This window comes from Mobula hypostoma, chromosome 2 (genome assembly GCF_963921235.1).
Source record: "Mobula hypostoma chromosome 2, sMobHyp1.1, whole genome shotgun sequence".
In the NCBI taxonomy this organism is placed as follows: Eukaryota; Metazoa; Chordata; class Chondrichthyes; order Myliobatiformes; family Myliobatidae; genus Mobula; species Mobula hypostoma.
The window spans coordinates 52043482-52115570 of record NC_086098.1 but is presented as its reverse complement, the minus strand read 5'-3'; the positions used below and the strand labels follow the sequence as shown (position 1 = coordinate 52115570).

Here is a 72089-nt window from a genome sequence, read left to right as displayed (position 1 = left end):
TTTCTGCTTGTTGATGCAGGTTGACCACCTAGTGTCTTGTTGCTATGCTCACTCTTGCCATGGTATAAGAATTGATGATTTGAAGGTTAAACTCTCACAGCTGCCACACCCTCACCTTTCAGTTTGGTTGTCCAGCAAGTTTGACTCCTTTCGACACCTGTTTCTGTTTTCTTTAATCTGTTTAGTTCATTCAACTCATTCTTTCATTGATCATTAGAATCTTGTTTGTTATCTTTGTTTAATCATGCACCAGGCTACAAAGTAATCACATTTTTATTTGAAAAGTGGTCTATTACGTAGTATCACACACAAAATGCTGGAGGAACTCAGCAGACCAGGCAGCACCCATGGAAGAAAGTACAATGTTCCAGGCCGAGACCCTTCAGCAGGACTGGAAGAAAAAAGATGAGGAGTAGATTTAAAAGATGGAGGAGGGGAGAGAGAAACAGAAAGTGATAGCTGAAACCGGGAGGGGAAAGGGTGAAGTTAAGAGCTCGGAAGTTGATTAGTGAAAGAGATACAGGGCTGCTGAAGGGGGAATCTAATCAGAAAGTACAGAAGGCCATGGAAGAAAGAAAAGGGGGGAGAAGCACCAATGGGAGGCAATGGACAGGCAAGGAGAAAAGGTGAGAGGGAAAAGGGGATGGGAAACGGTGAGGGAATGGCAGCATTACCGGAAGTTCGAGAAATCTATGTTTATGCCATCAGGTTCAAGGCTACCCAGATGGAACACAAGAGGTTGTTCTTCCAAACTGAGTGTGGCTTTATTGGGTTAGTAGAGGAGGCTATGGATTGACATATCGGAATGGGAATAGGAAAAGGAATTAAGATGGGTGGGCACCGGGAGATCCCACATCTTCTGACAGAGCGTAGGTACTTGGCGAAATGGTCTCCCAATCTACTTCGAGTCTCACCGATATACAAGAGGCCACACCGGGAGCACTGGACACAGTATGTGACCCCAACAAACTCACAGCTGAAGTATCGCCTCACCTGGAAGTACTGTTTGGGGTCCTGAATGGTAGTGAGGGAGGTGTAAGGTTAGGTGTAGCACTTGTTCCACTTGCAAGGATAAGTGCCAGGAGGGAGATCAGCAAGAGGGATAAATGGACAAGGCAGTCACATAAGGAACGACCCCAGTGGAAAGCATAAAGTGTGCGTGGGGGTGGGGGTGGGGGTGGGGGTGGGGGGGAAGATGTGCTTGGTGGTAGGAGCCCTTTGGAGATGGCGGAAGTTCCAGAGAATTATGTGCTGAATGCAGAGGCTAGAGTTAGTATGTCACTTAAAATACAAACATTTCTCTGTAACATTCAATTTTTTTGGAAAATGAATGTTTGGATATCTAAAATTTACTCTTTTCTACTGACACACTGATGCAGAAGAGAAACAATAAACTTTTAAAACAAATTTATAGAAGAAAATATTGGGTGCCTCAAACTTTTGCACAGTAGAGTATGTGAACAAAGAGCTGAGGGCTGAATACTTCTACAAGGCACTATACTTACAGGGATATGGTGTGTGGATTGCATAGCTGACTGCTGAGGGTAGAGGAAAGAAACAGTAGTTATTCAGTACTGAAACTGAGTGTTGGATCTGAAATATTAACTGTTTCTCTTCTCATATCCACTGGCTGAATAGTTCCAGTATTTTGTTGTTATTTCAGACGTCCAGTACTTAAATTTTCTTTAAATGATTACTTACACTCTTATTTGTCTGATTGGCCCATACTTTCCAAATATGTCATACATTTCTTCTGCTGTTATTTTGTATGGCAAATTTCTTATGTATAAGATGCGGTTTACTTCAGGAGGCAAACGAATCTGAAATCGGAAGGAAGGGTAATTGTTAAAGAACCTCGTCTGTCGTAGGAAAGGGAGGAGGGAGGGGTGTGTGGAATGGGGGAGGCGGAGGAAGCTAGGAAAGGTCAGGTAGGAGATGAGGGAAAGGATGGATTCAGGGTACTGGACGCGAGGATAGGGCATAGTGAGGCCAGATTGATCGGCAGCGAAACAAACTATCTCTTCTCCCACTTCCATTGCAGTCACACAGGGATCCGATCCGCGAATACGGGACACACTCCAACACCTTAGCGCTACCGCCCAAAATACCAACTCACGTTTGCCCGTTTCGCCGCTTGCATCGCCATCTTGTCTCCTTCGCTGTCCGCCCAACACTCAACCGGATGGGACGTTCGCTCTCACGGCGATCAAACCGGAAGCCCTCTATCACTTGCGTCTCCTGCGTCATACGTCATACTCTCCACTGTTTGCCAGCCCCGACGGTCGTCACATGGGATCATAAATTAACCGGAAACGGCTGCTGAGTCTTTAACTTGATGATTCACTGCAGGAACGTAGCCTGTAGCTGCACCACGTAGTTAAGTGAAAAAATAAAGATTATTCTTTATTTTGGGGATGTTTAAATACTGGTGAGAAAACTAAAGGATTCGTTCTTGCCTGAAGCTTGAGAAAGAATGCAGGGAGGGTGTGGGTCTTGTACACAAAACACAGGAAGCAGGTCCGGGGGAAGTTTAAGGAAACGTAGCCCTTTAGCTCACAAGGCTTGGAATCTAAAAGCGGAGTAGTCTTCCTGCAGCGGTACAAGGCACAAGCGAACCACCTGGAGTAATTTTAACAATTTATTTTAGCCTCTTTAATGAAAGTATTACTTTCACCTCTTTAATTGAGTATTGAGTGGTAGTAGACGGGAGGCCTGTGACTACTGTTGTGCTAACAGGGATCGGTGCAGGGTCCGTTGTAGTAAGGTACGAGGGAACACCCTGTCAGGTCCTGGGGATTTATCCATCCCGATTTGCGGCAGAGTAGCAAGCACCTCCTCCTCTGTAATCTGTACAGGGTCCATGAAGTTGCTGTTGCTTTGCCTCACTTATATGGACTCTTGTCTGCATCCTGAGTAAATACAAAAACATTTAAAAAAAAATTAAGATATCTGTCATCTGTTTTGGCTCCACACATGGATTACCTTTCTGATCTTCCAGAGGACCAACTGAGTCTTTTGCAATCCTTTTGATCTTAATATATCTGTAGAATCCCTCAGAATTCTCCTTCACCTTGTCTGCTAGAGCAACCTTCAGTCTACTTTTAGCCCTTCTGATTTCTGTCTTGTGTTCTCTTGTATTTCTTATACTCCATAAGCAGCTCATTTGTTCCTACCTGCGATGCACTTCCTTTTTTCTCTTAACCAAGGTCTCGAATGTCTCTTGAAAACCAAGGTTCCCTATACTTATTATCTTTACTTTTTATTCTGACAGGCACTTGCAAGCTTTGTACTCTCAAAAATTTTGTTTTTGAAGGCCTCGCACTTACCAAGTACACATTTGCTGCAAACAGCCTGTCCCAATCCATACTTGCCAGCTCTTATAATGATACCATCAAATTTGGCCTATCTCCAAATTAGAATCTCAACCAGTGGACCAGACCTATCTCTGTCTATATTTACTTTGAAGCTAATGCCATTGTGGTCATTGTATGCAAAGTGTTCCCCTACACAAACTTCTGTCACCTGCCCCGTCTTATTCCCTACTAGCAGATCCTACTAGCGCACTCTCTCTTTGGAACTTCTACATATTAAACATAGAAACATAGAAAACCTACAGCACAAATACAGGCCCTTCAGCTCACAATGCTGTGCCAAACATGTCCTTACCTTAGAAATTACCTAGGCTTACCCATAACCCTCTATTTTTCTAAGCTCCGTGTACCTATCCAGGAGTCTCTTAAAAGACCCTATCGTATCCGCCTCCACCACCATTGCCAGCAGCCCATTCCACACACTCGCCACTCTCTGCATAAAAAAAGTTACCCCTGACATCTGCTCTGTACTGATGAAGCAAACTTTCCTGACACATTGGCAGACTCTATCCCACCTGGTTCCTTCACAGTATGGGATTCCCAGTCAATATGTGGAAAATTCAAATCACCTACTGGAACAATGTTATGTTTCTTGCAACAGTCTGCGATCTCTCTACAAATTAGTTCCTCTAAATCCCTAGAACTGTTGGTTGGTCTGTAATGTAGCCCCTTTAAAGTGGTCATATATTTCTTATTTCTCATTCCACCCATAAAGCCTCTCTGGATGAGCTCTCCAGTCTGTCCTGGTGGAGAACTTTCGTGACATTATTCCTGACTAGTAATGCCACCCCTCCTCCTTTAATCCCACCTGTTCTGTCACACCTAAAACAAAGGAATGCCGGATACCAAGCTGCCAGTACTAACCCTCCTCCAACTCAGTCTCATAATGGCTTCAGTATCATAATTCCATGTGTTCATCCATGCCCTGAGCTCATCCATCTTTCCTTCAATACTTCTCGCATTGAAATACAGGCAGCTCAGGACACTGGTCACACCATGCCCAAACTTTTGATTCCTAACTTTATCTGAGGTCTTACCAACATCTGTCTCTACAACCTCTCCAATAACTGTTCTGGTACTCTCTTTCCCATCCCCTGGCAACTCTAGTTTAAAACCCTCTGTGCAGCAGTAACAAACTTTCCCGCTAGGATATTAGTCCCCCTTCAGTTCAGGTGCAAACCATCTCTTCTGTACAGGTCCCACCTTCCATGGAAAAGATCCCAATGATCCAAATATTATATGCCCTCCCTTCTACAACAACTCCTCAGCCACATGTTAAACCATAATTTTTCTATTTCTGGCCTCATGCAAGGACTATTAAATATTCAATTTAACAGAGATATGATGGATGATGAAAAATAATAATAAAATTGTGGGCAGAGACAGAGTGATTCCAAAGCTTTGCCCAAGTTCAAAGTAAATTTATTATCAAAGTACATGTATATCACCATATACAACCCTGAGATTCATTTTCTTGTAGGCATACTCAATAAATCCATAATGGAATAATATCCATAACAGAATCAATGACCGACTGCACCAACTTGGGTGTTCAACCAGTATGCAGAAGACAACAAACTGTGGAAATACTAAAGAGAAAGAAATAACAATAATAAATAAATAAGCAATAAATATCGAGAACATGAGGTGAGGGGTCCTTGATAGTGAGTCCATAGGTCGTGGGAACATTTCAATGATGGGGCAAGTGAAATTGAGTGACGTTATCCCCGCTGGTTCAAGAGCTGACGTTGAGGGGCAATAACTGTTCCTGAACCCGGAGGTGTGACTCCCGAGGCTCCTGTATCTTCTTCCTGATGGCAGCAGTGAGTTAACGAAGTTAACCAATTTCACAACACATGCCGGTGATAATAAACCTGATTCTGATTCTGAAGGTCTCTGATGATGTTTTGTGTAGATGTGATCAGTGGTGGGGAGGGCTTTCCCTGTGATGGACTGGACTGTGTCCACTACTTTTTCTAGGATTTTCCATTCAAGGGCAATGATGTTTCCATACCAGGCCGTGATGCAACCAGTACTTTCCACTACACATCTATAGAAGTTGTTAAAGTTGTAGATGTCATGCCAAATCTTCAGAAACTCCTAAGGAAGTAGAGACGCTGCTGTGCTTTCTTCACAATTGCATTTTCTTGCTGGGCCCAGGACAGGTCCTCTGAAATAATAACACAGAGGAATTTAAAGTTGCTGACTCTCTCCGACTCTGATCTTCAATGAGGACTTCAGATTTTTTCTGTAGTTTTACAGTCTGAGTGTTATGCTTGGTTAACAGGAATTTTGTGAATGGCATAGGGCAAAGCAGTAAATGGTCCTCGTAAAACAAGAAAAAAACCAATGAGGTATCATTATTGTTAATTTCACTTACTGGGATAAACCACTTCCTGGACGATTACACAGAGGGCTCATTTCAACTTCCTTGCATGTTTGAATAAAGAACAAGCATGAGTGACAAAATCCACTTCTCTTCAGAAGAAGCAAAGTTAAGGGAAGTTTTAGCATCATGTCTAATAAGTTGTGGTGGGTCGGCGTTCAAATTTTCACATGCTCACTCACTCTTCTCGGAACTGTGCTGAATCGATTTCAAACCACAGTCCAGTTCCTTCATGCAGAATCACAGTCAGATTTATTATCACTGACTTATGATATGAAAAGTATTCTGTGGCAGCAGTAAAGACATAAAAACCCGTAGGTTACAAAAATAAATAAATAATGCAGAGGAAGGTGTAATGAGGGAGAGTTTATGGCTTCATAGACCGTTCAGGTATCTGATGGCAGAGGGGAACACGCTGCTCCCAAATCATTGAATGTGTGTCTCCAAGCTCCTGTACCTCCTTCCTGGTGGTAGTAATGAGAAAAGGACATGAGGTCTTTTATGATGGACTCTGTCTTCGAGAAGCACCACCTTTTGACGGTGTCTTTGATAGTAGGGAGAGTCGTGTCTGTGATGGAGCTGGCTGAGTTTACAAGCTCTTGCAATGCATTGGAACACGGTAATAGGCTGTGATGCAATGAGTGAGAATGCTGTCTATCATGTATCTATAGAAATTTGCAAGAGTCTTTAGGGACATAACGAATCTCCTCAAACGTTTAACAAAGTAGAGCTGCTGAGATGAACTCTGATAGAGATGGACATAAGATAAGATGGACTTTTGACCTCATCACCTTGCTATGATCTTTATCTTTATTGTTTACCTGCATAATTTCCCTGTGGCTGTCATTCTGTCATTGTTTTACTTTGATCTACCTCAATGCACTGTGTAATGATTTGATCTGTATGAACAGTAAACAGGACAAGATTGCACAGTGTCTTGGTACATGTCACAACAAACAAATTTCATCCCATTTGCTGGCGTGCTTTCTTTGGGCTTACATTAATGTATTGGGCCCAGGCTAGACATGCTGAGGTGCTGACGTTGGAAACTGGAAGCTACTCACCCTTTCCACTGCTGAACCCTCAGTGGGGACAGGTGCGTGTTCTCTAACTTCCCCTTCCTGAAGTCAGAATCAGTTCCTTGTTCTTGCTGAAGCTGAGTGTGAGGTTGTTGTTGCAATGTCACTCACGCAGCCGCCATTCGTTTGTTTGCAAAATCCTCAGATTAGAAGGTTTTAAAAATAACACTTTTGGTTTATCACATTTTTAAAAAGAATGCATCACACACTTGTTTTCTTTATCGGAGAGTGGGTTAAGAAAGGTATTATGGGAATTGCAGACTTTACTACGTGCAAAAAAAATGCTTACTACCAACTCAGAAAAACTTTAAAATTTGTTGGTTGCTATTATGAGGTCATTCGCCTCCCAACCATTCTATTTCTATCAATTGTTAGGAAAAGCAGCAAGGTTACTGAGTGGCTCCATTCATTCATATTGTGATTGTAGCAGGTCACAACAGGCTGTTATGCTTCTATGAGTTGTTGAAGGGGAATTTCATGAAACTTGTCCAGGCACAATAAGCAATGAATAAAGAAACAATGTTAAGAAGAAAGCAAGCCAACAGTTGTTCTTCATTAGCAGTTTGAGGAGAATTAGTATGTCACCAAAGTCTATAGATGTACAGTGGAGAGCATTCTGGCCAGTTGTATCAAGGCCTGCCATGGCATCTCCAATACACAGGATCACAAGTGGCTGCAGAAGGTTCTAGACTTAGTAAGTTCTAGCAAGGAAACAACCCTCCCTACCATTGCAGACATCTTCTAGAAGCAGAGCCTCAAGAAGGCAGCATTCCTCATTAAGGAACTTCGCCAGCCTCTTCTTACCACTATTAGGGAGGAAGTAGAGGAGACAGAAGACCCATACTCAACAATTTAGGAAAGCTTATCCTGCTCCCCTGTCAGATTTCTGAACAGTCCATAAACCATTGAACTCCATCTCATTTTTCCTTCTTTTGTACAATATATTTATTTTTATAATATGTATGTTTTTATGTCTTTGCACTGTAGTGCTGCTGTAAAACATCAAATTTCCTGTCATATGTCAGTGATGATAAATCTGATTCTTATTCTAATGCATTTTGATGGGGAACTTGGTGGGAATGGTGTCTATACCATTTGGTTCTTTCCATATGATCAAGGTCAAGGGAGTGAGAATGCTGAAGTGTATTTTGTGGATTAACCATACTGTTGGCCTTAGACAAAAACAACATTAAATCATTAAAGCTGATATTAAGGTAGCTGACTACTTTCAAGGAGGCAAAGTTATTTACACAAGTTCTTAAAGAAGGAGAAGATCTGGAGAGGTTTGTGCCAATTTCTGTGCAAGAGAGTATATGATTTGGAAGTTCAGGTCAAACACAAATAGGTTGCAAATAATGCAAATAATCGGGTGCAGCCTGATGGAGTGATGAGGATTCAGCTGCAAAGAAAAGGAGTTTGATGGCAGGAAACTACAGATCAACCAGGACCATTTATGTCAGATCAGCAACATGTCGACTTACTGACAGTGAAAGGGTCAGGGGAGTTGGGGAAGTAGAGCCGGGAATCGTCAGTGCACATATGGAATCTGTCTCAAGCTAAAGTATACTGCTGAAAAGAGTGCACTCATGCGTCTGACAGCTGCAATTTATCATATCTTCATTTACAACAGAAAAAATGCCAACACAATATTAATTACTGAAGATATTGGCGGAGTCAACAGAAATTAAGTTCTATATTGTGTTATATTTTAAGTGTATTTCACATTTGATTTCTGTTTTAGAATCAGGCACATCTTCTTTCTTCACGAGAGTGCAAGGAAAGGACCGTTACTTGTGATTTATATTTTAATTTCAATCTTTCAATTCTAACACTAATACGTAACCTACTCGAGAAACTGCCTAGAATTTCCCTGGCACATAGCTCTCTATTTTTCTAAGCTCCATGTACCTATCTAAGAGGCTCTTAAAAGACCTGGTCATTTCTGCCTCCACCACCGTCGCCGGCAATGCGTTCCACATGATCAATGCCCCTCATCATCTTGTAGTTGAATAGTTACTGAAGCTTTATAACATTTTCTTCATGATGATTTCATTTCCCAATGTAGGACAAACAACAGGAGATAATTATATTGAAGGGATATTAAGTGTCACAAAGAATTGCTCTCTTACAATGAAAATAATGTGACAGGAAAATGAATAATTTAGCATCAATTACATTTTAAATTGCAATATAATTTTTTAAATATTGTACAAATTTGGATAGTATACAAAATAATTTGCTGCACAGAACTTGCTTTCCAGAATCACAATGAAATGCCACTATTAATGAAAATGCATAATTATTTTTAACTAGTAAAGTTTGAGATATCTTGATGGTTTATTCAGTTGGCACAGAACACTGAAGCAGTTTGGTTCTCCCAAATTCATCCCATATCTATCCTTGGTTAACTGATGATATCATTGGTGACATTATAAGGATTAAAATACTTTATACTTTATTGTCGCCAAACAATTGATACTAGAACGTACAATCATCACAGTGATATTTGATTCTGCGCTTCCCGCTCCCTGGATTACAAATCGATAGTAAACGTTAAAAATTTAAATTATAAATCATAAATAGAAAATAGAAAAATGGAAAGTAAGGTAGTGCAAAAAAAAAACAAGAGGCAGGTCCGGATATTTGGAGGGTACGGCCCAGATCCGGGTCAGGATCCATTCAGCAGTCTTATCACAGATGGAAAGAAGCTGTTCCCAAATCTGGCCGTATGAGTCTTCAAGCTCCTGAGCCTTCTCTCAGAGGGAAGAGGGACAAGAAGTGTGTTGGCTGGGTGGGTCGTGTCCTTGATTATCCTGGCAGGACTGCTCCGAAAGTGTGCGGTGTAAAGTGAGTCCAAGGACGGAAGATTGGTTTGTGTGATGTGCTGCGCCGTGTTCACGATCTTCTGCAGGTTCTTTCGGTCTTGGACAGGACAACTTCCATACCAGGTTGTGATGCACCCTAGAAGAATGCTTTCTACGGTGCATCTATAAAAATTAGTGAGGGTTCTAGGGGACAGGCCAAATTTCTTTAGTTTTCTCCGGAAGTAAATTGTCTTCATTGTCTCTGCATCAAGGAAGAAAAATCTATGTTTATTTACTATTCTTGATTACCATCCCATGATGGGATCCTTTGTTTAAATGTGATATTGACATACTCTTATAGCCATGGCAGGACAGTAAGACACATTATTAACTGCAGCCATATCAAAAAGTGCCAGAAATTTACACAGAGTGTTGGGTATTCATTCTCAATATGTAGGTGGTAATAGTGAATAGGTAGGCCAGTATATCACTAATACATATAATCTGTAACTTCTTGCATAGCTTTATAGGTTTTGAATGTGACTCCCTTCATGCGTGGTTCCACTGGCACATTCACTCCAGCAGCATGGACTCATCAGTGGTTTACTCTGCACTGTAATTATATATATTTATATTTTTGCTTTTCAGTCCATTTTATCTAACCCTGCATGATGCTATTGTGCTTTGTAATTATCTAGTTGTGTATCTTGTAAACCAATGTTGCAGGAATTAACTGTTAGGACGGTGGATGGAGAACAAATCAACTAGACTACTTTGTCCTAGATTACCTGAATTTCATGACTCAGGCGCAACACGTGACATGCTGGAGGATCTCAGTGGGCCAGGCAGCATCTCATGAGGAAAGTGGACAGTCTTTGTTTCGGATTCAGACCACTCATCTGGACCCACTGAGTTCTCCAAGAATCTCCTGCGTTGCTGCAGATTCCTGCATCTGCAGTCTCCTATGTCTCAATAAAGTTCATGACTGTTGTACCTGCATGCAATCAAATGGATGGTATCACAACTCACTTATGTCCTGCGGCTGTTGAAAATGATCGGGTGAGCCGCTTACTGTAGAACTTCCAGGACCTGACTGTTTATGCAGCCCCAGTGTTTATGTGGCTAGTCCAATTAAGTACCTGGCCAGTTGTATCCAACCCTCCCCTATTTCCCAGGACATTAAGGACACCGGACATTATAGATTATATGAGCAATGTATTTAAATGTCAAGAATGGGTGTTTAGTTTATCTGTTCAGTTTTATGTGGTCATTGCTTGGTACCAATGAGGCATGAATATTCCCTGCCATTTTTCAACCTAAGTTTGAATATTGTTCTGATCTTTCTGTACAGGGGCATGGAATACTTCATTGTCTGAGAATTACAAATGGAACTGAACACTGAGCAAATTCCTCACTTCTGACCTTATGTCAGAGGAAAGGTCATTGATGAATAACTAAATTCTACCTTGCAGGCAAAAAGACAAGCTGCTGGAGGAACTCAGCAGATCAAGAGGCATCTGCGGAGTGAAAGGAACAGATGACATTTTGGTATGAAGAATCAGGAATGTCAGCCACTTCCACAGATACTTTCTGACCCACTGAGTTCCTCCACCTTTTGCTCCAGATTTCAGCATCTGCATTATTCTTTCCTGACTATCTCTGAGGCAGGCAAAGCTTAGTTGTTGAGGATCTTCATGGATAAGTCATAGGTTTTTGAACAGGAAGGGGATCAGGTTTAAAAGGTGGATGAGACATGGGATCAGCCATGATTATTAAATCATGCCACCAATTCCTACTATTCTTTATATATATGGGGAAGTTGAAAATGTTTGGGATGAGGATACAGCACTGAAGAACTCCTGCAGCAGTATTCCAGAAATTAGCTTCCAACAACCACCATACAATCATTTCATAACAACACCCTATGGTAAGTTCCCTCCTCAACTTCCATAGATTTCAACGTGTATAAATCTATGCACTTTGATGGCACAATCAGATAAGAACAGTCACTTTAACCTTATTTAATTCTTTTGTACATTTTTGAACCATGGTTAAATCAAGAATAGGAACCAGCTAGTCCATCAATAACCCAAAAGGGGAATTAGTACACAGATTTATTGGAGAGCTGTGTAGCCTGTTAGTGCTCTCAAAATAGTGCACCAATTGAGTGATGACAAGACTGGACTTTTGGGCAGTAATTAAGTATGGATTTGTCTTACTGTTTGCAGGCAGAATGTATCTGTTAATTTCTTTTTGGATGTGTTGTATAACTACCAGTTGAGTATTGTTCTGACACAGATTGACAAAAGGCTCAGCCAGATCTGTAGCACATTCCCAGTCTGCCAGTCAATGTCAAACAAGGAATTGATTGTGGACTTCAAGAAGGGAAAGTCGGGGAACACTGATTTTCAGCTGCAGATATTGTAATATTGTTATAAAAACTTAGCTACATCCAGAATGTGGTATTGGGATTTTAGCTATCAGAATTATATCAGAAGTTGGTGGGAAATATATTAAAATTTATGTAAGAAATTTGGTTGAATAGAAAAATTTTGGCATGCTTAGGTTCACCATTTCATTATTAAAGCTATTGCACATACAATAAAAGCCAAATTTAAAAAGAAATTGTCCCCTCTCCAAGTCAACAAAAGAATTTCGCTTTAAAAACTATTGATTAAATGTTCCTTTTAATTCCTTTTCAAAGGGAAGTTTCAGCAGCTTCCTTCCTGCGAGATGAAAAGTGATTATTTATATCTATGGCAATCTTCACACTAGACGTCTAAATACCTCCTAGAGGATGTCAGTGATTTGAATGGCTGATTATTTGTTCCCTGACTAATAAATAAATACTTTATGCTTTATTTATTTCGGCTATGAAATGCACAGCTGGGAAGCATTGTGCAGGCATGACGGCTTGACTTTTCAAACCTTCTCAGCCTGCAATTATCATACATTTCTTCCCAAACTTAAAGAAAGGAAGACTAGGGGGAGTTCGTTCTGTGCAAATCACTTCCCTTCTCCCTATAAATTAAACCCCAGTGTCTGTGATGAGATATTTTTATTTTTGTTTCACACTGTTAGCCTTTATGTGTTTTCTAGTGATAGCGTGGACAAGGAAAGACGAGATTTGGTATCTGCAGGTACTTTGCAAGCCAGAATGCAATTTAGCTCATGAAAGGGTAATGGTTTGAACTTTTAAGTCAACTTGATCCACTATTTTCCCATGAAAGAAAAATCCCATCAAAACACTTCTCTGAATGACTCCCTCTCAGCCTAACACATTCAAAGGGGCACCATGTTGTTTGTGCGTGTTTGCATGTGTGTGTGAGCACTTTTGACCATTAGCATTGTTGCATCTAGAAAAACTCAAAATATTTATCACTAAGAAGATTTTCCTGATATTCCTGTTCAAAGTTGGGTTTTGGGTTTGCATTATTTTCCTCTTATGCCCTTTGGTCTTAACTTTTTGGTTTAATTTGTAGACACTTGCCTAGAATTTCATTCCCCAGACTGTTGCGTTTAATATCTATACCATGAATATTTTGTATGCTTTAGTGAGACACCTCTTCTCCATTTCCCCCCCAAACTTTAAAGTTTAAATTTCTAATTTATTTCTCATAACTTATCCCACTGATTGGTATCAGATTCGTGCTTTGCTCTGTACCTTCTCTACTAGCTCATATTGTTGAGGTTTGTTAACTTAAATATCTCCCTTTGGGACATTAACCACTACAATTTCTCCATTCCCGTCACCCATTCTAACCTTAGACCATAAGACCATAAGTCCACAAGATATTTGAACAGAATTAGGCCATTCAGCCCATCGAGTCTGCTCTGCCAATTCATCATGACTGATCCCAGCGGCCACTCAACCCCATACACCTGCCTTCTCGCCATATTCGTTGATGCCCTGACTGATCAGGAAACAATCAACTTTCGCCTTAAATATACCCATAGACTTGGCCTCCACCGTAGTCTGTGACAGAGAATTCCACAGATTCACTACCCTCCTTACCTTTGTTCTAAAAGGTTGCCCTTCAATTTTGAGGCAGTGCCTTCTAGTTCTGGATACCCCCACCACAGGAAACATCCTCTCCACGTCAACCCTATCTAGTCCTTTCGACATTCAGTAGATTTCAATGAGATCCCCACACATTCTTCTAAATTCCAGTGAGTACAGGCCCAAAGCTGCCAAACGCTCCTCATATGTTAACCCTTCATTCCCAGAATCATCCTCATGAACCTCCTGTGGACTCTCTCCAATGACAACACATTCTTTCTGAAATATGGGGTCCAAAACTATTGACAATACTCCGTGTGGCCTGTCTAGTGTCTTATAAAGGCTCAGCATTATCTCCTTGCTTTTATTTTCTATTCCCCTTGAAATAAATGCTGTCATTGTATTTTACCTTACCACTTCGGAATGCACAGAACTCCCTTCCCTTTGCACCAACCCAAACAGGCTGAAATTCACAGTGGTACAGTTGTAGTCCGATGGATTGATTACAACCTTGCCAAAGCTAGGCTGCAACTCTTGACTATCCTTGTATACCTTTACCTGAGACCTCACCAATGAACCCTTACTACTATAATCTCATTTTATCAGGAGGTTTGCCCTCGACTGCCTCCAACCTGATAGTGCTCAAACCCCACACATCTATGTCTTACCCAAGATCCACAATTGGATTGTCCTGATAGGACTATTGTTTCTGCCTGCCTTTGCCCCATTGAACTTATTTATCTCCTCATTTCATAACCCTATCCTGCCTTCCCTCATTCAGTCACATTTCACCTACATACAGAACATCTCACATGGCAGTTCCCTCTTTATACACGTCCCCCATCAGAAAAGTCTTAAAGTCTTCTGGTTCTTTCTGCAAACAGATCCAATCATTTGCCTGGCTGAACCTGTTCTTACCCTCTTTTGATTCTTCTCACTTGCTACAAATCAAAGGTGTAACTATGGCATTTGCTGATGCAGACCTTCTGTGGTATTGTTACTCAGTACCTTCCCTGTTACATGGATGATTGCAATGGCGAGTTCCCTGCACCAATGTTGAACTCATCAAGTTTATAACATTTGCTGCTAGCTCCCAATGCACTCTAGTTCACTTGGACCATTTTTGACACTTCTCTCCCCTTTCTGTATCCCTCTGTTTCATTTCAGGAGGCAAACTATCCATTTACATTCACTATAACACCTCTTCCCACCTCATCTCTTGTAAGGATGCACGCCCACTGCATCTCCTTTTCAAGACAAGGACTTCCAGGACGTCAGGTAACATGGCTCCTCTTCTATTGCAGCCAATGAATCTCTCTCTCACATTTCCTCCATTTCTCGGACTTCTGCTCACCTCATCTCCCTCCAGACAAAACAGAGACAGAGTTCCCCTCGTACTCATCTTTCACCCAACTAGCCTCCAGCACATCATCTTTGGTTACTACCAGTGGCTGCAATGAGATCTTCTCCCCTGTATGTCACTTATAAAGCCCCTCCCTCTGTGACACCCTCATACTTTTCCATTCATGCACTTTGACCTCTGATGCATTTCACAACAAATACAGAAGGTGCAGCACTTGCTCTCACATCCTTCAAAATGATCCACGGGCCTAAATAGCTCTTCAAGTCATGTCAAGTTTATTTTAATATACCCAAACATGGTGGGGGACAGTTATATCGAAAAACTTGCGTGCTGCAGCTTCACACTTATGTATGTTCAATCAAACCTCAGAACATAATTTGTGCATGAATTGCACCAGACAAATGAGGAAGATATTCATGTGCATATCCTCCAACCTTGTCTACAGCATTCAGTGCTCCTGATGCAGCCTTCTCTACATCAGCGAGATCAAGTGCAGCCTAGATGGCTGATTCATCAAATATTTGCGCTCTCCGCAGTGGCCACTCTGAGATCTCTGCTGTAACCATTTCAATTCCCCTTCCCATTCCCACACTTAACTGTCCATCTTTGGTCTCCTTCGCTGCCAGGGTGAGGTCCAATGAAAACTAGAGGAAGAACACCTCATATTCTGCCTCGCTTGTCTGCAACCTAATACTGTAATCATCGTATTTTCTAATTTTATGTAACCATCACCTCCGTTATGTCCCTCCCAAACACCTTCCTTCTGATCCTCCGCCAGTTCTCATCTTTTGGACTCCCTCCCTGCAGCACCCTTCCTCCATCATTAATTTATGTCCTCCTCCTCCTCCTCCTGGTTCTATCCATTTACTACAAACACATTTCACTCACTGGCTCTCCCCTCACACATTTAATATGGTTCAGTTTGCCCTTCACCTCTCCCTAATGGTTATCCGCTTCCTTACTCGTCAGATTCCAACATTGACAGCTATTGATAAGCATCAGACATTCTACAGAAGCTGGAAATCCAGAGTAACACTCACAAAATGCTGGAGGAACTCAGCAGGTCAGGCAACATCTATGGAAATGAATAAACAGTGGACGTTTCGAGCCAAGACCCTTCATCAGGACTGGAAAGGAAGAGGGAAGATGCCAGAATAAAAAGGTGGTGGAAGGGGAAGGAGGACTAGCTAGAGGGTGATAGGTAAAGTCAGGTGCATGGGAAAGGTAAAGGGCTGGAGAAGAAGGAATCTGACAGGAGAGGAGAGTGGACCAAGGGAGAAAAGCAGGAAGGAGGGGCACCAAGGGGAGGTGATAGTCAGGTGAGGAGAAGAGATAAGAGGCCAGAGTGGGGAATAGAAGGGGGGGGAGAAAAAAAATTAATGGAAGGAGAAATCGATGTTTCAATTCCGATCCCCATTCTCGTTCCGATATCCCCATCCATGGCCTCCCCTTCTGCCACAATGAGGCCACATTCAGGGTGGAGGAGCAACCTACTCAAATTATGTCTATGTAGCATCCAATCTGATGGCATTAACATTGATCTCTCCTTTTGGTGGATGGCCTGGCATGCAAGCAACAGAAATGCTATACCTGCCTATTCACCTTCTCCCTTACCTCTATTCAGGAACCCAAACAATCCTTCCAGGTGAGGCAACACTTCACCTGCAAACGTGGTGGAGTCATCTATTGTATCTGGTGCTCCTGATGTGGCATCTTCTACATTGGTGAGACTCAATGTAAATTGACCGACTATTTTATGGAGCACATCCATTCCATATGAGAAGAGCGGAATTTTCTAATGGCCAACCATTTTAAATGCTATTCCCATTCCCTTACCAACACGTCAGTCCATGGCCTCCTCTTTTGCCACAATGAGGGAGGAGGAGCAACTACTCATACTCCATCTAGGTAGCCTCCACCCTGACGGTGTGAACATCAATTTCTCCTGGCAAATTTGTTTTTCTTCCCCCCTTCCCTCTTCTTCTGTTCCCACTATGGCCTCTTATCGCTTCTGATCACTTGCCTATTTTTACATCCCCCTGGTGCCCCTCCTCCTTCCCTTTCTCCCATGATCCACTTTCCTCTCCCATCAGATTCTTCTTCTCTAGCCCATTCCATTTTCCATCCACCTGGCTACACTTATCACTTTCTAATAGTCCTCCTTTCACACACTACCCCCTCCTCCACTTTATTCTGGCATCTTCCTCCTTCCTTTCCAGTCCTGAAGAAGGGTCTGAGCCCAAAAGGTCAAAGGTTTATTCATTTCCATTGATGCTTCCTGACCTGCTGAGTTCCTCCAGCATTTTGTGTGCATTGCTCCTCATATTTTCATATTTTGTTGAATGAAAGCAATATCTCCATCATATGGATGTGCTCTTTTTCCTTATGAATCTACTTTTTAAATTTAACCTTACTTTTCCAATTGCTTTGTAATCCTTCTTGATAATCTTGAAAATAGACTAAGTATCTTTGTATTCCTCAGGAACATTTACAAAAGTGGTATATTTTATTTTTGTGCCTCATTTCCAAGTAATTCATTGCTTGTATAATCCCTTGGTTAAGATTTCTACTGCTATGCTGTAGTTATTTTATTTTAGCAGTTTTCTGCAAAAGCAGTGTGTCCTGCTAGTAGAATGTTTTGGTTTTGGCTAGAGATAAGATGCCATGTTATTCAACTTTGAAATGTTGTGTCAGCCAGTCAGGATAAAGTTCTAGAAAGAGTGGAGTGGAGAGAACAGTAGTCCAGTTTGGGGTCTTCTGGAAGGAGTTGTGGAGCGGGACAGAAGGGAAGATGCCACAGACTGCTGTTGGAAGGAGAGTTCCCGTTGCAAGAAGGGCTTTGTGCAGTTGAATGGCTCCAAGGAGGAAGGGCAATACTCCTGAGAGAGAGAGCCAGTTTGCTTGAGATGGTCTTCAAGGGGAGTTTGAAAACGTGGTGGGTGTTTTCACACAGACCATAGGTCCAGTGTGTTAGAGACACACCCCTGACTACTCCAGTATAAACTCTAATGGTTAGGTGCATGTTTGACTGGTTTAACTGTAATGGGCACTTTTTTAATATATTCTTTTTCTTTTTCCTATTAACTGTTTGATAAAGTTGAAATGTGGTATATGACCTGTTATTTCTTGCTAACTGATAGTTATGTATGGGCGGTATTTACACAGCATTCACTCAAATTGAGATTCTGTTAATTGGAACATCCCAACTTTCCTGTTTAGTTGAACATCAAATCATACCGACCCTAGACATATATCGTTTATAAAGGTGACCTTCTCACCGCTGTTAGCCGCGTTAGCTATTGAGCCAAGTTTGCATACCAGCCCGGTGAGAGGGTTACACTTCGAAGATTGCCAGATCAGGTTCACAACATGAACATTACGAGACAGAGATATGAACTTGTGTAGCATATTACTAGGGAACTATCTGTGTAACTGCCCAGTTGTGCATCTCAATGACTGGGATAGGAGGTGCAGAATTAAGCCAACAGTTTTTTAAGCAGAATTTTATTTGGGTTAGACTTGCTTGAACCATAGCAAGTCTTTTACTGCAGAGAAACAAGCCTTTTGACCAATGAGGTCTGTGCCAACCATGATGCCAGTCTAAATAATCCCATCTGCCTCCACATAGTCCCTATTGCTCCATCCTCTACCTGATCATTTGCCCTTATAAATGCCTCTTAAATGTTGCTATTGTATCTGCTGCCACCACCTCTCCTGATAGCATGTTCTATGCATCACTGAAGAGCAATTTCTACTTATTTGACAACTATTATATGTTAAAAAACCACAAAACACTCCACAAAAATGAATCTAGACAATATTTGATGGTGACCCAATGACGATATGAAGATTATTGACACAGAAAGTGATGAAATGATGAAAGAATTGGAAATGACAATGAGAATTATGAAGCTAAGGGATTGGTAGATTAGGAGTGAATATACTGGCAAATGTAATGGTGGTCATGAATGGGATTTAGATGAGTTAGTCTGTATCCAAAAGGCTCTGCGATACATAGCTGTTCGCTAATTTTCTCTCTATTCTTCTTCGTTGTCCAGTCGCCTCCTCTGCTATGGCATGCCTTGGAATGTTTTGCTGCATTAAATGATAAGGTGAACATTCTACAGAACTTTACTTGAGGAATCTATGAAAGGCAGCTAAGTGAGTATTTGTTGCTGGCGCTTTTCTTCAAAATCAAAATCAGTTATAAAGTGAAATATAAATTTGCCTCCACTGATGGCATAAAATGAGTCTTATTGGATCAGTGTCATATGTAATATTATTCTAAACAATCCAATGAGACATGGCTGCAGAAAATAAAGATAGATACCAAAACTGCCTGTTCTTCAATTTCTTTTGGGAGACAGAGATTCACATGCACCTCTCCAATTTAGTCTATTGTACTTGGTGCTCTCTATGTGCTCTCTTCTACATTGGTGAGTCCAAGTGTAGACTAGTTGAGCGTTTTGCAGAGCACCTGCACTCTGTCCACAATAGCTATCCTGACCTTTTGGTTGCATGCCCTTTCAACTCTCCTTACCGTTCCTACACTGACCTGTTAGTCTTCGGCAAATGACAACTCATCCTCTGCTTAGGTAGCCTATAGCCCAATGGTATGATCATATGAAATCTTCCAATTTTTGTGACTCCGTCTCTGTGTTCTTTTCCACCCAGTGCACCCATGGTCACTCTCCCTTTATTTACCTTTTCTATCTTTCCCCCTCTTGTTATCGAGTTTCATCACCTTCCTCCATCTGTCCATCACTCACATGCCCATCTGCCCAGGTTTCAACCCTATCCCAAATGATTCTATCTGCCCATCACCTATCACCTACCAGCAACATACATCAAAGTTGCTGGTGAACGCAGCAGGCCAAGCAGCATCTATAGGAAGAGGCGCAGTCGACGTTTCAGACCGAGCAGCCCTTGTTTTAACACTTCCCTCCCCACCCACCTGATTCCAGTGCCCATTCTTATACCTAAGTGACCCAGTGCAATCAACTAAAATGCTAAATTAGCTGCATTGGTAAAGAAAATTCATTAGGAGTTAGTAGGCACAGAAAACCTCTGGTAACACTCATTATAGCCTCTGCTATCACTCAGGTGTCAGCTACCAGAACATCTTTAGGAATGGCATTGTCAGCAATCTTAAATATGGCATTGGAGCTGTGCTTAGCCACACAGTCATAAGTGTAAAGGAAGTACTATCACACAGTCTTATGGTGTACCTGTGCTGATGGAGATTGTGGAGGAGATGTTGTTGTGAATCTGAAATGACTGGGATCTGCAAGTGAGGAAATTGAGGATCCAATTGCACAAGGAGGTATTGAGGCCAGGATCATGAAGCTCATTGATTAGTTTGGAGGGGATGATAGTATTCACAGATGAGCTGTAGTTGATAAAGAGCATCCTGATGTATACATCTTTGCTGTCCAGATGTTCCAGGGTTGAGTGAAGAGCCAATGAGATGGCATCTGCTGTGGACCTTCGGTAGGCATATTAGAGTGGATTCAAAATGCTTCTCAGGCAGGAGTTGATATATTTAATCACCAACCTCTCAAAACACTTAATCACTGTGGATGTAAGTGCAACCGGGCAATAGTCATTGAGGCACCAGTATAATTGAAGCCTACTTGAAGCAGGTGGGTTCCTTGGATTGCAGAAGCAAGAGGTTAAAGATCGCAGTGAACACTGCAGTCAGTTCATCATCATGGGCCTTTATTATTTGGCCAGGTATCTTGTCTGGGCCAGGTGCTTTTTGTGGGTTCACTTTCCTGAAGGCTGCCTGCATGTAGGCCTCAGAGACTGAAGTCGTAGGATCATTGAGGGCAGTATGAGTTTGTGATGGTTCCTCCATGTATTGACGGTCAAAGCGAGCAAATCTTGCCACAACTGTCGAGCATCCTTCGTTGATTCAAGTTTAGTCTGGAATTGCCACTTCCCCCATGAAATTGTATCTGGATCTCTTGTCAGTTTTCTGGTCACCAGACTTGAATACCTCTGATCTGGTCTCAGCAGATTGTGGATCTCATGGTTTATCCAGGGCTTCTGGTTGGGGAAGATTCTGGACAACCATGTAATGATTCAGATCCACAGTTGAATCCTTGAACATGGCTCAGTCCACTGACTCAAAGCAAACCCTTAATTGCTCCTCTGCCTCCTGCAACCACCTCTTTGTTGTCCTAATCCCTGGAGCTTTGCTCTTTAACCTCTGCCTGCATGCAGGTAGGAGGAGGAGAGCCAAGTGATCAGATTTCCTGAAATGCGCTCTGGGCCATGGATTGGTAGGCATTCCTTATCTTAGTATAACAGTGATCTAGTGTGTTGGGCCCTCTGGTGCTGCAAGTTATATGATGATGGCAATTGGGCAGGGATTTCCTCAAACAAGCCTGGTAGAAGTTCCTGACTATGATTTGAAATGCATTGGGGCAGACTGTTTCTTGTTTGTAGATGGCACCATGCAGTATCTCAAGTGCTTGGTTATAGTCGGCCATTGTTTGTATGTAAACTGCAGTCAGGATTATGGAGAACCCCTTGGTATAGTGTTGCACTAAGTACTATGCTACTGTGGCACCCCAAAAAATGTTGTGGGCTTCCGAAACTAAATGTCATCACCTCCTAAGGCTCATGGCCTCAGGTACTTCTGAACTGACCAAAACAACCACATTTAATCTTTCGAGAAAAGAAAAATGCAAGTATGGGAACAGAGATAAGGTCCAATAGATTGTTGGGGAGAGAGGGGTTGGTAGTCAAGTACCCTGTCAAGAGTCTCGAGGGAGATCAGAAAGTGAGGCCTGGGTCTGACATATTGGATTCAGCGTCCCTTGATGGGGCTTGGGAATAGTGGAGGGAGATGGATATTGGAGTCTCAATGTTCTCTATCAGAGAATCAGGAACTTGGTTTTGGATAGTTGAGTCCATTGTGGGATTTGTAGAGTAAGGGTAGAGTTAGATAATAGGAATATTTAGCAGGGATCTTTGCTTGGCCCTGCACTATTAGCATAGGTACAAGCACAATTCACATCAAAAAGTACCCAGCCAAGCTTCCAGGGTGTTGCAAAATAACTGAGAACTGGACAATATCATGTTTCATTCTACCCAAAATGTATTTTCAATCTCCCAAAATATGAATTTTGATTCATGGTTGAATTTTTAGGTCATTTCATCTCGAATGAGAAATGACTGTAATCATTTAACACTGGTCAGCTTTCTCAAACATAAACTTTGTTATGTACATATTTTTGATATTTTATTTTTGAAATAAGAAAAAAACATGCCTAATTGATGAGGCTACATATAGTTTCGTAAGATCCAATCATTTTGGGACTGTTGAACTGTAACCAGTTCAAATCTTTCATTCAGCATAATTCATATCATTCCTTTCCCAATTATGGATAAAATTGTCACTTTTTCTTACAACTTATTTGACTGATTTCAAGTAGTATTTTCTCAGTATACTTGTACCTACTTACAGTTAAGTTGTATTTCACATCATATATTTATAGTCCAACATCTCTTGGTCTATAGGGTAGTTAAGAAAGTTTATGGAGTGTTAGCTTTCATAAGTTGAGGGATAGAGTTTAAGAGTCGCAGGGTAATGATGCAGCTCTATAAAACTCTGGTTAGGCCACACTTGGGGAACTGTGTCCAGTTCTGGTCACCTCACTATAGGAAGGATGTGAAAGCATTGGAAAGGGTACAGAGGAGATTTACCAGGAAGCTGCCTGGTTTAGAGAGTATGGATTATTATCAGAGATTAAGGGAGCTAGGGCTTTACTCTTTGGAGAGAAGGAGGATGAGAGGAGACATGATAGAGGTATACAAGATATTAAGAGGAATAGATAGAGTGGATAGCCAGAACCTCTTCCCCAGGGCACCGCTGCTCAATACAAGAGGACATGGCTTTAAGGTAAGGAGTGGGAAGTTCAAGGGGGATATTAGAGGAAAGGTTTTTACTCAGAGAGTGGTTGGTGCGTGGAATGCAGTGCCTGAGTCAGTGGTGGAGGCAGATACACTAGTGAAGTTTAAGAGACTACTAGACAGGTATATGGAGGAATTTAAGGTGGGGAGTTATATGGGAGGCAGGGTTTGAGGGTCGGCCCAACATTGTGGGCCGAAGGGCCTGTACTGTGCTGTACTGTTCTATGTTCTATATTAGAGATCTGCATTATTTTGGAAGTAAAGTCCACAGATTTTTGTCTTCTTCATTTTCTCTGATGATCATTGACTTGAAATGTTGACTCCAGCTTTCTTTCTTCACCGTTGCTACCTGACATGGTGAGCGTTTCTGTGTTTGCTCATACCGTTCATGATTGGCAAACATGCGAGATAGTGATGCAGCCAGAGCTTAATCTATTATTCAAAGTAGAACAAAACCACTGGTCTGATCAGGAAATATAATGGCTCAGAATGATCTATGGTGGCAAAATTTGTGCCTGTTATAGAACGATGTAAGGAATATTCTCATACTTGACTCAATGGGTGTTATCTTGAATAGGGTAAAGCATTAACTTATGAAGTTAATAACAAATGTGTGCAAGCTGAACTGAGCTAATCTATAAATAAAATGTTATCTCCACTATTGTGTGAATGGGGGTGCATAAGCCAAGTTATTACAGACAACCTTCAGAATAATGTAATGCTTGCTGGTAGAAACCCAGGGGTTATCTAGAGTTATCTATTAAAATAAGGGAAGTTAGAAAGCACGTGTGTGAGCAGAATTGGGTACAGTGACCCTGCTAGAGAGAGTAAAAAATGATAGTAAACACAAATAAGGAAAGACTGATACAAAATTGCTGAAGGGTTCTAAAGTTCCCGTGCATTCTGTTAAGGATAGTATGAACACTGCTTTGGTGCCATGAAAACTTGCCAAAGATTTTTGTGTCAAAGAGCAAGACAGCAAGAATACAGGCCCTTCGACCCAAATAGTCCGTGCCAACCACAGTGCCGATCAAGCTGGTCCCAATTTCCTGTGTTCAGTCCACATCCCTCCAAGCCTTGCCCCACTATGTACCTATCCAAGTGCTGCTTAAGTCATACTAACGTATCTGCCTCAAATACTAACTCTGGCAACTAGCTCTATACACTCACCACCTTCTGCATGAAAAGGATGCCCTTTGGGTCTCTTGTAAATCTCGTTCCTCTCATAATAAGATGACGCCCCTTCGGTTTGGACTTCCCTACCCTGTTATTTTTGATATTGAAAATCTTGGAATGAAAAATTGTGAACAGTTATGGTCCACTGACTAGAACAAGGCAAACATTATCTTTGCCTGCTCTCAGAAATGGAAAAGTACCCTTTAGTTCTGCGAAGTGACATTAAAAGATTTTTATAAGTTGTTATTGTTTTCCCATCAAGCAGGGCAATAGAGCACCGGTGCAGGCCAGCAGGGAACTGCCTGAAAGTTTTGTGGTTTAATTTACTGCTATGTATCTTAAATAGTTAAACCCCATTCCTGTTGAGCCTTGGTTACAAGTCGCATGATTGCTCCAGCACTTGAGAATAATGCTGATTATCAACCACATAGTTTCCTTGGAGATCTGGCAAATGTCAGAATATCCATTGCCAATGAAAGTGCCGGATGAGGATGTTTACTCAGCATTGTATTATGCTGTACGGCTTCAGAATTTCCTGTGGCATTGCTCAAGGCAAATCAGATGATTCATATTTTTATAAGGAAAGCATGAGAGCTCAAAACAGCAAATATTCTACTGTGGGAATGTAGTTCATGGAGCATTTTCAAAAATGTATCTGTTTTAAAATAGATTAATTAGTTATATTTAGCCATTTTAATATAATTTTAAAGTAGTTTCTATTGCTGTACAGTTCATGCCAAATTAATTGCTTACAGGAGACCCATGTTATGTCGATTTGGATATTGGAAATTCACCCTTATGGAATTCACAAATCATCAGACAAAAATTTGAGATACTCAATAGGATTCACTTTTATGGAATTCAGGGAGGAAGTAGACTAACACAAAATGCAAAATAATGACCCTGTTGGGTGGTAATATTTGGGTATGACATTATCGTGTTGATTAGGTCATGCCTTTACCATGCTCTCTACAGCCCGAGTCCATGTGAACAGATAATTCAGAGTGCCAAGCAGCTTTACTTTTCACCTGTAAAGCATTTTCTCTGATGCATTGCATTGTGGAGAGCTGCAGTTGCTGCAACTAGATCCTTAAAGTAAGTCCTCAACCTGCGATCCACTTCTACTAAGTCACCTGGCTAAACTGCTTCTAAACCACCTTTCTCCAATCAATCCTGATGCTCAAATCCCATTCCTTTCCCTGGAATGTACAAATCACTCCCCAAAAATTTGAGATGCTGAACAAAATTCACTCTTACATAATTCCTAAATCATTTCCTAATCCACAAGCCTACATTTCTTAAATATCATATTGTCTACCTTAATAGAATTTATTTATAAAATACCTTAATAGTAGAGGGTGTCCAAAAGTCAATCTGCTGATTCCGGTAACCACTGTCCTTTGCACATGCACCCTAAGTTATTCCTTTATCAGTACAACTAATTGCCTTCTTAAAGTTACTATTCAGTATGCTTCTACCATTTTTTAAAATGGAAAATGCATTCTAGTTCATAATAATTTACTAAGTTTAAACATTTTCAACATTAAAAAGTGTTGTCCTTTCATAATAATGAACTCTATTAAATCTTCACTTGTTGTCAGCAATAGGTCAATCCATACAACTTTCAAAGAGGAGGGTGCTAAGTTCAGGTTCTATGAGGCTGGAGTACAAGAATCTGATACTCCAATGATATGTTGCACTGGAAAAACAGCTATTTTTAGTATGAGAGGTTAATCCAAGGTGATATCTGCCCTCCTGTGTGGAGGTAAAAAATATCTTGAATGCATTTCAAAAAAATTCATGAGTTCTGCCCAGTCTCTGAACCAATACTTATCCCTGCACCACCATCACGAAGATAGATTTTGTCATCATTACCACTTTGCTGTTAGTGGTAGTCTGCTATGCATAAATTGCAGGTTTCCGACATTACTTCAGTAGCACATTTGAATAGCCCCAAAATGCTTTTCCCTAGTTGTTAAAGCCAGTTACGAAATTCATCTTTTTCTTTCTTAAACCTACCTGTTCTGAAGACTTTTCCATTCTCTCTAGGTGACTGAGATTCCTTAACCCCTGGTATGCCTCCCTGCATCTTTTTCAAGATCTTTGACTTTTCCAAATTACTTTGTCCAGTATTGGTCAAGTCAGTGATATGTAAATATTTAATTTACATTTATTTGGGACCCTGTACCTGTTTATAAGCCATGTATCTTATGTGCCTTTTTAACCACACTTACTAATTTGCTTTGACATCTTCCAAAATTAAATGGCTCCTTTCTTTTAAAATGCCTTCAAAATGGAACAACTTAATTTACGAAATCTCTCATCACTTTTTTTCTAATGCATCATACATTTGAAGTCAGAAGTTTACATACAGCTTAGCCAAATAGATTTAAACTCAGTTTTTCACAATTCCTGACATTTAATCCTAGAAAACATTCCCTGTCTTAGGTCAGTTAGGATCACTACTTTATTTTAGGAATGTGAAATGTCATAATAATAGTAGAGAGAATGATTCATTTCAGCTTTTATTTCTTTCATCACTTTCCCAGTGGGTCAGAAGTTTACATACACTTTGTTAGTATTTGGTAGCATTGCCTTTAAATTGTTTAACTTGGGTCAAACGTTTTGGATAGCCTTCCACAAGCTTCTCACAGTACATTGCTGGAATTTTGTTCCATTCCTCCAGACAGAACTGGTGTAACTGAGTCAGGTTTGCAGGCCTCCTTGCTTGCACGCGCTTTTTCAGTTCTGCCTACAAAATTTCTATTGGATTGAGGTCAGGGCTTTGTGATGGCCACTCCAATACCTTGATTTTGTTGTCCTTAAGCAATTTTGCCAGAATTTTGGAGGTATGCTTGGGGTCATTGTCCATTTGGAAGACCCATTTGCGACCGAGCTTTAACTTCCTAGCCGATGTCTTGAGCTGTTGCTTCAATATATCCACATAATTTTCCTTCCTCACGATGCTATCTATTTTGTGAAGTGCACCAGTCCCTCCTGCAGCAAAGCACCCCCTCAACATGATGCTGCCACCCCCATGCTTCACGGTTGGGATGGTGTTCTTCGGCTTGCAAGCCTCACCCTTTTTCCTCCAAACATAACGATGGTCATTATAGCCAAACAGTTCAAATTTTGTCTCATCAGACCAGTGGACGTTTCTCCAAAAAGTAAGATCTTTGTCCCCATGTGCACTTGCAAACTGTAGTTTGGCTTTTTTATGGTGGTTTTGGAGCAGTGGCTTCTTCCTTGCTGAGCAGCCTTCCAGGTTATGTCGATATAGGACTCATTTTACTGTGGATATACTTCCTCCCTTACCACCATTCAGGGCCCCAAACAGTCCTTCCAGGTGAGGCAACACTTCACCTGTGAGTCGACTGGGGTGATATACTGCGTCCGGTGCTCCCGATGTGGCCTTTTATATATTGGCGAGACCCGACGCAGACTGGGAGACCGCTTTGCTGAACATCTACGCTCTGTCCGCCAGAGAAAGCAGGATCTCCCAGTGGCCACACATTTTAATTCCACATCCCATTCCCATTCTGACATGTCTATCCACGGCCTCCTCTACTGTAAAGATGAAGCCACACTCAGGTTGGAGGAACAACACCTTATATTCCGTCTGGGTAGCCTCCAACCTGATGGCATGAACATCGACTTCTCTAACTTCCGCTAAGGCCCCACCTCCCCCTCGTACCCCATCTGTTACTCATTTTTATGCACATATTCTTTCTCTCACTCTCCTTTTTCTCCCTCTGTCCCTCTGAATATACCTCTTGCCCATCCTCTGTCCCCCCCCCCTTGTCTTTCTTCCCGGACCTCCTGTCCCATGATCCTCTCGTATCCCCTTTTGCCTATCACTTGTCCAGCTCTTGGCTCTATCCCTCCCCCTCCTGTGTTCTCCTATCATTTTGGATCTCCCCCTCCCCCTCCAACTTTCAAATCCCTTACTCACTCTTCCTTCAGTTAGTCCTGACGAAGGGTCTTGGCCTGAAACGTCGACGGCACCTCTTCCTACAGATGCTGCTTGGCCTGCTGCGTTCACCAGCAACTTTGATGTGTGTTGCTTGAATTGCCAGCATCTGCAGAATTCCTGTTGTTTACTGTGGATATAGATACTTGTCTACCTGTTTCCTCCAGCATCTTCACAAGGTCCTTTGCTGTTGTTCTGGGATTGATTTTCACTTTTCGTGCCAAAGTACGTTCATCTCTAGAAGAATGCGTCTCCTTCCTGAGCGGTATGATGGCTGCATAGTCCCATGGTGTTTATACTTGCGTACTATTGATTGTACAGATGAACATGGTACCTTCAGGTGTTTGGAAATTGCTCCCAAGGATGAAGCAGACTTGATATCATTTTCTGACCTCAATCTGATAGAAAATTTGTGGGCAGAACTGAAAAAGCTTGTGCGAGCAAGGAGGCCTACAAAACTGACTCAGTTACACCAGTTCTGTCTGGAGGAATGGAACAAAATTCCAGCAACGTACTGTGAGAAGCTTGTGGAAGGCCACCCAAAACGTTTGACCCAAGTTAAATAATTTAAAGGCAATGCTACCAAATACTAACAAAGTGTGTGTAAACTTCTGACCCACTGGGAAAGTGATGAAAGAAATAAAAGCTGAAATAAATCATTCTCTCTACTATTATTCTGACATTTCACATTCTTAAAATAAAGTAGGGATCCTAACTGACCTAAGACAGGGAATGTTTTCTAGGATTAAATGTAAGGAATTGTGAAAAACTGAGTTTAAATGTATTTGACTAAGGTGTATGTAAACTTTCGACTTCAACTGTATACCTGCATTACTTATTCTGCTACATACCTGCCTGCTTCAATTGTCCACCTCCTTTTGAAGTTTACTCATTTTCAAGCTTGGATCATCTTCAAACTTTGAAATATTGTCCTCTATGCCTAATTTACATCATTGAAATATATCAAAGACTGGTAGTTCAACTCCAAGGGGTTACCAATGGAGATATCCTTCAGTCTAAAAACTATTCATTGCAAATGCAACAAAAGAGATTGGCAGTATTATATTTACTCTGACATTGTCCCTTTGATCCCATGGGAATACATATTGTTCAGAATAGTTTTCTAGTTTGTGCCTTTTTGTGGTTAAATACCAACTGGTACTATTGTAATATATCATACATCACTCAGGATTAACTTTGCTTCTTAACCTAATAGGGAATAGCTTGCTCCACAATCAGTTAATCATTATATAGTCAATCCCAATTATAGCAAAAATTGTAAAGGCATGAATAGCATAGAAAATCACAAACTGTTTTTTTTTAAACAGAATTTGAATAGTTTATGATACAGGATTCCCAAATTGGTTAGTTTATTTAATATATAGTTAACCCTAACTTTCTGAAGTAGCATCATATTCAGGCTCGTTAAATATATCCACCCCTACCACACAACTCCATTAACATTAGACCCTCAGGAGGAGGGGGCAAGTAGTCCAGTAGCTTGGCAGCTTAGTGTGTATTTCTTTCTCATTACTTGCAAACCTTTTGATAATGTTACTGTAATTTATCAAAAGATTCAGGAGCCCCTTGGAACTTGTAGCGGTACCATCCCTGAGAGGGTCATACCCCTCAAGTTGGGAACCACCAACTTACCCCCCCCCCACATTATGCAATGAGTTTTCAATATAATATTCCACCCTTCTCAAACTGCTTCATTTATTTTCAAATTGTTTGCCTGCTGCAACATCTTTCTGATTGCTCTGATTAGTTTTTATTTTACTTTAATATACCAGCTCATGAGAAGTGCATTCATCCCAACCTACAAACATTATCCAATGGTTATAAACAATTTTCTGGGGCAGGTCCTATCGAAAGATGTCAGCCATTTGGCCACAGCTCCACTTTTACCCGCAGTTCCGATCTCCTCCGTGTCTACAACTTTCTTCCTCTCTGTGGTTTTCTCATACTTTTTCAACTTTTGTTCCACCTAGCCATGACAGAGAGAATCAGGAGATACATAAATGACAAAGGAGGAATTGGAGCTAGATGGGTACGTGGGCCATGCTGACAGAGGGGTTGAACCCAGTACATCCTTGGAGATGACAGCTTGCGATCATATGGGCTAATAAGTATTGAGCATCTGAAGCGGACAATTGGATAGGCAAATAACCTAGGAAATGGTTGATGTCAAGAATTGTACAACCTCGCTGCTGGATAACATTCAATCTCATCTCAATCATTATTAATCTTCTGCCAGTGTATAGGGACAAAGTATTTAGTCAGGTTTTTGCATTGATAAAATGAGAAAGGACATGCTCAGCTAATGATATTTTAGAAAACAATAGGGCTGCTCTCACCCTGACCCTAAAGCTAAATTATCACATTCTCTGTATGAACCAACCATGAACTGGAAAAAATATCCGGGATATGAAGTAGCACTAACTTTGAGACAGTAAAGACCTGCATTTACTTCCAAGTCATTGTCACACCTTTTAGCATCAGTAGATATTCAGTTAAAAGTTAAAATCCAGAAGTTGCTGTCATTCCCTGCTCCTCTGCAAATATTAGATTAAACTTTATCGTCATTGTGCCGAGTACAGATACAAAGCCAAAGTAATGCAATTAGCATATAACCAGAAGTGCGAAAGAATAGTATTATTTACAAAATAACTGCGAATAAAAAGTGCTACAGCATACAAATATATAAGTACTGAGACAGAACAATATGGGTGCAGTACTGCTTAGCGCTGTGATGTGAGGTTCAGCAGGGTCACAGCCTCAGGGAAGAAGCTCTTCCTGAGCCTGCTGGTTAATATGTCATAACCTTCACTGCAAAATCCAATAAAATTACCACCTTCATTCCAGAGTTTTTAAACTCTAATAATTCTACCAACAATACTGACTGCTTACATCTGGTGCCCTGCTATTGAGATTAGGTGAAATTAATGTATTGGGGAAAACAGAAAAATCCAGGTAAGAGAGAAATGACAGAGAATTTACATAATCATATGGAATCCATATAGGTTTTCATTTTAACTTAACAGGACAAAAAAAAATCACACAGACTTCATTCTTAGCTTGTAATTGGCTTTGAAGTTTCCTCTACTCACTATATACTACAAGTGTACTTCTAAGCTAACTATTACACACAGATACAATAACAGGCACATTTGCTGGTGGTTACATAATGGTAATAGCTCTTAATTCCAGAATACTTTTCTTATCTCATGGCTTGACTACTGTTCCCTTTCCCTGGATTATTTTGCTTCTTGTTTGGCAAATTCATCATTCCCTTTAAGGCTACACAGACATAGTTGACAAATGCACAGTTTGTGCTAAATAAATAGTGTGGACTTGATTCTAACTTCAATGGCTGTACTCATAACTCAGGCTTGTCCTTGTGTGCAACTGACTTTCTGATGACTTGTTAAATTTACCTGTTTATTTTCATATATTCTTAAAACATATTCTGGTAAGGATAATTAATTTCCTGATAGGCAATACAAAAACACTTTAATCTGCTATTTATAGAATCTTGAATGTGGAGCTAGGTTGCTCTGCTTGTCTGCAACCAAAAGCATATATCAAAAGCAATTAACAGTTGAAGATGTTGTGATTCTGCATTTGGCCGGTGGAGAGCATTCTGCCTGGTAGCATTACCATCTGGTACGGAGACACCAATGAGAGACATCAGAGGGTTGTGCCAGTTCCATCATAGGCACAAGTCTCCTCACCATTGAGGCCATCTTCTAAAGGCAGTTCCTCAAGAAAGTGGCATCCATAATTAAGCACCCTCACCAGGTACATGCTCATTATTACCATCAGTAAGGAGGTGAAGGAGCCTGAAGACCATCACTAAACGCTTTTAGAACAGCTTTTTACCCCCTGCAATCAGTTTTCAGAATGGTCCATAAACCTATGAACATGACCTTGCTATTCCACTTTTGCACTACTAATTTATTGTACGTTATAATAATTTGTTATGCCTGCTCAGTACTGCTGCCACAAAACAATAAATTTCATGACTAATGTTCAGTGACGATAAATCTGATTCTCCAGGTAGTGATAAATTAGTTTTTTAAAAAATAGAAATTCTTAATTGGGAATTCCCTTCAAATTTTGTTTCTTAAAATCCAAAAGCAGTAATTGAAACTCCTCCCTTTTAAAAGACACATTTGATTACACTGTACAGTCCCAAATGATTAATGCATAATGATTTAAAAATGAAGTTTTATTATTGTATATTTCAAATTGTGTTGCAAACTGGTTGAAATTAGTACACAAGCAAAATATTGTAGATGTCGCAAATTCAAAATTATATTTCAGGAAACTCTCAGCAGAAAAGAACAAACTGAAGATCCATGGCACAGTGAAGGAAAAAAGAAACTAAATAACAAAAAGTGTGATGGCATTTTGCATCCCATCCCTTTTTGTTCTCTTTCCCACCACTTTTCACTGCAATTTCCAAGTTGTTTTATCTCTAGCTTTTGCAGTCCTGAAGAAAGATGTTGATCTGAAATGGTAAATCGAATTCTCTCTTCATGGTTGCTGCCTGGCCTGCTGAGTGTTTCTAGTTTTTTTAAAAAAGCATTTTAAATTTATAGTTCTTGCAATCTTTTCCTCTTCATTTTGATGTGGTCTTTGTTTCCATGCTAGTTCCTTAGGTCAGGAAGGTTGAAGCTAGGTATTGCTATGGTGTCTGGAAGTATGTTTAAGCAGATTAGATCAGAGCATTTGTTGATGCAAGTCATTTTCTGCATTGCATGAAATGTCATTATCACTTGGCTCTCCATTCAACAGCCTAAATGAGAACAGACAAAACTGATTTCAACAAAAGCACAATTAAGAAAATGTTAAAAAAAAACAATTTGCTGGAAATCTGAAATATAAACAGGAAAAGAAAATGCCTGACTTGTTGACTGTGTCAGCATTTCTGTTGTTATTTGTAAACATTAATGTCCTGCCCTCTCATTTAAAGTGGCCAAGTTCTTTTAAACACATACAATTACTTAACCTTACAAATATTTTGTAAGATCTCTTTGCAATATGACATTTTTGTTTTGCTCTAGATGTGCCGGCATGTTTCATTTCTAAGCTTATAGCCCGAGGGGTTTTGCCAAAATTTATGATCACAAACATTAACGATAATCATTTCCCAATATAAAAAAGAAACATACAATTACCTGGACTATATTTTTTAAAGGTGAACATCACTTTTTTTTATTTAAACAAGCAATTAAGTTTTACACAAGTTCTTCCTTCAGAGTAAGACTGGTAATACAGGTCCTGTAGATTCTTATGAATGCCCATTTACTTTAATTCCATAAAATCTTAGCAGGCCTGCTTTTAAGGTCTTTGCTATTCAAAAATTAGGTTAGACCCCAGTCAAGTTTGTCAAATAATTTGGAATTATTCAAAGTTATCATATATCTCATGCAATTAAACATTACAGAAATCAATAAAAATTGAAAGAAGAATCTCATAAACACAGGATCTACAAATGAACAACACTGGCAGTCAAAACTAACAATTCCAAATATTGAGAGCAAAACGAACAGGATGTAAGTAGGTTGATAGGATGGGATCTTTTTAATCAATATCATAAAATTCTTCTAATAGGCTTCTTGAGCCACCGAAGATCTATTCCACAGTACTGAAACCCAGAATCCCCATGTCATCCCTTCAAAAAGAGAGAAATAAAATTACTACTTAAATTCAAGTCAACCATTTACTGATCTAGTTAAACAACTTCTCCATCATCACAACAGCAATGGTTTACTCAAATTCTCTAATTAGAAAACAATTTCATATTTTTAACATTTTGAAAGGTATTGATCAATCATGCAGGAGGATGGAGTAGGCCATATGTTGTGGCTTGTGCCTGTAAAATTGCTAATGTACCCATTTTTCAAAACTTGCAATTTTAAAAAGCTTTCCTATATTATGCTGACTGTTCTCTAATAAAGCTCACACTCACTTGATTGTATAGGAAAGGGTAATAGTAATCAGTAATCTTGCGATGACGCACAATGAAAAGTATATGAAGGAAAGAATATACTCAGGTGAAATACCAGATGAATTTTAATTTCCCTTTAGTTTTGAGGCTCAATGTACATTTTTAGCTCCACCAAATATGCTCACTATGGTTAAATGAATAAATATATGAGGAAACTATTATGAAAGAATACTATTCATATTGGTCAACCAAAGCACAAGTACAAATTTGTTTTAAACCAAACTAGTTGACATGTACCATTGCAAATGTACCAAAAATACATTTTTGTAATTAGAGTGGACTGCAGCTGTGCATTTAGTAGAATATTGTACACTTAAGTACATTATAGGAGAGATGTGATTAAACTGGAAAGAGTAGAGAAGATTTACAAGGTTGATGCCAGGGCTAGTAAGTCAAGTTATAGGGAGAGGTTGGCCAGGCTAAATCTTTATTCCTTGGAGTGTAGGACAATGAAGGGTGACCTTACAAAAGAGTTTAAAATTATGAGAGGCATAGACAGGACGGAAGGTAGTCCCCTAGGTACGAGTCCAAAACAAGGGAGCATAAATTTATGGCGAGAGGAACAGATTCAAACCAAACTGAGGGCAACTTCTTCATACAGAGGGTGGTAAGTATATGGTGTACGCTGGCAGGGCAAGTGGTTGAGACAGGTATAATAGTATCATCTAAGCAGTAGTTAGGTACAGGGAGGGGCAGAAAAGTAGGACTAGCTGAATGGGACAACTCTTTGTCAGGCAAAGGTCAGGACATATTTTAAAGTGACTTGCACATGCAATAAGGAGATCAAACTCAACACCCAATTTTACATTAAAAAAATCTAATACCGTTAAGGTATTAACATACCTTGCAATTAAATATCAATTAAGGACTTTGTCACTCCAACTTCAGCAGCTCTACATCAAAGATAAGTGTGGCATTGGCTGGGATGACTCCAGGATGTCCTGTTTCACCATATGCCATGTCAGGGGTACAGGTCAGTTTTGCCCTTTGCCCCAAGCTCATCTGTTATTGAAACAATTTTGATTATTAGTGGAATTCCTCAGCTTACATCCTATTTCTATGTGGTAAAATATGCATCTTCCATAATAGTATAATGTTACTGTTTGTTGTTATCTGATGCTCCTATTTTGCCATTGGCAAACTATCTCTTCCATTTCATCATGCCTTCAGCATCCTCTTTTGAAAAGACTAAATCAAGTTGGATTTCTTTTAAACTGTACTGGCCTCACAGCTCAACTCTTTGATGAGTGATTTTTCAGCCCACATAGTTAAACCAAAATACATTTGGTGTTGATGCAACTTTAAAATTAAATATGCATCTTTAAATGTGTTAATGAATAAGAAATATGTCAACAATTTAATATCTTTGAGACTCCAAATATCCATAATATTTACTGTACAGGCTTTATAGTAAGGTAATTCTGAAATTATGATCATCCAAAAGTACCTGTGCCATGCCTTCTTCCCAGCCTTTAATCACTTCCTGTTTGCCAATTTTGAACTTGAAAGGCTTGTTTCTGTCTCGAGAAGAGTCAAACTTCTTGCCATTCTGGAGCATTCCTGTAAATAACACATAACCCTTCTTAGAAATCATGACAGTCATAAGAACCTGTACAAAATGATTAATGCCTAATATCCTCAAAGTAAATGTTAAAAATTTTACTCCACAGCATCCAGGACATCTTCAAGGAGTGATGCCTCCAAAAGGCGGCGTCCATCATTAAGGGCCCCCATAACCCAGGATATGCCCTCTTCTCATTACATCCATCAGGAAGCCTGAAGGCACACACTCAATAATTCAGGAATAGCTTCTTCCTCTCTGCCATCAGATTTCTGAATGGATATTGAACCCATGAACCCTCACTACTATTTTTTCTCCCTTTTTGCACTACTTAAGTATTAAAATATATATATATAGCACACACACACACACTCTCTTACCGTGATTTATAGTTATTATGTATTGTAGTCTACCACTGCTGCATAACAAATGCCAGTGATATTAAATCTTATTCTTAAAAAAAATCAGAAAAAAACTGTACCATAGCTATTGACAAAATACTGGAAAAGTGCCATTTCTTTATCAGCATGGTTTACACAAAAGGCTAATATACCAAGGTTTATAGTACTGTGTAAGGCTATTTCATTTCATACGCTTGCATAACTTAGGTTCTGCCAGGATTTAAAGGCTTCCTTGCACACTCCCCCCCCCCCCCCACCCCGGCAATAAATGTAGTTTAATATCATCCTATATTCTTCCATGAAGTAGGATGAGAGTTTAATCAGAAGCAAGGATATACATCACATGTATAGGTTGAGATGAAACCTCATGTCGTTCATTGGTCTTTCACTTGTGAAAATGTGTAGGGAAGGCAGGCCCACATGTTATGGTAGACTAAGTTAGCTAAATGGGACAAGATGACAAGCTTGTTGAAAAATAGAGCCTGGGAGTCTGCTAGTTTGTATGGGTCTAATTGTGGATTTCACGTTTGAATTAATTTTTCCTTTTACAGGAAAGTTTCAGAGCTCAGGTCAAATTAAAACTTTTGTTCACAGTGACCTTGACATCATGGCATGGGTCAAGAATATTTGAAATCTCATTCATGATCAATGCTAATAATTTGAAAATTTCTAGAAAAGTTTATTTCATTATATATAATTCCCCCACCCCCCCCCATTTTATCCAAAGTGAAAACCCTTATTAGTTCTATGTATGCATTAATTACTAGACATTGAAACATCAGGAAGACTCTGAAAATTAGCTAGTCAATGATAATTCTCAATTACTGCAATATTCTGTGGTTAAACAATTCTTTACTTAAGGTACAGCAAGATCATGTACAATTCATATCAAGACATTTCTTCAGAATTATATTTTTGAAAACATCACGAAAGCTTACCGATTTATGCAGAGCTGGTTATAATATCTAGGTCATAGTTTTGCCTGTGGTTGTCTGACAGTGTGCATTAAATGCCACTGAAAACTAATATTGTGGTGTGTTAATGAAGTCAACTCTTGTACTGGCAGTTATTATGATAAATTATACAGGAAGGAACACAATTAGAACAAATACAGGCAAAGTCATCATAATTTTGCTGTACTGATGTAGTGAATATGCAGGTTTGTGCAAGAGCTGAATGGTTAAAGGGATGCAGCTATTCTCAGTGTTGTGTAGCTTCAGATTTCTGTACTCCTGCTAACTAGCTACGATAATATGGTATGGTGTGGATAGTGGTAATCTTCACCTTTGTTGTATAACTTTTGAATAATTAATGTTTAATTTGTTTTTCCCCCTCTGGATGCTGTGTAGCTAATGCTATGTACATGCACTGTGGCTGCAAGTAAGTTTTTCCATTTCCACTGTGCTTACATGTCCTTGGGCATATGACAACAAACTTGACTTTGACATTGATTTAATTCTGGGTTAACCAAGCATTATTCAGGCTCACAATCAGAATCTTCATTCATATGCTGGAAGCCTCTGGCGTGCCATCTGAGACTCATTTGTCTTTAATGCTTGCCTGCAGTCTTGGAATAAGGAGCTCATTTGGATGGCGAGCATCAATTTGTTTAGCATTTGTGTTGGAAACAGGTGAACGTGCTAGGGTGAGGGCCAGGTTGAACTGATCACCTCCACCTTGCAAATATTGCGTATATTTATTTACTTTTATTTATTTAAATAAAGGATTTTCCCCCCAAAAATAAAATGACACATCTTCACCAGTATTTTTCAATCACGGTATCACTGTCTGGCATGGGGGGGTGGGGGTTGCTACTGCACAGGACTGAAAGAAGCTACATAAAGGTGTGAAATTATTCAGCTCCATCTTGGGTACTAGCCTCCATAGTAGCCAGGACATCTTCAAGGAGCAGTCCATTATTGAGGACCCCCATCACCCAGTGCCTGCCTCTTCTCATTGTTACCATCAGGAAGGAGGTACAGAAGCCTGAAGGCACACACTCAGTGATTCAAGAACAGCTTCTTCCCGTCTGCCTTCTGATTTCTAAATGGACAGTAAATTCATGAACACTATCTCTTTTTAAAAAATATATTATTTCTGTTTTTGCACTATTTTTAATATATTCAATATATATACATATACTTCCTGTAATTTACTTTTTTCCTTTCTATTTTATCATGTATTGCATTAAACTGTTGCTGCTAAGTTAACAAATCTCATGACACATGCCAGTGAAAACAAATCTGATCCTGAGGTTTTCTCTCTCTCTGTTTACTTTTCTATTCCAACTCCCACTACCACCCCTCCTCATAACCAACCCATAACCCCACCCCCCATGTGGTTCTCAGTGTTCATTACCCACATACCCATCTAGCTGGATTTCTTTTCCCTTGGTTCAACTTCGCTTTCCCCTTCCCCACTCGTCCATCTTCATATCATCCACCTTTCATGTCGTTCCACCTACCATCTGAACATTCTTCCCTCCTACCCATCATCCCTCCACCTATCAAACGCTTTCTTACCCATCCCTCTTTTTATATTCCAGCTGACTTCCTTAACCCTGTCATTTCTGATGCAAGGTCATGTCCGCAAACACCGACTACCCTCTTGCCTTCATGGATGCTGCCCAACTTGCTGAGTTCTCATATTCAAGTGTGGGTAGTCTTTTGTGTTTCCTTGGTGTATGCAGCAAATGTGGATAATTGTTCTGAAAGAAGAGGAATCCTAAAACACTGGTAATTTTTCTCCTTATATTTAATGATATGACAAAGTGCCATAACATATACTTACTGATGATTGTCAAGAAAATTGAAAAAGTAAACAAAAATTAACAATGTACCATCCATGGATTCTTGCCTTGTCAATAGGACAAAAACTCCCCCACAAATCCTTAATCAAGGGTTATCAATACCCAGAGATAGCAGTACATGCATAAACCAGATTGTTATAGAATTTCTTTCACATAAAATCCCATACTGGAGTTTCTTTATATAGTATTAATATAGTAAAAATATTGAGGTCATACATAAGGTATAGAATTGAGTTTTCATGCACTCATGTGTTAATATTCTCATGTTTTCATGTGTTACATTTTTGAAAAAAGGCACTGCAAGACACGGTAAATGTAACAAGGACTGACAGCTGTGACATCTTTCAAATTTGGCTTTTGTGGTTGCCAGAAGCAAAAAAAAATATTGTGAGTACACACAGATAATCCAGCTTTCGTATAAACTAAAAAAATGAAGAGTAACAATGGGTCTGAGTCAAAGATGCATCAAACTAAATAATTCCTCAGAGGAACCTGACCATTATATAAACTCTCCAAATTACTACATAAGCACATCTTTAAGGTGTACCAAATCAAACACAGAAACATTTCATTCTCCAGGTTCTATGTGCAACTGGAGACTAATCTGGAGATCTGCTTATTTCTATCCATCCGCTCATGAATTTGCCTAGGAGACTTAGCAATGTCCTGTTCCAAATCATTTTCATTTCTATGGGACATTGAACTCATTTATACTATCAATTTTGTAATATTGCAAACATGCCACTCACTGCTTAATCAAGTGATGATGCAATAAAATGTAAATTAGAAATAAATTACTTACTTTATTTTAATGCATTTGGTAATGGAGAAAAAAAGCAGAAACTTCAATTCCTAATCAGGTGCTTACCTGGTTAGAAGACTTCTGAAGCTTCTATGTTCTCAGCCCATTAGGGCAATTAACTGACTAACAAATGAAAATAAATAAGCAACAGAAAACAACCAATTAAAAAATGGTGAATCTTGAAAATTCAAATGATGATTGCTTGGAAAGTTTTACTCTTCACTACAAGGATATCAGAGAATTTTAATAAAAGCAAAGATAACACAAAAAGAACTGCAAACACGAGGAAGTCTGCAGATGTTGGAAATTCAAACACACACAAAAATGAGGAAATCTGCAGATACTGGAATTTCAAGCAACACACATAAAAATTGCTGGTGAATGCAGCAGGCCAGGCAGCATTTATAGGAAGAGGTACAGTCGACGTTTCGGGCCAAGACCCTTCGTCAGGACGAAGACGAGACCCTCCGTCAGCCCAAAACGTCGACTGTGCTTCTTCCTATGGATGCTGTCTGGCCTGATGCGTTCCACCAGCATTTTGTGTGTGTTACAAAAAGAACTGAGGTACTTTCAGTGCCTAGAGGGAGGAATACTGGAGAGTCATATGGCATCCATCAAGCTAACTAATATCTTGAAAGACAATGCATTTATGATTTTCCCTAGTTTAGCTCTTCTCTAGTGTGCCTGATGGGTAAACATGAAATAGAATAAAGTATACCTTTATACTTTAACTTGATTGATTTTATATTCTTTTTCTGCACAGAGCCAGTTATTAAAATAAGCTTATTTCTTTATAAGCTGGTTCTTATAAGCTCATGAGTAAATAATATTCACTTGGAGTTGCACATTTCTACCTCAAACCTGTTAATGAATGATATCTTAAGAATTCAGATGATTGAAACCTTGTGATCTATTTTCCTTGTCTGTCAAAATATACTTACAAACCAATACCGCTTTAATTGAATTGCTTTACATTTATATCATCTGCAATACAAATCCATATGCACTGTGTGATATCTGGAAAATCTACTTCTGTGAACTTAGCCAGAATTAAATAGTTGCATAATAATAATAATTTAAAGCAGCTCTGTGGAATGGTTAGCCTTATGTGGAAGACATTTCTGATTGAAGAATGAAGAAATAGAACTTACAAAATTAGTATCAATAATAACACTTTTGTGCAGCTGGACATTGGTAGGAACACAAATTCAAACCTGAGAGGAGTTCCTGGTATCTTTTAGTTGATGTAAATATTATGCAAGTTTTGTTTTGCACTGCATGTGGTCATTGGCACATCAATGTTTATTTAAAATAAACTACTTATTACCTTCATTATATGAAAAAATCTAATATGCAAGACTTAATTAACCTTAACTATTTAGGAAAGTGGTAGATACCATATTTATTGGTACATTGATACAGCTAGTAGAGCTGCCTCCTCACAGCTAGTGAACTGGGCTCAATCCTGATCACCAGTGCAGTCTGCAAGTTTGTTTGCATGTCGTCCTTGTTCCATTGTAAATTGTCTGTCGTATGTATATGAATCCCACCATTTTGAGATTGGGGAAGAATGTGGTATTCACGAGGTTATGAGGAAAATGGGCTAGTGTTTGATACATTTCAAAATGGTCACTATGGTTCAGAGCACTGAAGAGCCCATTTCCCTTCTGTATCTCTCCATAACTATGATACAAAATAAAAAAATTTAACTACAACAGGATCTTCTAACATTGAAAAGAACAAGGTTCCAGAAGAGGAAATATTGTTCATGCAACATGTTATTGACTGAGACCAATAGACAAGCTCCTGTTTGAATTGACACAGACAAATCATTTCTCTGCTATGTCATCCTATGACTTTACCCTTCAGTATGTGCATATATCAACAGTATATGGTATATGGGGTATATGGGGTGTCAGGGAGGGGTAGCACCTCTGGTGGGGGAACATGTCGCGTCCTTTTCAGGGTGGTTAGTCCACCTTTGGTCCCCCACCTGGCACTCAGCTCTCACCTGTGGCTCCCCATAGCTATTTGCATGCGACAGCGGCCACACCCCGGGCAACGGCTTCGACAAGCCGGCTAAACCAGGTGAGGGTAGCCGACGGGTCTCAAACCCTCAGTGACATAGGGAGTTGTCTATCCCAGCATGTGAAGACAGACTCCGGCGGATTGAGCAGACGAAACCAATGGAAGGTCCAACGGTCAAGAAGGCGGTCTCTGCAAGCGTCGTGGAACGTGTAGAGCAGGACAAGACACAGAAGACGTCCTGGTCATCCACTGCGCCTAGTCCCATCTCCAGCTGTCTAGACTCTGTCTTGCCACTGGACCCAGATGAGAATTGGGAAGAGAGAGTGAGGCTGACGCTGCGCAACTCTCCCTCACTTAAATCCAAATCACGCGCTAGTCTCGAAACCATCATTATGGTGTCGAGATCCTCATCGACGTCAATGATGGACGAACAACATATCAACAGTGATTATTTGAGCAGATAACATTTTAGGCCATTGCTTCAAACTTTGGGTTCCATAATTCTGAAATTCTTAATCCATTTCTCAGTAGGAAATCACCAGTATTTTTTCTAATTTAAATATTTTCTGCAATGGTGTTCTGTTGATTAATCATGCTGGTAATCAGTTCCAGCAATATAATGATCCTCGCAATATAAAATAGCTTTTGATCACCATAATTTCTTCCTCATCCTTGAATTCTGACTTGAAGAAAATTCAGTTCAGGACAAAAAAAAAGATCTATTCTTTCACAAATGTAGTTCCTCCAAGGTTGCTGAATGGGAACCTTAATTTCAAACAGACATGCATTTGGCTTCAGTATTTACCTCAGAAAACACAAAAGGTAATCATTACTTTTTTAAATACTTAACAAGTTTTAGGCTACCAGAAGTTTTGAACAGACCATTTAAGAAAAAAAAAGAACAAATATTGCACATTGTTCATATAACTGCAACCTGTTCATAAGTAGCAGGTTGCTCATTCACTTAATACCACATTTTTTTCAGAGAACCAGAAGTGGAAGCAGTTGCCACCCTTCTCTTTTCTTTCAAAGAAAAAGACCTTTGGTCATTTCTCAGTTTTCTCTGTTCACGATAGAAAGAGATCCAGTTTGTTGATGTTTTCCCAATGGTTGTAACATTGTGGTTTACCTAAAAAGAGGAAGCCTACCATCTGCAGTAGGCATCTGTTCTCCACTACATTATGATCCACAATTGATCCTACCAGTGGAGAATACATGCAGTTTACAGAAACTCTAAATTATAACATACAAAATTTTCACCCAGTACAGTACTTACTCATTAAGCAACAAAATTGAACCAGTTGCTCCACAACTTAATAGTGGCCCGTTTCCCAGATGAGAGAGCAACAATATTTTCTGAATACTATGGTAGGAAATTGTCACAGGCATTAACCTTTATTGATTAACTGCCTCTTCATGATTTGAGTAAGAAATAACTATTTCATAGCAATTCAATGTTCTTGTTAAGCTAAAAGGCAGAAATGGGGAACAAAGCAGCAGCGTGCTTACATGATGTTAACAAAAGTCATGACATATGCCGGTGATATTAAACCTGATTCTGAAATACCAGTATATCCTTTACACAAACAACAGGAATTCTGCAGATGCTGGAAATTCAAGCAACACACATCAAAGTTGCTGGTGAACGCAGCAGCCCAGGCAGCATCTCTAGGAAGAGGTACAGTCGACGTTACAGGCCGAAGGGTCTCGAAGGGTTTCCTAGAGATGCTGCCTGGCCTGCTGCGTTCACCAGCAACTTTGATGTGTGTTGCATATCCTTTACACATCTTATTACGCAAGAAATAACTTTGTTAAATAATTTTGTCAAATAACAACAATCTAAATAGCATGAATAGTTACTTACATGCAAGTGCTACAGAAAAATCAGTCTGGGTGAATATGTTCATATGTAGATATTCACTAAAAAATCTGTCCAGATATGTTGCATGGCAGTTAGCCAATTGTGCTGATCATTGAAGTTTTCAAAGATGGGAAGTTAATATTTATGCACAGTAAATCCAACTAAAATTGCCAAAGACCACGTCAATGAAAGTGGAATTTTAAATAATAGTCATAGAAAAGCACAGCACATCTTGTCCATGCCAAACAGTTTATACTGCCTACTCCCATCGATCTGCACCCATACATAACAGAGCACTCCATACCCCAACCATCCAAGTACCTATTCAAACTTCTCTTAGTGCTAAAATTGAGCTCGTTCACAACCCTGAGTGAAAGTATTTCCCATCCTGTTCCCCTTGAACCTCAACTTTGATCCTTAACCCATGACCACTGGTTGTAGTCCCACCCAACATCAGTGAGGGGAAAAACCTGCCTGCATTTATCCTACCTTTAGCCCTCATAATTCTGTATACCTCTATCAAACTTCCCCTCAATCTTCTACGTTCCAAGTAATAAAGTCCAAACCCATTCAATCTTTCCTTACGACTCAGGTCCTCCAGACCCAGTAACATCCTTGTAAATTTTCTGTGTACTCTTCAACCTTATTTACATCTTTCCTGTCCTTGGGTAACCAAAACTGCACACAATATTCTAAATTAGGCTGCACCAATGTCTTATACAACTTCAACATAACATCCCGTCTCCTGTACTCAATACTTTCATCTATGAAGGCTAATGTGCCAAAAGCTTTCTTTACGAACCTATCTACTTGTGACGCCACTTGCAATGAATTATGGACGTGTTCCCAGATCTACTGAGTTCCCCCATGCCCGAACATTTCAAGGGCAAGACCTACCAAAGTGCAACACCTCCCACTTGTCAGAATTAAGTTCCCTCTGCCACTTTTCAGCCCATTTTTTTCCAGCTGGTCCAGCTCCTGCTTCAAGCTCTCATAGTCTTCCTCGCTGTCCACTACACCCCCAATCCTGGTGTCATCTGCAAATTTGCTGATCCAGATTACCACATTATCATCTAGACCATTGATAGAGATGACAACAACAACAGACCTAGCACTAATCCCTGCAGCACTCCACTAGTCACAGACCTCCAGTCAGAGAGGCAACCACTCTCTGGCTTCTCCCACAAAGCCAATGACTAATCCAATTTACCACCTCATCCTGAATGCCGAGCAACTGAACCTTCTTGACAAACCTCCCATGAGGCATCTTGTCAAATACCTTGCTAAGCTCCCTGTAGACAGCATCCACTACCTTGCCTTCGTCAACTCTCCTGGTACCTTCCTCAAAAAATTGTACAAGATTGGTTAGACATGACCTACTATGCACAAGCCATGACCATCCCTAATCACACAAACACAAGAAAATCTGCAGATGCTGGAAGTTCAAGCAACACACACAAAATGCTGGTGGAACGCAGCAGGCCAGGCAGCATCTATAGGAAAAAGTACAGTCGACGTTTTGTGTTGAGACCCTTCGTCAGGACTAATGGACAAAAGAGATAGTAAAAGATTTGGAAGTGGGAGGGGGAGGGGGAGACCCGAAATGATAGGAGAAGACAGGAGGGGGAGGGATGAAGCCAAGAGCTGGAAAGTTGATTGGCAAAAGGTATACAAAGCTGGAGAAGGGGGAGTATCATAGGCCTTGGAAGAAAGAAAGGGGGAGGGGAGCACCTGAGGAAGATGGAGAATAGGCAAGGAGTTATTGTGAGAAGGAAAGAGAGAAGAAGAAAAAAAGTAAAATCTGGTGTGATGTACTGTGTCCTGTGCTCCCAGTGTTGCCTTCTATATATTGATGAGACTAGACCGCTGAACACCTATGCTCTGTCCGCCAGAGAAAGCAGGATCTCCCAGTGGCCACAAATTTTAACTCCAAGTCCCATTCCCATTCTGATATGTTAATCCATGGCCTCCTCTACTGTCGAGATGAAGCCACACTCAGGTTGGAGGAACAACACCTTATATTCCGTCTGGGTAGCCTCCAACCTGATGGCATGAACATTTATTTCATTTATGTCCGTTAATGCCCCTCCTCCCCTTCTGACCCCAACTCTAATTTTTATTTTTTTTCTTCTCTTTTTCTCTCTCACAATAACTCTTTGCCTATTGTCCATCTTCCTCTGGTGCTCCCCTCCCCTTTTCTTTCTTCCAAGGCCTTCCATCCTATGATACTCCCCCCTTCTCCAGCCTTGAATCCCTTTTGCCGATCAACTTCCCAGCTCCTGGCTTCATCCCTCCCCCTCCTATTATTTTGGGTCTATCCCTCCCACTCTCAAATCTCTTACTATCTCTTTTTTCAGTGAGTCCTGTTGAAGGTTCTCAACCCGAAACGTCGACTGTACTTCTTCCTATAGGTGCTGCCTGGCCTGCTGTGTTCCACCAGCATTTTGTGTGTGTTGCTTGACCATCCCTAATCAGTCCATGTCTATCCAAATACTTATATTTCCAGACCCTTAAAATACCTTCCAACAACTTTCCCACTACTGATTTCAGGTTCACTGGCCTATAACATTCTGGTTTATTTTTAAGAGCCTCATTTAAACAGAAAGAACGACATTAGCTATCCTCCAGTATCTCATCTGTTGTTAAGGCTGATTTGAATATCTCTGCAAGGACCCCTGCAATATCTGCACTTGTCAGGGTGTCCACCCTAATTTGCCTCAAGACAGCAAACACTTCCTCCTCTAATCTGAGGTCCATGACCTCACCGCTGCTTTACCATACTTCTACAGACTCTTGTGTCTGAATCCCGAGTAAATACAGATGCGAAAAATCCATTTAAGATCTCCCCCATCTTTGTTGGTTTCCAGAGGACCAATTTTGCCCTTTGCAATCCTTTGCTCTTAACATACTTGTAAAATCCCTTGGGATTCCCCTTCACCTTGTCTGCTAGGGCAACTTTGTGCCTTCTTTTAGCCCTTTTGATATTGTAAGTGTTAATAATGATAAATTTATTGACCAACAATAAATCTTTTAGGTTCTAGAGTAAGCTACTAAAAAAAGTTATAATTATAAAGTAATTTTATTATTTATGCATTTCATTCTTTTTACCAAATACAGACATTAATATTTTTTCATACAGGGGGAGAATACTTGGCATAATTGAACTTCGTAAGATATCTTTTGGGTTTGACAACTCCTGAATTTGACAGATTACTAATGATTCCCAAACAAAAATATACAAAATAAGAGACACTTAAAGCTCAAACAACACAGCAACACACATCAAAGTTACTGGTGAACGCAGCAGGCCAGGCAGCAACTCTAAGTCGACGTTTCAGGCCGAGACCTTTTGTCAGGACTAACTGAAGGAAGAGTTAGTAAGAGATTTGAAAGTGGGAGGGGGAGGGGGAGATCCAAAATGATAGGAGAAGACAGGAGGGGGAGGGATGGAGCCAAGAGCTGGACAGGTGATTGGCAAAGGGGATATGAGAGGATCATGGGACAGGAGGTCCGGGGAGAAAGACAAGGCGGGGGGGTGAACCCAGAGGATGGGCAAGGGGTATAGTCAGAGGGACAGAGGGAGAAAAAGGAGAGTGAGAGAAAGAATGTGTGTATAAAAATAAATAACGGATGGGGTACGAGGGGGAGGTGGGGCATTAGCGGAAGTTAGAGAAGTCGATGTTCATGCCATCAGGTTGGAGGCTACCCAGACGGAATATAAGGTGTTGTTCCTCCAACCTGAGTGTGGCTTCATCTTTACAGTAGAGGAGGCCGTGGATAGACATGTCAGAATGGGAATGGGATGTGGAATTAAAATGTGTGGCCACTAGGACACTTAAATGTGTGGACACTTAAAGCTCATTTGTTTTGGTTCCCTATTAATTATGTGTATTTACTAAATAGGGCAAAACAACTTTCCAAAGGAATCATATGGTGTGGAAATGTACGAAAGCACACAGTGAGGAAAGATACGGTTGGAATACATGTTGGGTATTTGTTTTTTGCTTTGCAATAAAACACTGTTAATAAAGAATAAGACAACTTTATCTGGTTGAATTTGCAAACTGCAAGTTTTGTAGGCAACATGGTCCACATTATAGAACAGGGAAGGATGATTAAAATAATGTCATATTCAACAGATCAGAAAATAAATAATTGGACAGTAACCCTGCAGTGTACATCTGTATGCAAGACCAGATTTTCACTGTACGTGACAGCAATAAACCAAATCCAAATCTCACCTGAAGTGCCCTGTCTTCAACTAATCTCAGATTCTTCAAATAAAATTCTAAAAATAAAATGTGCAGCAGCTACTTGAAGCAAAGACAAAACACTTTCGATAATTCATTAAAATTTGCTGCTATTTTAATTCTTTCAAAGCCATGCAAGAATAATTCTTGCATTACAAATTGAAAAACCAAATTGACACTGCATTGAATATTAGTTTGCATAATTAACATATCGTTAGAGAATTGTTGAATGGGCTAAAGGAACTACTGTACAATACAGAAGCTGAATTCATTTTCTTCAGAAACTTTCCAGAGCAATAGCCAGTGAGCTGTAAAAATACAGACATCCCACCCCGCAAAAACTCATTTCAGGGAGGTAGCACCCCCGTCTCAGCAACCCCATATCCTCCCCCCCCCCCCCCACGATCGACCTCCAAGGGTGTGTGTAATACTTTGTTTAGTAATTTTGTCTAATCTGTAAACCAAGTTGGATATATGCAGAAAATGTGACATTAAAATATGTACTTAGTAGGACATCAATAGCGTAGCTCCTTAGCAGCCAGCCAGCTAGTTTAAATAACGTTAGCTATGCTAATGAACGAATGACACCTGTTAAACTCACCTCAACATGTCTTTTACATTTTAACCCACCATAGGCAATAGAAAAGTCACTGTTGCAAACAGTGCAGCGAGCAACACTGTCATTATTTTTGAGGTCGACTGTAAAGCCCGCCCACAGAGAAAACTGATAGGTCTACTTAGCAGGGGTCCGCAATTGTTTTTGCACCACAGACCGGTTCAGTATTGACAATATTCTTGCGGACCAGCCGACCGGGGGCGGGGGTGTTAATCACAACCGGAATATAGGTGATAAGTCAATAGCATCATAACATTTTAAGTAACGTTTGGATAATAAACACACAGTGCATATTTTCCCCGTATGAACATACAAAATCATTGCAACACACCAATATCACTTAATCAGTGGGAGCCCTGGGCTTGTTTTCCCGCAACAACACGGTCCTATCGAGGGGTGATGGGAGACAGCGATACTCGAAGGGGTTCCTTATGTCCAGTCTATTCTGCAATTTAGTTTTCATTGCATTCATTGCAGAAAACTCCACTTCACAGAGATATGTTGGAAATGGAAGCAACGTTTTCAATGCTTCCGTGGCTGTCTCAGGATATCAGCCTTGTCTTTGATCCAGAATGCCGGCAGAGATGTTATGTCAAACATACTTTTCAGCCCACCGTCATTTGCAAGCTCGAGGAGTTGATCTTTTTCCCCACACTGACATGGATGATTCACCAGGGACATTCACAAATGGGTCACGGACCCATTCCTTTGCATGTCTCGGGTCACTGATGACCTCGCGTGCGTTCAAGTTCAACAGTGGGTGTAACAGGGAATGAGGAAAGGTGCAGCTGACTCATATCGTTTCATATCACCAAATCATATAGTTTCCTCGCAGCCCGGTGTTTGGGGACCACTCTTAGCACGAAGAGAGACCAATCAGGATGCTCGGTCTCCCTCTCCCGCTCAAAGAAATCTAATTCCGGGATATTGTATATAATTTCCGGGCATCAGGAAGCCACTATCGATATGCAGGAGACTTCCGGAACTTCCGGGAGAGGTGGGATGTCTGAAAATATAATAGAAACTCAGGTGGTCCAAAGAAAATAATTTCCTTCCACCTACTCATAGTCTTGGTATTGATATAACATTTCCCTTCATGCCATCTTTAACTGGCAAGGAATTACTGAATCTGATCATCTTTTTAATCCAAAAGATGCCACTGTTGAACTTCGTTGTTTTGGTGGCCAGCTGATAAACATATTACCCTTATATTGCTTTGAAAACAATTTCAGTCATTTAGTTCATTTGGATAAATGATAATGTCTTTACAGACAAGCAGCTATTTCAAACCAACCAGCATTTTACCAAAGGACAATCTTTATGAAGAAATCTCTATTCTATCCAAACTAAATTTTAACAATTTTTGAATTCTAACAGTCCCTCATAATCTTCCCCTAATTTTCTTGTGATCTACCTTTCCCTCCAGTTCCTCTGTTCACTGTGTTTCACTATTCTTCCTGATTTTCCAAATGGTCAATCCACTCCAGAAATCTCAGTTTCATTTCCTTCCATCACCATCTTCTGAATTCCAAGCCCCACACAATGTTCTGCTCTCCAAAGATTCAGAATACAAAGTATATTTATTTTCAAAGTATGTATACCGAACACAACTGTGATTCATCTTCCCACATGCAGCCTTGAAACAAAGAAACACCATGGAACCCGTTCAAAGAAAACATCAAACACCCAATGTGCGAAGAAAGAACAGATTGCGCAAAAGGTGAAAAGCAAACAAAAACACATAGAATATCAAATATCAAATCGAGAGTCCAGGAGTATTCAGTTCTGTGCCACACTGCTGGACAACTGCTGGCCGCAGATGCAATCTTCACTGAAGCGCCCCAATCAAACTGTTAAAAAAAACCAGCAAAGTAAGGGTAACCAGAATCCAGAAACACACGCAACATGAATCTGAGGGTCCTCCAAAATAAATCCACATCCATAAGCCTCACCGACTCATCCTTGCAACATTGAACCCAGGCTCCTGCACTTCCCTCTGTCAGCAGCAAGCGAAGAGAGGAAGTCCGATCAAATGCAGGCAGACTGTGCCAAACACCGGTCCATCCTCCGGTATCCATCATCAACTTCAATCTTGCTCAATGCCTCAATCGCAGAGAAGCAATGGAGCCGATCATTGGCTCACACCCTGCACACTGCACTCCCAACCTTACAGAACTCCATCAGAGGCAGCAAAGTGCCAGATCACTCAATTGGCTGAAAACCACTCTATCCAAATGTAAATCGCAGGCTCCAATCGCACACAGCTTAGTATTAGAATCATATTTGAAAGCAGCAAGAGAAGTTCTTTCAAGAATTGTCTGCAGGATGTTGCCATTGGCTGCGTTATTCGCTGGCACCATCTTGCAATGGGCCAACTTTACCTGCAGGCCCATTTCTTTGGCTAGGTGTCTTCACTTCAGACTCTGAAACCTTTCACACATCTCCATAATTCACAATCCATGTGATCCCCTTCTTTTCACTTGCTACTCTCTCTGCCTCTATTCATTGCTCTGCTGACAAAAATATTGCTGAGCTCAATTATTCTGACACTTGCTCACTTTGCCAACTCTCTTCTGAACTTGCAGCACACTGCTCATTAATGACCGACCCCAAATTTGTCTTCAAATACCCTGAACGTGCTATTGGGATCGAATGCAGAGAGGTCCTCAAACATTTCTTCATCTCTCTCTCTCTGGACTATGACTCCATAACACAACATCAGACCACTTTGTCCTGTAGAATTACCGACCTTATTTCTTCAGAAGATCCTTCTGCCATAGCTCCCACACAGAAAAACAGACTGCTTCTATCTCTTCTTCCAGATCTACAAATAGGAACGTTTGGATAGACCCATCGATTCCACTTCCTTTACCATTGAATTTTTCTCCCAATCTTTACTCCATTCCCACTTCCTTTGTAATATCGTTTCCCAATTACATTTCTGGTGCTCTCTGCAACTGGGTTTCCTAGATCCAGCTGGCTTTCCTTCATTGTGGATATCCAATCCCACATCCAGATGGGGTCCAAAGGACTTCTGATTCTTCACTGAACTGGGTTCCACCAGGCCCCTCTACTACCCCTTCTCATTTTCCTGTCATTATATCAAGCAATATTTCCTTCAACTCATTTTCTCCAAGTCAAAGTGTCACTTTGGGAACTTCTGTGTAAAATCACTCCCTCAACACTTTTTAATGATGCATTTGAATATTTTTGGTGCTGCTTCCACAGTCATGAGAACCTCAAAATGGCATTATTTATCCCGTCAATTTCTTCTCACCTCTCACTTTCACATGCTCCGTATGTGGTTCTTCCCTTCCCTTTTCCGATTACTCTAAATCCCACTTACCGCACAGACCAGCAACTAGTATTTAATAGAAGCCTATAGACTCCCACAGCTATCCTGAATATACCCCTTTCCTGCAAGAACTCCATTCCATTCCCTCAATTTCTCCATTTGAATCACATCTGTTTTGATGACAAAACTTCCACGTCTTCTTTATTCCTCCTCTCCTATCAGCGTTCTGAAAGAACCGTTCCCTTCAAATCACCCAGTTTGCTCTTCCACCTCCACAAACCACTCCCCCTTTTTACAGCACTTTCCTATGCAATACCTATTCCTTTGTTATTCTTTCAGGGAGCGGAGCAATATTTCCAGATGAAGCAGCTATTCATCCATGGTTCTTCCAACGTAGTGTAGTGCAGTTAATATTTCAGATGTGATCTCCTCTGTACTGAAGAAAGAAAATCTCCATTCAGTCTATATGAGTGATCCTAAGCTTCTAGCCACCTGCTATTTCAATTTTCTAACTCATCCTGGCCTTTCATATTCAGTTTCCCACTTAAATATGACACAAGGTAATCTACTGGTAATCTTAAAAACAATTTCTCTCTCTCTCTCTCCCCACAGATTCTGCCCACTCTTTTTGGATGTTGTTTTGAGATTTCCATCAACTGCTGTGTTCTGTATCTCCAATATCCAGTTTGCTTATTTTCCACTCTATCTATCCTTGTTCAACTTAACTGTGCCGCAATCTGTACAACCTCGTATCCACCCTACCAAAGACGTCCTTGCTCCTCTCCATCCTTCCTCTTCTCTGCAACTTTAAACATCTCATTTTTCCACTTCTAATGCAAGGTCATTATCCTGAAATATTAATTAATTTTCTCTTTCCAGAGATGCAGCTTGACCTGCTGAATATTTCTAGTACTTGTATTTTTATTTCTATTCTATCCACCTTGGTAATGCCCAAAATTTGAAAGAGCAAACAAAGTATATAACTATGAAAACCTGCTTTGAATGAAAATCAAAGACAAATCTTTATTGTTTGTTTCTGAAAGGATTGCTTGAAGCCTTTTTATAACTTTTTGATGGCAACTAGATTTTCAAGGTAAAGCAATTAATTACGCTAACTAATAAAGTGTCATTTAGTGTAAGATGGAATGACTGTACTTTGTTATAGACGTAATTGGTCACGCATAGAAAGTCATGATTCAAGTTTGGTAAAAATTCAACTTGAGATTGAGTCTAAATGTAAGGACGAGTACAAATTGAATGATATTTCATGTTATCCAAAGATTCGAAGTATATTTATTATTTAAGTATGTAAGTATTCAGTATACAACCCTGAGATTTGTCTTCCCACAGACAGCCACGAGACAAAGAAAACCATGGACCCGTTTAAAGAAAAAAAAAATCAAACCTCAATGCATAAAAGAATCATGCAAATGTCAAAAAAATGAGCTAAAAACACAGAATACAAAACACTAAATCACAAAGGCCTCGCAAGAGTCCAGGCACATTCAGTTCAGTTCAATCTAGCACCATGTCTCTTGCTATCTGCAGGCCACAGTGCTAGTCCACCCCAATCAAAATTGCACACAACAGCAACAGAAGACGGAGCAACCAAAGACGCATCATAACATGAACTACAGAGTTCAATCCACAAGCCGCGCCAATAAACCTGGCCCAAGACCTATGGACTCTGGCAGCATTGAGTGAGAGGGGGAGGGGGAAGGACTGTTCGTATGTAGGCACCTACCATTGCGAGCAAGAGAAAGAGAGAGAGACCACTCACACAGGTGGACGGCACTGATCACCCACCTTGCCTTCTGCCCTCATGCTCACTGATTTCAATCTTCCTTGACATTTCACTCGGCGGGATCCGTGAGAAATGGACTTGATCTTGGGCTCGCACTCCATCTGCAGGCTTCTTGGCTTCCAGGCCGCACGCTTTGCACAAAACTTCACCAAATTCGGAGGCAGCAAATCCCTAGGTTGCTCCATTGTCCCGAAAACATACCACCAAAATGTAGATCACAAGCTCCAACATTAGCAGAGCCAGATTTAAAAGAAAAAGATGAAGTAAACAAAATGAAAGAAGTTGTTCATGAACCGCCTGAAGGATGTCACCCTTAGTTGCGCTGTTTGTTGGTGCTACCATTTTCCTTTGATAAAGTATATTACCAAACACAAAATGGGAAAATATTTACTCTTTGATTAGGCAGGTGGAAGCAGCAAGTCAAAAAGAGACAAATTATGTTGATATAGAAACATGTTGAAATACACATCTCCATTCTAATATTAGTCTTTAAAGATCAATTCCAATGTAATATGAAGTAATGCATCGAAAGAAATGATTAAATTTGATTCCAGGTCTAATAAGAGCTCTCTTGACTGTAACAACTGTTAGACATCGCAAAAGTTCTACAGGGAGGGAAAATTATTAGATATCACATTCCTGCTGAAAGCTGTGTGTCCAAAACCCTGAGGTTCATATGTGAACAATAACAATTTTGATGAAGCACTACTGTGCAACCAACATCAGTGGTGCCAAAATATTGATTTCAAGAAAAAAAAAGGCAAAATTACAGTAAAACCAGTGACGAGTGAAAAAGTGAAAGTGCTGGAAAGTTTGAAAAACTTTAGGCTAGATAAATCCCCAGGACTGGATTGGATATAGCCCAGGTAACTATAGGAAGCAAAAGAGGACCTTTGGTGATGATCTTTATAGCCCTACAGTTCACATGGGTAGTACCACATGATTGGAGCATGGCTAATGCTATTCCTTTGTTCAAGGGAGTAGGCACAACCCTGAGAATTACAGACCTGAGAGTCTGACTTCAGTGGTGAGCAAATTATTGAAGAAGATTCTTAAAGACAGAATTTATGAGTATTTGGAGAAGTATTGTCCAATTAGGGATATTCAGTATGGTTTTGTGATGGGCAGGTCACGCCTCACGAGCCTGAATGAATTCTTTGAGAATGTGACAAAGCACGTTAACGAAGAGAGGAGAGAGCTGTGGATACGGGGTATATAGATTTTTGTAAGGCATTTGACAAGCTTCCCCATGTTTGGCTCATTCAGAAAGCCAGGAGGCATGGGACCCAGAGAAATTTGGTTATGTGGATACAGAATTGATTTCCCCATAGAAAGCAGAGGGTAGTAGTAGTTGGAGTGTATTCTGCCTAGAGGTCGGTGACCAGTGGTGTTCTGCAGAAATCTGTTCTGGGACTCCCTGATTTCCATAAGTGACTTGGATGAGGAAGTGGAAGGGTATGTTAGTAAGTTTGCAAATGGCACAAAGGTTGGTGAAGTTTTGAATAGTGTGGAGAATTTTTGTAGGTTGCAGTGGACACTGACAGGATGCAGTGTTGGACTGAGAAGTGGCAGATGGAGTACAACCCAGAAAAGTGTGAAGTAATTCATTTTGGAAGGTCAAATTTGAAGGTAGAATACAGGGTTAATGGCAGGATTCTTAGCAGTGTGAAGGAAAAGAAGAATCCTGGTATCAACATCCATGAATTGCTCAAAATTGCTGCGCAGCTCAATAGGGTTGTTAAAAGGGTGTATGGTGTATTGGCATTCATTAGTCAGGGATTGAATTCAAGAGCTGCAAGGTAATGTTGCCGTTCTATAACACCCTGGTTAGACCACTCTTGAAATATTGCAAACAAAATCTGTAGATGCTGGAAACTCAAGCAACACACACAAAAAATGCTGGTGAACGCAGCAGGCCAGGCATCATCTATAGGAAGAGATAGTAGGAGATTTGAAAGTGGGAGGGGGAGGGGGAGATCCGGAATGATAGGAGAAGATAGGAGGGGGAGGGTTGGAGCTAAGAGCTTCGTCCTGGGATGAAAAGTCTCATCCTGAGAGCAAATGCGGCGGAGACAGAGGAATTGCAAGAAGGGGATGGCATTTTTTGCAAAAGACAGGGTGGGAAGAGGAATAGTCCAGTTAGCTGTGACAGTCCGTAGGCTTATAGTAGACATCCCTTTTGCCAATCAACTTTCCAGCTCTTAGCTCCATTCCTCCCCCTCCCACTTTCAAATCTCTTACTATCTCTTCTTTCAGTTAGTCCTGACGAAGGGTCTCAGCCTGAAACGTCGACTGTATTTCTTCCTATAGATGCTACTTGGAATATTGTGTTCAGTTCTGGTCACCTCATTATAAGAATTGAATTGAATTTAATAAGGGAGTAAAAATCTTTATGCTGAGTCTCCACTGCAATGTACAAGCAATAAAGAGGGGAAATGTGGGAGGACATTGCCCAAACATTAAAAGTATATATATATATATATATATATAAAATTGTATTGTACACAAGTGTACAGTCAGATCAATGTGTATTGATAACCTGATGGACCAGTGAAAGAAGCTGTCCTGGCCTTAATGCTGTGATACTGTTTGCTAGACAGAAATAGCTGAAACCGTTTGTAGTTGAGGTGGCTGGAGTCCCTGATGATCTTCCGGGCCCTTCTGCGGCTGTAAATGTCCTGAACAGAGGAAAGTTCACATCCACCGATGCACTGGGCTTATAGAACCACTCTCCGCAGTGCCCTGCAACTGCGGGCAGTACAGTTCCCGTACCAGACATGGAACGGGTGAGAGGATGCAGGGGATATCTATCAGGATGCTACCTGGACCAGGGGGCACCACGTTACTGTGGCGGAAGCACGCTGCTATTACAGCTTAGGGCTTTTGGGAGTTTGGAATTTAATTCTGGAGCTGTTCTGTAAGGAGTCTCGCTATGTTCCCCCTCCCCGTGGAATGCCTGGGTTTTCCCAGGTGCTCCGGTTTCCCTCCACTGTACAAAGACATACTGGATAGGTTAACTTGTCATTGTAAGTTGTCCCGTGTTTAAGAAAGGGTTAATCAGGATTCTGGGGCAGCATGGCTCAAAGGGCCGAGAGGGCCTTCTCTACACGGTGTCACTAAATAAACAAACAAACAAATAAATGTGGGTTGAGCGAGCTAGGACTTTTCCCTTTGGAGCGAATGAAAACGAGGGGTGACTTGGATAGAGGCATCCAAGTTCAGCAGCATAGAAATGAGCAAGGAATGAGCTGCCAGGGTTGGTGCTAGAGAAAAATACATCACAGTAGCGGCATTTAAGAAACTATTAGATGGGCACATGGATGATAGAGGGCTATCTAGGAGGGAAGGATTAGCTTGATCTTAGAGTAGATTAAAAGGTTGGCAGACGTTGTGGGCTGAACAGCCTGATTGTACTGTAATGTTCTATGTTTTATAGAAACATGGGCATTCCTGCTTTACCTTCGGGTTTTATGGAGATTACGTAAGCAATCACAATGTCACAGAGGGACTCACAGTTATCTTCACTTCAAAGACAAGAAAACAAAGGTAGGAGAGCCCCAGCATTGATAGCTCCTTTTCAGTGCAAGTTCCACATAGCTATCACTTCCTCAGTTATCCAAAATCTGATCACCTTCCTTCTCTCTTAGTACCTCCAGTGATCCAGTTTTCCTAACCCTCTGAAGCGCAGAATCCACTATTCATCACTCTCAGTTTTAAATGATTGTCCCCTCTTTTGTAATTACATCCTCTTGTTTGAGACTCTCCCACTGGTAGAAACACCCCAGGAACTATCCTTTCACACCCCCTAATGATGTTGTGCGTCATTCTTCAACCTATCTGGAATGGGGGGGGGGGGGGGTTGCTATTGCAAAGGACCAAAAAAAGCAACAAAAAGTTGTAAAATTAGTCAACTCCATCTTCGATACTCACCTCCGTAGTATCCAGGACATCTTCAAGGAGGAGTGCTTCAGAAAGGCAATGTCCATTATTAAGGGCCCCCATCACCCTTTCCTCATTGTAACCATCTAAAGGCACACACTCAGTGATTCAGAAACAGCTACTTCCCCTCTGCCACCCGATTCCTAAATGAACCCATGAACACCACCTCACTTTTTAAAAGTATATATTATTTTTGTTTTTGCACTACAGTATTTTAAATCTATTAAATATACATTTACATACTTAATGTAATTGATTTACTTTTTTCTTTCTATATCATGTATTGCACTGTAGAGCTGCTAAGTTCTAGTGATAATAAACCTGATTCTGATTATTCTAAACCCCAAGAACTCAGATTATTTTTTCAAAGCCACTCTTGATGGAACAAACCTCTCATTTCCAGGAATTAACTGAAGAAATCTCTTCCAGATTGAACAAGGGTGTCATATTTGAGCTTTTCCAAACTGCTGGTATGCTCTCCGGAATCAGTACATTTTGAAAAGCATCAATCAATGGTCCTACGTGTAATCATATCAATCTTTCACCATTTCTAAATGCCAACCACCTTGCAATATACACCAATATGTCATTCTCCTTCCTGTTTACTTGCTGCTCAGTTTTTGGATTTCACACACAGGTGGATCTAAATCCCCAGTATTCCACTCCTATATAATCCTTCTCCAGTTAGATAGGTCTGCCTTTTGAATCCCTTAGTAAAGCATATGACTTCATATTTTCCAACATTATATCCCAGTGGCTACGTTTTCTCCATTCGGTCAATCTGCTTATATCTTCTTCCAGAGTCAAAATATCAACATTGCAGAATGCTATCCCATCTACTTTTGTGTCATCAGCAAACTTGAATAACCTTACATGCTGCCCCTCCAAGCCACTAAAAAGATAATTAACCACACAAGAACAAATCCTTGGCATACCATACTTATAAATCTCCAACCAAAACAAATTCTATTGATGACTTCACACTACTTCCATGAGCTTTTATTTTATTCAGTGGCTTTTTATGTGGCACCTTATAAAATGACTTCTATGAATCCAAATAAAGTGCATCTACAGCTTCCTCACTACTGACACTGCCTAACACAACCATGAAAACACAGTTTTCCTTTTATAAAACGGTGACTTGGTTTGACTGCATTAAGCTTCTCTAAATGACTAGCTACTTCTTCCTTGATTATGCCTCCAGTAATTTGCCTTCAATAGCTCGTTTCCTTCTTTTCGTTGTCTTTCCTTTCTTAACAATGGTGACACATTTGTGGCTTTCCAATCTGCTGGTATCCTTCTGGAACCAAGTACATTTTGAAAACTATCAGCCAATGGTCCCACCATCTCTGAACCATTTATTTTAAAAGCCCTGGATGCAGGTTATGGGGTCCTGGTGACTAGTTTGTCTTTAGACCCACTAGCTTTTCTCAACACCTTATCCTTCAAGATAGGGATTGTTACAATTTCTCCCTTGCTATTTGAAATTAGCCCATCTGCCAACTTGGATCATTTCCAGTGTCTTCCGCTGTGAAGATTGAAGGAAAATATTGGCTCAAATTACATGCCATTTCCTTATTTCCTATTACTTACTCCACAGTCTAACCCTCCAAGGATCCCACACTTCCCTTTCTACCCTCTTCATTTTTATGTCCAAAGAAGCTTTTGCTGTTTGTTTTGATATTACCTGCCAGTTATTTTTCATAATCAGTTTTCTCCCAAACTATAAGCTTTTTAGTCTCTTCTGGTTCCTGAAAAATTCCAAGCCCTCTGGTCTACCACCAGCTTTTGGTATTTTAAAAATGGGTCAAAGTGAGGAATTATTTATACAGCTGACTATCATAATTTTTCACAGCAGAAATCTAAGATCTTACAAGAAAGAAGTTAATGCTTCAGCTGTTTTCTTCACAGCTCTATATTAACAGTGCTTTACAGTGTGTGCAACATGAATGCGAAAGTGTGAAGAATTATGAATACGAGGTTGGAGCACTTGTGACACAAAATTGTAACAAAGGCATCCTATCTTCTTAAAGTATAATCAATTACTACTAATGACGCATTGACTGCTTTGAATTGATTAGAACAATGTAGGAACTGAAAGTTTCCACTCCATATTCACCACTTCAACAGACCCAAAGACTAAATGATGGAAATACTCTGATATGTACAGGTCATTAACACCTCACGTATTCTGTGAACGGCAAAATAAACACGGAAATGATGTTTTGACATCTGGAAAAGCTGAACATACGATAGAGAATTGACGTATACTGAAACTTGACAAAAGATGGAAGGAAATGTGGCACACGTGTCAAACAAACAAATGAATTACTGTATTTTGAGTTACAAAACCTAAGAGGTAGTGGAAAATAGATCAAGTAGGTTTTGATGTTTTGTCACAAATTTTCTCTTTCTCAAATCTCACCTACACCAACCCCACACACCAAAAAGCCACATTAATTCTTATCAAATATAGATACACCCTGATAGGTAGTGCTTAGAACCGTATCTACCCAATCTCACATGAATTTAGAGCCTGGAATGTTCTTGCCTTATTTAAATATGGCTACAAAGATAAGAGGAGATTTGGAGATAATAATTCAATAAAAGATCTCCTTTTTGAATACAAGTTTAATTTGGGTAGACATACAGGATCCCATGACACCGTTTCAAGCAGAGCAGGAATTTGAGGATTACTGAGTCACCGAGTCAACACACCCATAATCAAATTAACGATGTTTCTGGGATTTTAAGATCAGGTTATTAACAGTCAGAACTGAGACACTCCAGAAGTGCACAGATCTACCTCTGCAATTAAATCATCCAAAAAGCATACATTGAATCTGCAGCTTTTCCCTCCTTGAATCCCGAGTTTCCGATTCTATATTCAACCACTCCCTTTTTCTGGCACTTTTCCATGCAACTGTAGGAGTGGCCATATGCCCCGCTCCCCCCTCCCCACTATCCAGGGATCCAAACTGTCCTTCCAAGTGTAAATGCAATTCACCTGCACTTCCTCTAATCCTGATGTTCAATACATGGTCTCCTCTATATAGTGGTACCCTTGCAGACAGGTGCTTTGCAAATCATTCATCCATTCTGTTTTTCTTTACAAAATTTCCCACCTTCTGTCACTTTAATTCTCTGACCCTGTCCCACTCTGACCTTTGTCTTCAGCCTCGTACACTGCACATTATCGGGGCAGTGCAAAGAACAGCACCATCTGAGCAAAATGCTGCCTAAATTGCAGGTAACTAGCTTTGTACTTCCTCCATATTTTAAATTTTTTCTTTCTTTCAAGTTTCTCCATGTCTAACTGCCAGTATTTAAAATAACAGTTATATTAAAAACTTCGATCTCCACCCCACGACAGATAATCCACCTTCTCTCACACATTTGCACTGTCAGTTTTCCAGATCTGATGGCAAATATTTGGTCTAGAACAGTGATTCTATCTTTCTCTGTAGCAGCTGCTTAACCTGGTGTTTCTTTTTCATATTTTTGTTTTGGTTTGCTAGCATTTATGGGTTTTATTTTGCTACAAAATACTTAGGACCTGCAAGAGGTTACCACAACAACTTTGAGGACTGACTTGGTTCAAATTATGTATCACCAGGTATGCTATCTTAGAGTAATCACTTTGGAGGTACTTGCTGCCTTAAATTAATTTCAGGTAATTGAACTTTGTTCATAAAATCATTACTGCATCAATTGAAAAACATAAGACACTAATAATTTGAATTATTTAGTTATTTATATCTGTAACATCAATAATTTCTTCTGTATCTATTTAAGAGGAGGTCTCATTTCTTGCCTCTCTAGTCAATTGCTCCAGGGACTCTTCCAGCCATTCTAAAATGGAGAACAGACTTTTGATGGAAGTTTACTAGCAAAATAATTTGGACTAAGTAAGACAGCAATTCTCAGTTTTACAGCTAAAAACAAAGCAGTAGCTTGCCCAATGAGACAATGGTTCAAAACTAAATGGCAAAGCACTTCCAAGATTAATAATTTATCTCTGAAAAAGTGGGATGCTTCAAACATGCTGAAAAGATCTCTTTTGTCAAATATCAAACCCAATGTTTATTCCAAGAGGCAATGCACAAGATTGCAATGCACCCTGCAGACACATTAAACAGTGTACATATATTTAGTGACACTGTAAGCCAAGCGTCACTTGCAAAACCATTACCATTGTGTCAAATCACAGACAAGAGAAAATCTGCAGATGCTGGAAATCCAAGTTACACACACCAATTTTAATTCCACTTCCCATTCCCATATGTCAGTCCACGGCCTCCTCTACCGCCACGATGAGGCCACACTCGGGTTGGAGGAGCAACAGCTTACATTCTGTCTGTGTAACCACCAACCTGATGGCATGAACATTGATTTCTCAAAATTATGGTAAAGCCACTCCCCTTCACCATTCCCCATTCCCTTCTCTCACCTTAACTCCTTACCTGCCCATCTCCTGCCTCTGGTGTTCCTCCCCCTTCCATGTCCTTCTGTCCTCTACTACCATATACTCCCTTCTCCAGGCCTTTATCTTTTTCACCAATTGACTTCCCGGCTCTTTACTTCACCCCTCTCTCTTCCCAGTTTCACCGATCACCTGCAATCTTCTACTTCTTCCTCCCCTCCCCCCAACCTTCTTACTCTGACTTCTCATCTTTTTTTCTCCAATCCTGATGAAGGGTCTCAGTCTGAAACATCGACTGTTTACTCTTTTCCATAGATGCTGCCTGGCCTGCCGAGTTCCTCCAGCATTTTGTTACCACTGTGTCAGATAGTTACTTAAATAATTCATCTGGAGATTCTACTGATTAATTACAGTTTTTCTACATTTATCAGTTTAGTAGCAGTTGGGGCTCACAGATAATGTATCTACAAATAAGAAACCTTTCCTTCATGAACTTTTCTCCTTTTGTTTTGCATCAGCCCAAGACATGCACTATCTGCTCCTGGGACTTTGCCAGTATTCTGCAATCAGCACTCAAAAACCACACAGGGGCAGCTGACAGCAGTTCTTCCTGTAGTCTACTCTTCCTCCCTGGAGAAAAGGACTTGGCTATGTCTCAGCATTTTGCCATGGCGACATGGCCAACATAAAAAAAAGACTTCCGTGTGGGAGAGGCTGCAAATTTGGGAGCAGATCCTGGCATTCTTCATTAAACTAGGTTGGGGTTCCACAAACACCACCATAGATGCCACCTTCAGAAAGCTGCAATGCCCATTACTGCCCACTGATGACATTCTTTTTAATATCAAATTGAAGTGTATCATTCATAGAATACATTACCTATATAGTGAACAACGCATGTCTGTCCTTTTTTTGGAAATGTCCTGCCTAAAAAAAAATTATAATTAGTACATTTTTAGGATTAGCACTTATTATATATGAAATTTTACCAATGATTTTAAATAGATTGCTCAACAATTAAATATATTCAGATGTATAACATTGCAAATGTAGGACAGTCCAATATTTTAATGATATTACCTATAGAACATAGTGCTTAAACGCACCAACTTTCAGGATTAGTTGCCAAAACGTATCCTCGTCTCGTAGTAAGCATAAGGTTTTAGATTCTACGCCTATTTCAGAATGGTTGGCTTCGCTCTTTCAAGGATTTGACTGCTGCAGTAACTAAACTTTACATACGTCTTTGAGCACACGCTCTGTTAAATCAGTACAAAAAACATGCCGGATCGTTTCCTCTTTCCTCGATACTAACTGAACAAATTGTTCAAGTGAAAATCGAAGTAGAGTGAAATCCCGCAGTCCCTCCGTTATCTGTCCCTTACAGTACAGTACTGGCCTTTAAGCAGCTGTCAGCAAATGCCATTTAAAAATCCACACACTGCATTGCTACCAAATTTGTCTAGACTGCTAAGACTGCTACAATGCTAACACAACACATAACCCAACTAACACAATAAATATCCTTTGTAAAGAAGAATTACCGTCTCCTGGCGATATTGTCTCGATTTCAACGCCCATTCTTAAACGATGATAATTTTAAAAATAGATATATGTATCTTTCCACAAGGAAATTGCCAAAATCTCCACTGAAAACGACAGCAGCCTCTTCTCCCTTACACCCAGCGTGGCTGGAAATACGTACCAGCCGAGCCCAGCCTGTCAATGAGCGCGTGACGTCGTCTCTGTACGTCAATCATTCGGAACCCACCCAGTTCCCACGCGGGATTGGAAGGTTGGTGGGTTCTGTGCGCCAATCAGCAGCGAGGCAACGGAGACCGGCTCTTTTCACCCCTCCCCCATCGTCCGGCTGAGCAGGTTTCTGTGGTTTCCACCGCCGACGCGGGGTTAGGTTGAAGTTGCAGTCTGGCACGGTTATCGAATGGAGAATGGATTTATTTTAAACTTATGGAATATTGCTGAGAGTTTTGCAAGGCTACGGAATATTCTCCGTAATAAAGTAGAATGTGGAGCCAGATAGAGAAAGAGAAATGTAATAATTTAGTTCGCACACAGTACCGCTCCCTCTGGTTATTACGGAGATAAACTTGGATCCCTGCCACAGGCAAAGCATTCCAATCACATCACTAACAATGTGTGCTATACAGTACACAAAATACTTAGGGGCTCTTCTTTGTTGTACTACTTTTTATTTCTGTTTTTAGAAAAGTACAGGACAAGTTCAGGTGACATCAATATCTCTTGTCAGACATTCTCTCGGGATTGAGGATAACTTCCTCATTGTTTTGTAGGTGAGGTAGTTACAGAGGCCAATGTGTGAAAGTCCAGGTTCTTCCTTTCAGGAGGGGCAGGCGGTCGGGGATGAGTGTGTAAGAGTTCTGGTCCTTCTACTGAATGTGCAAAGAGATTCCCAGAACCCATGGGGATATTGTACTTCCGCAGGGAAGCTTTGCGTATAGCTCCCCCCCCCCCCACCCCACTACCACATCGCATCGCCCCCGTCTGCCTGGTAATGTCCTCCCACAGCAGAACTTGGAAAAGAGCGCCAGTTGTCATGCAAACAACCAGAAGGATGTGATAGCACTGGGGAGAGTATACATGAGATCGATAAAGAGATTGCATGGCCTGGAAAATTTTAGTGAAGGGTTGTTTTTTTCTCAGAAATAAGGACGAATGAGTAAGGTATAACTGCAGTGTAAAACCATGAGGACTGGATAGGAAGATTTGACTTCTGGCTCAGAATTTAATTTCCTGAACATCAGGTAATGACCCCACCTTCCTTCACCATTCCCCATCCCCTTTTCCGTTCTCACCTTATCTCCTTGCTTGCACATCGCCTCCCTCTGGTGCTCCTTCTCCATTTCTTCCTTCCATGGCCTTCTGTCCTCTCCTATCAGACTCCCCCTTCTCCAGCCCTGTATCCTTTTCACCAATCAACTTCCCAGCTCTTTACTTCATCCCTCTTCCTCACGGTTTCACCTATCAACTTGTGCTTCTCCGTCCCCGCCCACCACCTTCTAAATCTACTCATCTTTTTTTCTTCAGTCCTATCGTAGGGTCTTGTCCCGAAATGTCGACTGTACTCTTTTCCATAGAAGCTGCAGGGCCTGTTAAGTTCCTCCAGCATTTTGTGTGTGTGTGTTGCTTTAATTTACCTTAAATGACTGAAAGATTAGGACAGGGATTTGATTTCCTATTGCTCATCTAAAGTAGGATAGGGTCTGACTGGAACACTGAAAGAAACAACTCTCATAACATATTAAAAAACTTTGGGGGAGTATCTGATTAATCCTTTGGCTATATTACTGCAGATTACAACAATTTTAAGCTAAAGTATGCTTCTATGAATTGATTAGTTAAATCCAATTCTGTGTGTATCTAGTTATCCATAAATTGCCCACAGTGAACCGAATGATCTACTTCTAAGTACTGTGATACCATTTTGAGAAGAGGCTTTATATCACTTAACACTATAGCTCATAATATATAAATAAATATTTTAATAGAATTTGCTGACTGGCAATGATGTGCATTAATTAGTCATGTATGAATTTGTTGGCACATGGCCAAGTGGTTAAGGCATTGGACTAGCGACCTGAAGGTCGTGAGTTCGAGCCCCAGCCAAGGGAACATGTTGTGTCCTTGAGCAAGGCACTTATCACACATTGCTCTGCGACAACATTCGTGCCAAGCTGTATGGGTCTTAATGCCCTGCCCTTGGACAACATTGGTCTCGTAGAGAGGGGAGACTTGCAGCATGGGCAACTGCTGGTCTTCCATACAACCTTGCCCAGGCCTGCGCCCTGGAGAGTGAAGACTTTCCCGGCACAGATCCATGGTCTCGCAATGATTCCTGGGATGGCAGGACTTTCATATGATGAAAGACTGGATGAACTAGGCTTATACTCGTTGGAATTCAGAAGATTGAGGGGGGATCTGATTGAAACGTATAAAATCATAAAGGGATTGGACAGGTTAGATGCAGGAAGATTGTTCCCGATGTTGGGGAAGTCCAGAACGAGGGGTCACAGTTTGAGAATAAAGGGGAAGCCTTTTAGGACCGAGATTAGGAAAAACTTCTTCACACAGAGAGTGGTGATTCTGTGGAATTCTCTGCCACAGGAAACAGTTGAGGCCAGTTCATTGGCTATATTTAAGAGGGAGTTAGATATGGCCCTTGTGGCTAAAGGGATCAGGGAGTATGGAGGGAAGGCTGGTGCAGGGTTCTGAGTTGGATGATCAGCCATGATCATACTGAATGGCGGTGCAGGCTCGAAGGGCCGAATAGCCTACTCCTGCACCTATTTTCTATGTTTCTATGTTTAAGACTATCGGATGCCTTCACTTACTTGTGAATTTTTGTCAAAGGCACTTTTTGCATACAAATAAGAGTATATTTAGCAAACAGTAACTAAAACAGAAAGACATTTAATGATAATCAAAGTGCCAGGAATGCCGTCTGAATCAGAGTGTCATGGAACTCAATATCCATTCTAGAAAAAGTACCTAAGTGTCTTATTTTAATTAATTTATTTAGCAATACAGCATGGCCACTAGCCATTCCAGCCCATTTGGTCAGCCTCAACCAATCACGTCCATGTGACCAATTAACCAACTATCCAGTACATCTTTGAAATTTAGGAGGAAACTGGAGCACCCCATACAATTGCGTGGAGAACATATAAACTCCTTACAGACAGTAGCAGGATTGAACCTAGGTTTTTGACTTTGTACATGAGGTATGCTAACTGCTAGTTACTGTGCCAAATTTTTCATTGCAGTACTAAAGGAATACTGCTTTGTTGGAGTTACCATCATTTGAATGAGACATTTAACTTTCTAGCTTATTCCTATTTCAGTAGACTTATCATAAATGCAATATGTAATTTTCTTGACAGTCTTTTATTATGAGAATGTTTCATGATTGAAGAAAGGAAGAAGAAAACTGATAAATGGATAAGAGAAGGTGATGTCATTGGCAGAAGCAAATTCAAATAGTTTATGAACTATCTTCTCCTCAATAAGGTAATGGCTACATTGAATGTATCAAAGATGAGCAAGATGGCTTGTCAGAAAGGTAATGAAAATCATTACAGAAAATGTTCAGGCAAACACACCTTGTTTAAATGACTAGGAAGCCCACACAATTCCCACTTCATGTCTCTGAGGAGGTGGCTCATTCAGTCAGTGCTTCTGACCCATTTTTCATGCAGTAGGCTTAAAGTTTAGAGATGGAGAAGGTACTTTTCATGAAAAATTTAAAATTTTAAATCAATTACAAAAGACTATAAAACATGGGTCAACCGGGTCTGCTCCATTTCATCAAGACTGATCCATTTCCCCCTCAACCTCAATCTCCTCCCATCTCCCTGTGACCTTTCATGCCCTGACTAATCAAGAACTTGCATTTTACTTCTCCTCATTGCACAATCTGTTTTGGTTTTGAGGCTGTTGATCACGTCAACAATGACATTTTGTCACAACCCTACACTTGTGAGAACTGAGGATGAGCATCGAGGCCAGATTAATGGTGGGAGGACAACAGATAGAAGAGATAATGAAGAATTATTTCAAATTGCATCTACAACTTGGACACACTCTACATATGAATTAAAGGAGAGCTTCAAAGTGGGATCTGGACAAAATGAAGCACTTGTCATGTGTGGGCTGTATTCAGGGTAGGGTAGCTTTGGGACTAGTTCCCCAGAGGCTGAGTTAGCTACTAAACGTAGAGGGAATGCAGTGTTTTGCTCTGTAGAGCCAGGGCCACTCTCCTGGGCAGCAGCATTCCCAATGATCTATTAGAAGAAAAAAATGTTGGCCTGGTATCTGAACAATGTCATGGTGACAACAGGGATTACAAGGGGCAAACTGAATTTGTATGTTCTAACTGTGAGCTTCCACTGTACTATTCAGAAATTGGTTAGTAGTTGAGATGTCACGGATGAGTCCATGAGTATGATAATATAATCGTGCAATATTTTCAGGCAAGAAAGAATGAGCTGTACGTCCTTTGAGAATCCAACCACCCAAAGGCCTGCTCGGCAGGGGAACCTACCAAGTACAAAGAAGTGGTCAATGCCCACAGAGGGAATACGCCAAACTCTAAACTATACCTTGTTTATGATTCAGTCCTCGATGCACTTGTCCTTGACTTCACTCCACAGCACACCTTTAGGACCAGCCTCACCAATGACCTGAGCAAGAAGGTTTCTGAAAAAAGCCATATGCCAACTGAGAAACAACTCGACCTTGAACACAGACACTTTGTTGTAATCCTAAAACATGACTGAGAACTTCAGTATCAAATTCATAACCTTATCTCAAACATCTGGAAAGAGAAGCCCATCCCTGATAATGTGAGTTGCTCTTAACTGTGACCATCAAAATAAGAGAAACTCTGACTGGGCAGAAGTATTTAGCTGGTGTCGAACACAGGGAAAATACAGTTGAAATCCACAGTCACAGCCATGGGTAACTCAGTAAGCAACATCATTTTAGGACATTTAAAAAATGTTTTGATCCTCAAAATTGGTGGCGCTGGACTGCAGACTCAGGTCACAAGTGCAGTTTCCCTTTAAGAAAAAGGAAACGCAGAAAGTGTGCTGGGCTGCATGTAAGATTGATATAAAGATTCATGAGACCACTGCTCCCTTCTGTCGTGCTGGAAAATGTACAGTCTCTGGAAAATAAAATTGAAGACATCAAAGCAAGGTTACAGTATCAGAGGGACATCAGGGACTGTTGTGTCCTTTGCTTTATGGAAACATGGCTCACTCATTTCAGATGCAGTGCTGTAGCTGAAGGCTTCATCATCCACCACAAAGACAGAACTGCTGAGTTTTGTAAAGATAGCAGAGGTGGAGTGTGTTTCATGATAAATCCATTGTGGTGCATAAATGTGGGGGTTCTGTCTCAGTCCTGCACACCCAGTTGGGAATATCTAACGCTCAAATGTTGTCCATTTTATCTGCTGAGAGAGTTTTCTGCCATGATCCTGGTTGCAGTATACATTCTACTATCAGGCAAGCACTGGAGGAGCTGAACACCTTGATCAACAGTCAAGAAACAGCACACCCTGATGACTTCCTGATCATTGTGGGGGACTTCAACCAGGGCAGCTTGAGGAAGTCTCAGACCAGTTGCTACCAATATGTCACATTTGGAACTAGAGGAGCTAACACACTTGACTACTGTTACACCACCAACAAGAACACTTACTGTGTGATCCCATGCCCACCCTTTGGTAAATTCAATCAACTAGCTGTACTTCCACTTCCAGTGTAATGGCAGTGACTGAGGGCCCCAGTACCAGTGATGAGGACCCCGAAGGTATGGTGAAGGGAGTTGGTGGACTGAACAATATTCAGGGATTCATCTTCATATCTGAAGATGAATCCCTGAAGTTGTCACTGACTTCATCAAGACCTGTGTGGATGGGTGTGTGCCTTGAAGAACATACCAACATACCAAGAGCCGTAGGTGAACCAGGAGATTCATAGTCTGCTGAGATCTAGATCTGTGGCATTCAAGATTGGTGGTCCAGAACCGTATAAGAAGTCTAGGTACAACCAATAGAAGATTATTTTAAGAGTGAAAAAGCAATTCTGATTAAAGTTAGAGAATGGAATCAGATGCACATCAGCTCTGGTAGCGCTTGCTGACCATCACAAGGCAAAATGTAACATCATGAATGGCTGCGATGCTTCACTCCCAGATAAACTCAATGCCTTTTATGCACACTTTGAAAGGGAGAGTAAAACTACACCTGCGAGAATCCCTGCTGCATCTGAGCACTCTGTGATCTCTGTCTCAGAGACGGACATCTGAACATCTTTCAAGAGGGTGAACCCTCGTAAAGCATCAGGCTCAGGTGGTGTACCTGGTCGGGCACTGAAACCCTGTGCCAACCAGCTGGTGGGAGTGTTCAGGGATACCTCTCACTGCTACAGTTGGAGGTTCCTGCCAGCTTCCGAAAGACGACAATCATACCAGTGCCCAATTAGAGCAGAGTGAGCTGCCTCCACAATATTGCCCGGTTGCACTCACATCTATTGTGATGAAGTGCTTTGAAAAATTGGTCATGGCCTATGGAGGCGGGGTGAAGTCAAGATGGCACTAAACGGTGACTATTTTGCTTGCATCTACAGAAACAGCTCTATTTCTATCGTTGAGATTTCCTTTTTTTCCCTTTTCCGGGTATGTGGGGCGGAGGGTGCAGAGTGTGACTCCAGGTCAGAGTCTTCAAAAGATTTTCCAGAGACTGTACATTTTCCAGCACAACAGAAGGGAGCAGTGGTCTCATGACACCGAGCACCAAGCACCATCTCTGCCGAGCATTTCAACCCCGGCCCCGGCAACAGACAATAGGCAAAGCCGAGGATTTGGGGCCTTCCCCTCCAGAGATTCTCGATCGCACAGTAGCAACGGCAGTGAAGCAGGCATTTCAGAAGTTTCTCCAGGTATTCCTCTTTGCTTCTCACGTCTGTCTCCATCAAATCAGGATTGTGCATGGTACCTACTTAACAAATACGACATCATTTTGGATTGGCCATGCGCACTGCGTTGCGCCGCCATCTTCTCCTCCCCTCCCATGGTGAGGAATCAGCATTTAGGAAGGCGACTGAAAATCTGGATGAGTGGTGCCACCACAACAACCTCTTACTCAATAGCAGCAAGACCAAGGAGTGGATTATTGACTTCAGGAGGAGACCAGAGTTCCATGAGTCAGTTACAAACCAGAGAAAATCTGTAGGCCAGGCAGCAACTATGGAAAAGAGTAGAGTCAATGTTTCAGGCCGAGACCCTTTAGTGGGACTGGAGGAAACAAAGATGAGGAGTCAGAGTCAGAAGGTGGAGGGAGAAACAAACGTGATAGTGAAACCAGGTGGGGGGGGCCCCATTATTGAAAGTTTGAGAAATCGATATTCACGTCATCAGGTTGGAGGCTACTCAGGTGGAACATAAGGTGATGCTACTGCAAGCTGAGTGTGGCCTCATCGCGACACAAGAGGAGGCCGTATCACCGGTATTTTAAGGAGAGACATTATTCACAAAGTCTCACTGTACGCTGATGATCTGCTATTTATTTCTAATGTTGAGACTTCATTACCCCATGCGCTTTCTTTACTCTCCTGTTTTAGCCAGTTCTCAGGTTATAAATTAAACCTACATAAAAGTGAACTTTTCCCTTTGGATAATTTGATACCAACAAATTTTAATCCTCTTAAAATTGTAAGAAACCAATTTACCTACTTAGGTGTAACAATTACTAAAAACTATAAGCGTCTATATAAAGAAAATTTTCTTACCCTATTGAATCACGTAAAAAGGATACTATCAAATTGGTCGCCCCTTTCGTTATCGCTGATTGGCCAAATTAACTCTATTAAAATGAATATATTACCTAAATTTATATATCTTTTTCAGGCATTGCCTGTTTTTATTCCTAAATCTTCCTTTGATTCTCTTGACTATTATATCTTCTTATGTATGGAAGAATAAGCAGATGGGGAGCAGAAGATGGCGGCGCGACGCAGCACGAGCGGCTGCTCCAAAATGATATCGTATTTGTTAAGTAGAGGCCATGCACAATCCTGATTTGATAGAGACAGATGTGAGAAGCAAAGAGGAACATCTGGAGAAACTAATGAAATGCCCGCTTCGCTGCTGCTGCTACTGTGCGATCGAGAATCTCCAGAGGGGAAGGCCCCAAATCCTTGGCTTTGCCTTTTGCTGGGGCCTGGGTCGAAGCGTTTGGCAGAGATGGTGCTCGGTGCTTGGTGTCAGAGGGCTGGTCAGAGGCTTGAAGTTTTCGGACGGACTCAAGAGTCGGCTGTGGTCGGGTGCTTCCAGGGTGCTGCATCAGCAAGTTTGTGGCGCTGGAGGTTCATGGCAGGGAGAGTTCTTCTTCTTCCTTCTACCGTCTGCGTGAGATGATGGGACTTTCGAGAGATTTTGAGACATTTTTTTACAGTGCCCATGGTCTGTTCTTTATCAAATTATGGTATTGCTTTGCACTGTTGTAACTATATGTTATAATTATGTGGTTTTTGTCAGTTTTTCAGTCTTGATTTGTCTTGTGTTTCTGTGATATCATTCTGAAGGAGCATTGTATCATTTCTTAATGCATGCATTAATAAATGACAATAAAAGAGTACTGCATGTCCTCATAATCTAATTTAATATAGATTA

The 72089-nt window shown here is 40.7% G+C and overlaps 2 protein-coding genes across 3 annotated transcripts in view; both read right to left on the bottom strand.

The window, feature by feature from the left end:
• sf3b6 (splicing factor 3b, subunit 6) overlaps positions 1 to 2261 on the bottom strand; it is an 8392-nt gene extending 6131 nt beyond the window's left edge. The window contains exons 1-2 of the mRNA XM_063036921.1: positions 2117 to 2261; positions 1702 to 1820 (exon numbers count right to left, since the gene is read on the bottom strand). Of these exons, the coding sequence (XP_062892991.1) occupies positions 1702 to 1820; positions 2117 to 2146 (149 nt within the window). The 5' untranslated portion in view covers positions 2147 to 2261. The remainder of the gene's footprint in view (positions 1 to 1701; positions 1821 to 2116) is intronic.
• Positions 2262 to 32279: 30018 nt separating this feature from the next.
• LOC134340074 (peptidyl-prolyl cis-trans isomerase FKBP1B) lies at positions 32280 to 63587 on the bottom strand. Of its 2 annotated transcripts, none has more exons than XM_063036903.1 (5): positions 63419 to 63586; positions 62754 to 62801; positions 35533 to 35645; positions 34929 to 35087; positions 32280 to 32870 (listed from the first exon to the last, which is right to left on the bottom strand). In XM_063036903.1, exons 1-4 carry the CDS (start codon positions 63453 to 63455, stop codon positions 34959 to 34961), a joined length of 327 nt encoding a protein of 108 aa, XP_062892973.1. In that variant the 5' UTR covers positions 63456 to 63586; the 3' UTR covers positions 32280 to 32870; positions 34929 to 34958. The 2 variants fall into 2 exon arrangements, with proteins under 2 accessions (XP_062892973.1, XP_062892981.1); XM_063036911.1 differs by lacking the exon at positions 32280 to 32870 and adding an exon at positions 32894 to 33749 and having other exon boundaries at positions 63419 to 63587.
• Between the last annotated feature and the right edge of the window lie 8502 nt (positions 63588 to 72089).

Excerpts from the sequence above, each read along its gene's own strand:
- LOC134340074 (XM_063036911.1), bottom strand. The coding sequence starts at position 63,455 with ATGGGCGTTGAAATCGAGACAATATCGCCAGGAGACG. Across the intron at positions 62,802-63,418 it reads GACAATATCGCCAGGAGACG|GCAGGACATTTCCAAAAAAA; the intron begins GTAATTCTTCTT and ends ATTTTTTTTTAG. Across the intron at positions 35,646-62,753 it reads ATGCGTTGTTCACTATATAG|GAATGCTCCAGAATGGCAAG; the intron begins GTAATGTATTCT and ends TGTTATTTACAG.